The 72089-nt window shown below is 43.7% G+C and overlaps 2 protein-coding genes across 10 annotated transcripts in view; one reads left to right on the forward strand and one right to left on the reverse strand.

The window, feature by feature from the left end:
• The first annotated feature begins 5584 nt into the window (after positions 1-5584).
• Positions 5585-35009, forward strand: LOC309664176 (uncharacterized protein C9orf152). The gene is made up of 2 exons (XM_082469244.1): positions 5585-29601; positions 33461-35009. Exons 1-2 carry the CDS (start codon positions 29409-29411, stop codon positions 33970-33972), a joined length of 705 nt encoding a protein of 234 aa, XP_082325370.1. The 5' UTR covers positions 5585-29408; the 3' UTR covers positions 33973-35009.
• Positions 35010-58761: 23752 nt separating this feature from the next.
• The window catches only part of PALM2AKAP2 (PALM2 and AKAP2 fusion), a 503536-nt gene continuing 490208 nt past the window's right edge, over positions 58762-72089 (reverse strand). For all 9 annotated transcript variants that reach the window (XM_082469108.1, XM_082469107.1, XM_082469112.1 and 6 more), the window contains one exon: positions 58762-62715. In XM_082469108.1, the coding sequence (XP_082325234.1) occupies positions 62617-62715 (99 nt within the window). In that variant the 3' untranslated portion in view covers positions 58762-62616. The remainder of the gene's footprint in view (positions 62716-72089) is intronic.

Below are 72089 nucleotides of genomic sequence, written 5' to 3' on the forward strand. Positions count from 1 at the left end.
TTTCTTCCTCCCCTTCATAGAGTTTTATAGCTCTTTCTTGCCAACCTCCAGACAAAATCTCATAGTTGCTAAGCTTCGTTGCTTTACTGCGGACCACGTGGCTAGGATGCTTCATAACTGGATGTATACACTGTTAGCTATTTAAAATATTAAAGATGTTAGTACTCACTAAAGACTCTATAAAAATCTCAGTAATTGGACAGTATAATTGTCACATAAGATGTTTTCTCCAAAGTGGATAACTAATAAATCTAGAGATAATAGTAAGCACTTTACATTTGTTACCAAACTCATGTAATAATGAAGGTGAATACAAGATTTACAGTTCCACAGGATATAGAGTAACTAGGGTCATGAAAAGACGGCAAATATAGTATTCCATTATGTGGCTATCCTGTAATTTATAGTATAGCACACTGGTCTAGAGTTGTTCATGGTGTAGCAGGGGAAAAAGGTCAAAACAACTAACCATCTGACTCATCAGGTCGTTAAGGGCTCTGGAAAAGAAAGAGTTATTCTGTCTAGGAATTGAGAAAACCCTTAACAAAGGTGGTGGTGTTTGACTAAAGCCTAAGGGAAAGAAAAAGGGCACCCAGGGCATCCCAGAAGTAGCATGGGCTTAGTGGCATGGTGGTAGCTTTGGAGAAGGGCAAGGAATCCAGCTTGAATTTGGAGCAAAGCAACAGATGAAGCCACAAGGGAAGGCTGGGACCTTGAAGGCCTTTGAAATAATTTGGCTTCAAGGTCCTTGCTTCCCAATGTATTTTATGTCACAGTACACACAAAAACAATACTTGAACAGCCCACTGGGTTAAAGAACAAAGGTTTTGGGGACATCTACATGTGTCTTAGTTAAATACTAATATTTTTATTTTAAATAATTTTAATACAAAAACCAAATACAAACTACTAGGAAGGATATTAAATATTGAATTTGTATAAACCTTCCACAAAAACCATCCTAGTTTAATGTGGAACTTCAAGCTTGTTTTCATGAACTTTTTAAAGGTTCACAGGTGAAATATAAGACACATGTGCAAATATAAATAGAATTATTCTAAATGTATTATTCTGAGATCTGCTCCTTGCACTCAATTTAATGCTTGTGAGTGTCACCCATGTTAATATGCAAAATTGTAGATCATTTGTTTTCCTGACTGTATAGGATTCCATTTTATGGCTACACCATAATTTGTCCATTTCACTGTTATGGAACTAGGCTTAGTCTCAGTTTTTATTTATACACATTGCTGCCATGAACGAAGTTCTTTAAGGTATATGTGTGAAGTGGAATCTCTGGGATATGGAGCGGTGCTTCTCAAACATTTGTGTGCACATGAAATCACCTGGAGATCTTAAGATGCTAATTGCTTCAAGTAGGTCTGAGGCAGGGTCTGGGATTCTGCAGTTCTAACAAGCTCTCAGGTGATGCCAATGTTGTTGACCCATAGAGCATGAATTTGCTCAATCTTATTAGATAATGCCAGTTTTACCAGGTACTTACAGGAATTAGAGTTCTTGTTACTCCACATACTCACCAATACTTAGTATTCTCAGATTTTTAAATTTAAATGATAGTAAATCCAATTTAGTGGCTCTGCAATCACATTTTCTGGTTTTCTTTTGCATTTCTGTGATTTCTAATAATGTTGAGCTTTTTTATTATTATTATTTATGTTTGCCTGCATTGGTTCTTTGTTGCTGCGTGCAGGCTTTCTCTAGTTGCGGCGAGCGGGGGCTACTCTTCCTTGCTGTGCATGGCCTTCCCATTGCGGTGGCTTCTCGTTGCAGAACACGGACTCTAGGTGGGCAGGCTTCAGTAGTTGTGGCTCACGGGCTCTAGAGCACAGGCTCAGTAGTTGTGGCGCACGGGCTTAGTTGCTCCACGGCATGTGGGATCTTCCCGGACCAGGGCTCGAACCCGTGTCCCCTGCATTGGCAGGCAGACTCTTAACCACTGCACCACCAGGGAAGTCCCATGTTGAGCGTTTTTAATATGCTTAACGGCTCCTCAGATTTTCTCTTTCGTGAAGCACCTGTTAAAGTCTTTTCCCCTCTTTTTCTACTGTTTATTCTTTTTATTGATTTTTCAGCATTCTTTTTCCATTCTAGATACCAGCTCTTTATTGATTTTATATTGCAAATATGTTCTCAGCTTGTGAATTTTCACCTACTTTGTAGACTTTTTGAGTAAACAGAAGTTCCTAACTGTAATATTGTTGAAAACTTGAGGTCAAGTAGATAATTGCCTTTAATATTTGGGAACTTTTTTTTGATAGGTTATACTACACATAACAATTCCTATCAAGCTTTTTAAAGTTTTCTCTTCATATTATAGCTAGTAACTGTCAACCAGAAACCAAACAAAAAACACTTTAATCACACAAGTAGGCGATAAAACTTTAAATAACGGAACAACCAACATCTGAAATATTATTTAAAAGAAACACGTCTTCTTCCTCTTTCATTGCACAGCACAGTGTTAAAATTTACTGGGATACGCCAAGAGATTTCAAATCCATTTTCATGTTTTCAAGCCATATCTTTCAAAATGGCAATGCAACTTATTTCTAGAACACACATGCACAGTTGGAGTAGTCACCCTGTAGCCATGTGGAGGGCACATCAACCACTATCGTGCAAAAGCATCAAACACATGTGAAGACAGAGATCTGGGGGCTACCGCTGGCAGCTGGTCCTTCCACCCAATCCCCCCCCGCCCTGAGTCTGCATCACACCCCCTTCCCAACTAGCCATATCTTGGGGTTGAGCTTCCTGCGCACCTGGGCCATGTTCCCCTTCTGCATCTCAATGGGTACCTCTCTGCAGTGGGCAGTGGCGAACACAGAGTGGAGGAGAAGAAGACAAACGTGACTCAGCTCGGGCTACCATCCAAGGAGCCACGGAGACACTACTTATACTGGAGCTCATGGGCCCTCCAGCAGCCTGATTACTGGTGGATCAACGTTTTGTGCCACACCTGTAGCCTGTTTGCCTTCTCTGGGATACAGGCTGGGAAGCTCTGCTTGAGGAAGGAACTCTTAGAATACTTTAAGGCAGGACAAAAGGGCCATGGGAGGTAGTGGATAGACTGGAACAGTCGTTCATCAACCCCGGCTGCATAGTCAGATTCACTGGGTTGGCTTTATTGTTATTCTGGAATCCGAGGCCCCACTCCCAGACAGTCTGATATAATTGCTATGGAGGAGGCACAGGCATCAGTAAATTTTTAAAAGTTCTCCAGGTGATTTAAATGTGCAGCTGGTAATGAGGATCACAACATTAGAGTGCCTCAGGGTAGGGATGTTAGTGGGGAATCTGTGCTGTGAGAAGCTGGAGGACCCGAAATGCTCCCGTGCATGGAGTTGAGGAGGAGATGCTGGTGTAGACCAGTATTTTCTTAGAGTGTGGTCCTGGGAACTTCAAACACAGATTCCTGGGCTTTACTGATATAATTAGAATTTCTGGGGGTGGGACCCAGTGATTCTGCGTTTTAAATAAGCTCTTTCTAGGCGATTCTTAGAACACTAAAGTTTGAGAAGTGATAGATATTCTGGAGGTAGAACCTACAGGATTCTATCATTACCTACAGGTATGAATATAAAGATGAAAAAACTGACTTTAAGAATTCACCAGAGGAGGGGCTACCCTGGTGGCGCAGTGGTTGAGAATCTACCTGCCAATGCAGGGGACACGGGTTCGAGCCCTGGTCTGGGAAGATCCCACATGCCACGGAGCAACTAGGCCCGTGAGCCACAACTACTGAACCTGCGCGTCTGGAGCCCGTGCTCTGCAACAAGAGAGGCTGCGATAGTGAGAGGCCCGCGCACCGCGATGAAGAGTGGCCCCCGCTCGCCGCAACTAGAGAAAGCCCTCGCATAGAAATGAAGACCCAACACAGCCAAAAATAAATAAATAAATTAATTAATTTTTTTAAAAAAGAATTCGCCAGAGGGACTTCCCTGGCGGTCCAGTGGTTAAGACTTCGCCTTCCAGTGCAGAGTGTGTGGGTTCGATCCCTGGTCAGGGAGCTGAGATCCCACATGCCTCGTGGCCAAAAAATGCAAACATAAAACAGAAGCAATATTGTAACAAATTCAATAAAGACTTTTAAAATGGTCCACATCAAAAAATCTTAAAAAAAAAGAATTCACCAGAGAGTTAAACACCCCCAAAGAGATATGTACATGTATTCACCAAAAGGCATGCGCTGGACTGAGCCTCAGTGAAACCAGTGAAGAATGTATCTGGCCCCCTTCAGAGAATTAATATACCACTGCTCTTGTAAGCCTCAGTTCTGAGTTTGTTTGTGTTGCCACAATCTAAGTGGAGCTGTGACATATTCGGGTCACTGCTCATGGAGGAACTGGGTGTTATTTTAGAGTGCAGGAAGGAATTGGGTGGAAAAAGCAATAGGTAAGAAAAAAGAATAATAGGTATCGACTCTTTTTTTTTTTTAACTTGAAGTATAGTTCATTTACAATGTGCTAGTTTCAGGTGTACAGTACAGTTTTATATACACATATACATATTTTTTTCAGATTCTTTTCCATTATAGGTTATTACAAGATACTGAATATAGTTCCCTGTGCTATACAGCAGGTCCTTGTTGTTTATCTATTTTATATATAGTAGTGTGTATCTCTTATTAACCCATCAACTCTTCTCAGCCTTGAGGTGGTTGATACTTCCATTAAAAAGTATCATTTACCTGTAAAGCTAGAGATTTCTTCTTCTTGCTCCCCTTTATGTTTCAATTCTCAGTTCCTGAGGTACTCACAAAATAGTGTAGTGTTTGCAACAGTTGCACATGGTACCCCAGGAACATTTGCAGTATTACAGAATTCATATTGCTCTTGCATTTGTATATAAATATATAGGCCTACATGTAACATAAGAACTGTGACCTTAATGATTAAATCTTTACATTGGCAAGTAGATGGACCTTGACTACTAGGATTGAGCAGTTTTATTTTTTTACAAAAATATTTGACAAGATTTAATTTCACAAATTAAGTAAAAGTTTTGCCTTTATTGGATATATTTTTGTCCCTCACTTTTTGGGGCAATTGTGAATATTTAAAGAGAAAATTAATTTTTGAAAACATGAGACCATTCTAATGTTTTAAATTTTTTCTTACTCTTAATTTAGACTTTTAGATTAAAATATATTCAAATTTTGAATATTTGAGAACAACTACACATCATTTTAAAATACTTTAGATCATTGAAAATCAGTACAAGTCAAGGTCATACTAAGGACTTCCCTGGTGGTCCAGAGGTTAAGACTCTGAGCTCCCAATGCAGGGGGCCTGGGTTTGATCCCTGGTCAGGGAACTAGATCCCGCATGCCACAACTAAGAGCCCGCATGCCACAACTAAGAGCCCGCATGCCACAATGAATATCCCGCATGCCGCAACTAAGACCTGGAGCAGCCAAATAAATAAATAAATATTTTTTTAAAACGATCATACTAGAAATAGATAATAAAACAAAAGAAAAAAACTGAAAGGGATAAATAGAAAATTTCTAAATGAGAAGGCTGCTTACATTAAAAACAAACTGAAAAACAAACAAACAAAAAAAACAAACTGGCAACAATAAAGATTTGCAGATTTTATTGAGTATAATCCATGTAAAATTTAGAAATAAAGCATTATAAATTATTTATTAATAAAGATTTAATTACTCATGATAATAATGAAAATGAAAAAGATAATTATTCTTATCAAATCTACACCTTGAACTTCAAGTCAGATTAAATCCTTACAACTTCATGTTATTTGCTAAATGATTCTTTGGCTACAAATTAAAACATTTAGATGGAAAAGAGAATTATTCATGTCAAATGCATAATTCAGAAGTAGCAAATGTAACCCTGGGCTGCTCCTTGCAAGATATAGAAAATATCTCCATGAAACAAGCAAATTGATCAAAAAAGGACAAAACATCTGGAATGTTACTATGTTTGTTGGATAATGATGCTGGAAAGTAACTCCAATGCTTTTGAGAGCATAAGATTATTTCTAGCAAAACACAAATGTGCTTCAAATTAATGGTAATGATTTTCCACTGGATAAATATGGTAGAAAATATAGTATTTCATTTAATACCAAGTCTTTGAAACAGAGTGGTATTAAGCATGTCTTTTTATTCTGATGTTTTAACATCTGAGGGCTTACTCACCCTGAAGGGATTGCCCCTTCCAAGGCTAGCCAATTTCTAGAGCTAGTACAGGATTTACATCTGAGCATGTAGGACTCACCAGAGCCCATACAACCCGCAGCTTCCTCTATCAGGCTCTCACACTCAGAGTCACTATTCACCTGCCCTCATTATCCCAGCACACACACACACACACACACACACACACACACACACACACAAAGATCATATTAAAAATCTGTAGTGTGAATTCTCACCATGTGTCACAAGCATGGAAGACTAAGTTTTCCCTGCAACTTCCCCAGCTATCAGTAGGATATTTGCTCCCACTGGCTGAGAACTGAATACAGGTGTCTTTCTAAAAGTTGGAACAAAGGGGCCTTGCTACCCAGCTGAGCCGAGCCCAGAGCTAGGATTCTGGAAAATCCAAACCAAAGGCCTGCCTGTGATGCCAGGTACCAGGCAATGAGGGGCAGCTCCTTTGCCCCAGAACCCACTGAAATTATTCAAACTAGCCACCCCTAAGCCTATTTAACCTGCCTCTCCTGTTCTTTCCGTGGAAACCACAATAATGGCTCTCATCTACATTTTCCTCTCACTCTTTATGCCTCCTGACCCTGGTGCTTCCCTGTGTGGCCCTTACATGGCATGGTATGTTCCCTTTTCTTGCAAACTGTGAGTAACAAACTATCTTTCCAATGGTAGACATCTGATTTTTTGGCCTCACCATATCCTACTGTAGGAATAATAAAGCCTACATTTTTTTTTTTTTTTTTTTTTTTGGCCACACAGCATGTGGGATCTTAGTTCCCTGAACAGGGATCGAACTGCACTCCCTGCAGTGGAAGCACAGAGTCTTAACCACTGGACCTCCAGGGAAGTCCCAAAACCTACATTTTAAAACACAGAAAGAAACTGTGGAAATTGGCTTTTATACAAAGTTCAAGGAAAAGTATTTTATTACTCCTGTTATGTGTTTTACAACCAGTCTGCAGGATTATCTCTGGTCAATGTTGGTATTTATGACTGTAAACTAGATTCTTGATTAAAGGGGTATGAGACATCACTTGTACACAAAAAGAAGCACATATGCGATTACTAGAACTGGGAGGAAAGGTGAGTAAACAATTGATGATGCTGAACAAAGACAATTTCATGCTGACATAGAGTATTGGCTCGAAGTTCTTAAAAAACAAACAAACCAGTGTTAACCAAGAATTTTATGTTCTGTTTAAGAAATCTTTGCTCAACTTACTGCACAATATCTACAGAAAACAATGGAAAGTAGTATGAATGATTTTAAAACTTGGTGCTAGAATGGACAAATAAAAAACAGTAAGATAAATGATTACTAGCCAAGATGGAGAATTCAAAATGGAATTTGTAGATAGGAGAAATGATCATACTTTCAAACAAGAAATTTATATTCAGTTCAATTAGATTATGGCAGGGACAAATGTCATTTCAACTAACAGTTATTAAACGTACTGTTGAACTACTGGAAGAAAACAAGAAAGTTGAGGTGAATATCTCATTCATTTTACACCTATTGTAAAAAGCACAGCTATTGACTTCAGTGATGTGGAGATTGAACATTTTCTGTATGCTTATTGGCCTCTTTTTTGAAGTACCTGTTTAAGTCTTTTGACTATTTCTGTATTGAATCTCTTTTTCTTACTGATTTATAGTTCTTTATATTTTCTAGATATGCACTTACTGACTGACATTTGTATATCCACTCTATGCTTTGCACTTTTACTTTTAACAGTATCTCCAATAAGAAATCAAGAATTTCTAAATTTTCATACAGTCCATTTTATCAATAATATCCTTTATTAACAGTAGTTTTCCTGTCCTGATTAAACAATCTTTGCCTTCCCCAAGTAAATAAATATTATTTTATGATGTCTTCTAGAAAATTGAATTTTTTTTTTTTTTTTTTACAGTTGGACCTACAGTTCTTCTAGAATTGAGTTTTTGGTATAATCTGAGGCAGAGGTCAAGATTAGTTTCTTTCTCATAGGATATCCATTTGACCAGACACTGTTTATTAAAAGGATCATCTCTTCTGCCCCCACTGCTCTGCAGTGCCACCTTTGTCATAAACATCTTAAGCTGTTTTATTTCAAGGGAGTTTTCTGTTTTCATGTGCTTGAAGGTGGCTTGAAATCTCTTTAATTTAGGTCCACCTTCTGCTTGGACCCCTAAGTGAACTCATATAGGAACTTTTGGGGGGGATGTAATTGTTGTCAATAAACAATCACGGGGGGCTTCCCTGGTGGCGCGGTGGTTGAGAATCTGCCTGCCAATGCAGGGGACACGGGTTCGAGCCCTGGTCTGGGAAGATCCCACATGCCGCGGAGCGACTAGGCCCGTGAGCCACAACTGCTGAGCCTGCGCATCTGGGGCCTGTGCTCTGCAGCAAGAGAGCCCGCGATAGTGAGAGGCCCGCGCACCGCGATGAAGAGTGGCCCCCGCTTGCCACGACTAGAGAAAGCCCTCGCACAGAAACGAAGACCCAACACAGCCATAAATAAATAAATAATTAAAAATAAACAGTCACGTGGTGTCTTCAGGTAGTATGTCAATTAGCCTTCAAGCAAAGTACAAATTCCAGTTTCTGGATGGACCAAAACTTTTCTCCAATTTCTTACTCCATGGCTTTTTGCTTCTACAGATGGCAGGTAGGGAGAAGTCAGAGCTATAGATACCTGGTTCTCGTTCATGGTCACAAACTTCCTAAAGGCCCAAAGGATCTACATTTTAAATCAGAGACCATTTCATTGCTACTCTCATTATCCTTTGACCATTCAATGGAATGTCCACTCCCCCAAGAGAGCTGGGCTAAATCTGGGGGCACAGAAGCTAAGTTGAGACTCATAAAAGGCTTACTCCTTCATGATTCATCAGTGAAGAAGTAGGGAGTCTGCCCAGGCCCATCTCCACCCAGAACTTCTGAGGAAAAAGAATAAAGCAGCCCAGGACAAATGGAAAAATAACTTCCCAGGAGGTTGAAGTTTCAGCCAATGTTTAACCTGACTCCAATCCTCAAATGCCCTTGTGTTCTTGGACTCATCCCATCTCCAAATCCACCAAAACACAAAAAGAGCCCATTAGAATATCAAAAAATCAAATTAAATATAAAAAAATCAACAGGAAAATTATGCCAAATTGAGCAACTCTCACCTGGCCTGTTCATGTTGGGTGATTTCTGTAAGCCCAGGGGCTGTTAACAAAACCTCCTGGGATTCAAAAAACAAAACAAAACAAAACAAAAAACAGATGGAGTTGAACTCTTTGGTAAAAACAGAAGCAGAGAATGGTAGGACTTTCAGTGACTTTCCCTGGTGTTTAGAGCACACATCTGGATCTGTGCACAAATTAACATGCTATTCAGACATCCACAGTGTGGGTGAACAACAGAGCAGAGGCCTGCTACTTGGATAACACAGCCTAAACAGAAACTCATAGTTGGGGTAACAAGAAAGGGCAAAATTTACAGGTGGGACAGCTGTGGGTAAAGTCCAGACTGTAAGTCTGTGAAATTAGATTTGCTATTTTTCCCTGAATGTGTAACAGATCAAGAGTCCAGGCAGCAGTGCAGAGGGCCCAGGCCACACCTGTGTTAAGATCGGGCCAAGAGCTCAGGCCTACAGTGGATTCCCTTCTTTCCCTCCCCACCCCGCCCTCACTCCCATAGAAATGCAGCTCTGCAAACAGACCTGCCAGGAGTGTGAACAATAGAAAGTTTCTCCAAAACTAGGTAGCTTGGCAAACAGCCATTTAAATAGTTCCGTCTCATAACTACTGTTGTTTTGAATAGAAAGCAGCACAATCTCTACATAGCATTTTGTTCAAATTCAGCAAAGTTATTAACTGCATACACCTTTTAAAGTAACAATTCTACTTCTAGGTACATGGCCTAGTTATTTTTTGCACACATGTGAAATTGTATGCTTTGTGTGCGTGTGTGTGTGTGTGCGCATATTAGCACAAATATCTGTCAATAGAGGATTGTTTTTTAAAGAAATGTAGTACATTTTATAAAATGGAATGTCAAGCAGCTGAGAACATCCTTTATGTCCTAATACGGAATGAGATCCATGCAATATTGTTAAGTGAAATAAGCAAGATTTTGAGAGAGAGAAGAGAACGTATTTACGTATATTTGCTACCAAAGTCCTAGTCGTGAGAAGTACCAGTTGCCTCTGGGGAGAAGGATGCCTGGAGGATAGGGGTGGGAGGGAAATTTCACTGTGTTTAAAAGTTTTTTGGATATTGCGTTATGCACAGTATTACTTATTAAATAAATAAAATTTAAATGTAAATCTAAAAAAAATAGTTTATTGGTTCTTGGCCTCGGCTGCACCCCAGCAAGTTGTTTTGGTTTTTTTAAAATATTTATTTATTTATTTTTGACTGCATTGGGTCTTTGTTGCTGTGCACAGGCTTTCTCTAGTTGTGGCGAGCGGGGTCTACTCTTCATTGGGGTGTGTGGGCTTCTCAATGCGGTGGCTTCTCTTGTTGTGGAGCACGGGCTCTAGGCACACAGGCTTCAGTAGTTGTGGCACGCAGGCTCAGTAGTTGTGGCTTGCGGGCTCTAGAGCACAGGCTCAGTAGTTGTGGTGCACAGGCTTAGTTGCTCTGCGGCATGTGGGATCTTCCTGGACCAGGGCTCGAACCCACGTCCCCTGCATTGGCAGGCGGATTCTTAACCACTGAGCCACCAGGGAAGCCCTAACCTAGTTATTTTTAAAAGAGACTTTTGCTAAAATCAAATGTTGGAGAACATCTAATCTCATATCTCCATTTAAGTCAGGTTTCAATACCATGGGTATGGGTTATGGAGTAGTGGAATGAACATGAACTTTGATAGCAAGGTGTGAATTCTGTGCTGCTAGTTATTAGCTATGTGACTTTGGGTAAGTAACTCAACTTCTCTGAGCCCCTGGGGGATGATAATACCGGTTTCTCAAGAGGTGGCAAAGATGAAATGGGATGGATATTTAAAGCTTCTTTGGGACTTCCCTAGTGGTCCAGTGGTTAAGACTCCGTGTTCCCAATGCAGCAGGCCCGGGTTCGATCCCTGGTCCGGGAACTAGATCCCGCATGCATGCCGCAACTAAAGATCCCCCGTGCCCCAACTTGGACCTGGTGCAGCCAAATAAATAATTTTTTTTTTTAAGCACCTTTGTTAGGTTCTTTAACACTGGAACTACCTGGGTTAACTCAAGGTTACAGTAAAGATGTTCAGGGAAAACAGGAAAAAGGCAACAGTCACAGCGTCACCTGGACTTGCCTGGGGCTACTGCACTATCCTCGGGATGGGAGGCAGCCCTGGCTGGTCAAGAGCAGGCATTCTTCCCTCTGATACTGTCATCCTCAGGGTTCAAATACTTTCCATCTCTTTTCTTTGACTGCAGATTAATTGGCTCGGTCTTGATCTGCTTTGAGGCTGATTAGTTGGGCCTATCGCCCTCCTATATGGGGAGGCTTATGCAGTAGAGCTTTTACCCCAGGCCACTTCACAGGCCACTGACTAGCTATAGATGGTGCCCAGGGAGGATGGTGAGGTCACATGGCACCAAGCATGCACAAGGAGGCCCTCTGAAGGAAGTTATGGGCATGCGGGGCCCTGTGGCCAGCAAGCGTCTTGCATGGCTTATCGAGCACCGTGCTGGGCATCCCAACCAGCAGGAGCTCATTAAACAGCTGCTTCAGCAAAGTTATTACATGAAACATGAAAAACACTTAACCTGAGATTCTCAGTTGCTTGTGTGGCTATGACTCAAAGTCCCCACTAGAGGGCAGGAAACTTCAATTTAAGATGATGGATTTTTTTAAACAGGTGAATAAACTGGATAAATAATTATCAGAATAATGAATAATCATAGATAACTTTTATTGTATGCATTCTAAGGACCAGAAACTCCCCTAAACACTTTATACACGTTATGTAATTTATTTGTAGTATTCGCTTCACCTAGTTCTTCTCAGAAATTGTAACAACACAATTGTTAGTTAACTTGTTTTTCATTTCTGTCTCTACCACTGGATTGGAAATTCCATGAAGATAAGGTGTCCTTAGTTTACTATTCTATACTGATTAGTGAGTCTGAAACATTGTAGTTGATAAGTGCTTTTTGAAGTAATAAATATTGAATGAATTGAATCTTGCCCTCAAAACCAAAGGTGGGGGCTGTTATTATTATAGTACATGGTGTTTTGTCATTAGTAAAATTTTTTAATTTTATAATATCTCTTTTAAGGTATTTAAAGTTAATTATTAAGTGATTGTCCCATAGTGTTCCTTCAATAGCCTTTGTATGTTATATTTTGGGGGAATAATGTTCTTTTATAGGGAATGATAGGCATTGTCAAAATTAAAATCCATAACATCCTCCTTTAGAAGAACTTGTACTATTAATTTATTATCTTGATTAAAGGTGTTGTAATTATCTGGACCAATTTGTGAATCTGCATTCAACAAGCTTTTATAGCGCAGACTTCATGCCAGGTACTGGTCCAAGGACTACATCTTTACAAAGGTGCTGTTATTAGCCCCATGTACAGATGGGAAAACGGAGCACAGAAAGATTAAGAAATGAGATTTCACAACTATTAAGTGGCAGAGTCAGGATTCAGACCCAGGTACTCTGGATGTAGACTCCAGGCACATAATCACTACACTGCGTCTACAATTCACTTAATGATTTTATACAATCATTACATAAAGTGGTAATTGCATAGGTAATGTTGGGGCCCAGAGTGGACCACCCCAAAATATGCTACAGTGGCATAATGATTATTTTTAATTAAAGTTATTTAAGAAATGGCCAATGCAAGAGGGACACTCTGACCCTTCTCTCAGTCACCCTGAAAGCAGGAAATAAATCTCTCATGTGAAAGGTATACTCCCTGCATCTGGAGGTAGAAAGATACCTTTCTCACCAGAGACAGGAATTCAGGCCAAGAAGCCTGTATAAACAAACCGTGTTACTTCTTTAATTTAGTACCCGAAGCCCAAACTCTGTTTAGTTTATTCACTAATTGAGCAACCAAAACCTAAATTTCTTTGTCCTGTCAATTCCTCACAAATGTATTGTTTCTTTGTCTAAAAAGTATAAAAGGTGCCTGCTTTGCCACTTCTTAGGTCCCATTTCTATGAGACCTCTGTCCACACTAATTTCTTCCTTTTTCTCCTGGTAATCTGTCTTGTGTCAATTTTATTATTAATTCAGACACAAGAGCTCAAGAGGTGTAGAGGGAGAAATGCACCCCCCCACCAACAGTAATAATTCTGATAGGCCACATCAAAACAAATTTAGGAAAACTTTTGTGCATTTTTCACAATGAACTTTTAATCCATTTGAAATAACAGTGTTGGGAAAAGAAGGACAAAGACGTCAGAAAATGTCCTTGCCTCCCAAAATCATTTTCTAGACAGGTAGTTATTTTGTCATTACATGATGAAGAATTATAAACTATAGTCTGCTTTCCAAAAAACCAAACACACAAACCAACTAACATGCAAAGATCAGCCTGCTGTAGGGCGGAGCTCTTGACATATCAACAGAAAAGCCAAATGCAGCACAGGCAGGCGAGGTGCCACCCTTGCCTTGTGAACCCGCATGGCCGGCCTTTCCCGGTGTTCCCCGGACCCCCAGGAACAGAAGGCCCGCCCCAAACGCCAGCACATGCCCACGCCCCCTTCGGCCACGCGCCTGCGGGGCTAGGCAGGGATTCCAGTGCCGGGAGCCCAGTTAGAAGAAGTGACACATTTCCTCACTGCCCTCCTGTTCTCTTTGTGAACAACAAAATGCATTTTCCAAGAAGTTAAAGGATCCAGTTGGTGGCCACTGAACAGAGAGAAGAGGAAACAGCAAGTGCACAGTCTCTAAAGTGGAAAAGAATTAAATGTGGTTGAGGACCTGAAAGATGTCCAGTGTAGCTGAAGTACAGTGAACTGGAGGGACTAAGGGGTCAGCAGAGGCCATGCCGTGTGGCTCACAGGGTCTTGGTGCTCCAGCCTGGTGTCAGGCCTGTGCCTCTGAGGTGGGAGAGCTGAGTTCAGGACGTTGGACCACCAGAGACCTCCCAGCTCCACGTAATATCAATCGGCAAGAGCTCTCCCAGAGAGCTCCATCTCAACACTAAGACCCAGCTCCACCCAACGGCCAGCAAGCTCCAGTGCTGGATGCCCCATGCCAAACAACTAGTAAGACAGGAACACAACCCCACCCATTAGCAGAGGGGCTGCCTAAAATCGTACTAAGTTCACCCCAAACACCCAGACACCCCAAAACACACCACCAGATGTGGCCCTGCCCACCAGAAAGACAAGATCCAGCCCCCCAAACCAGAAGACAGGCACCAGACCCCTCCACCAGGAAGCCTACACAACCCACTGAACCAACCTCACCCACTGAGGGCAGACACAAAAAACAACGGGAACTACGAACCTGCAGCCTGTGAAAAGGAGACCCCGAACACAGTAAGTAAAACAAAATGAGAAGACAGAGAAATATGCAGCAGATAAAGGAACAAAGTAAAAACCCACCAGACCAAACAAATGAAGAGGAAATAGGCAGTCTACCTGAAAAAGAATTCAGAGTAGTGATAGTAAAGATGATCCAAAATCTTGGAAATAGAAAGGAGAAAATACAAGAAACGTTTAACAAGGACCTAGAAGAACTAAAGAGCAAACAATGATGAACAGCACAATAAATGAAATTAAAAATTCTCTAGAAGAAATCAATACCAGAATAACTGAGGCAGAAGAACGGATAAGTGACCTGGAAGATAAAATAGTGGAAATAACTACTGCAGAGCAGAAAAGAAAAAAGAGTGAAAAGAATTGAGGACAGTCTCAGAGACTTCTGGGACAAGATTAAATGCACCAGCATTCGCATTATAGGGGTCCCAGAAGAAGAAGAGAAAAAGAAAGGGTCTGAGAAAATATATGAAGAGATTATAGTTGAAAACTTCCTTAATATGGGAAAGGAAATAGTCAATCAAGTCCAGAAAGTGCAGAGAGTCCCATACAGGATAAATCCAAGGAGAAACACACCAAGACACATATTAATCAAACTATCAAAAATTAAATACAAAGAAAAAATATTAAAGGCAGCAAGGGAAAAGCAACAAATAACATGCAAGGGAATCCCCATAAGGTTAACAGCTGATCTTTCAGCAGAAACTCTGCAAGCCAGAAGGGAGGGGAGTGGCAGGACATATTTAAGGTAATGAAAGGGAAAAACTTACAACCAAGATTACTCTACCCAGCAAGGATCTCATTCAGATTCAATGGAAAAATTAAAACCTTTACAGACAAGCAAAAGTTAAGAGAATTCAGCACCACCAAACCAGCTTTACAACAAATGCTAAAGGAACTTCATTAGGCAGGAAACACAAGAGAAGGAAAAGACCTACAAAAACAACCCAAAACAATGAAGAAAATGGTAATAGGAACATACATATCAATAATTACCTTAAATGTAAATGGATTAAATGCTCCAACCAAGAGACATAGACTGGCTGAATGGATGCAAAAACAAGACCCATATATATGCTGTCTACAAGAGACCCACTTCAGATCTAGGTACATACAGACTGAAAGTGAGGGGATGGAAAAAGATATTCCATGCAAATGGAAATCAAAAGAAAGCTGGAGTAGCAATTCTCATATCAGACAAAACAAACTTTAAAATAAAGACTATTACAGGAGACAAAGAAGGACACTAGATAATGATCAAGGGATCAATCCAAGAAGAAGATATAACAATGGTAAATATTTATGCACTCAACATAAGAGCACCTCAATACGTAAGGCAAATGTTAACAGCCATAAAAGGGGAAATCGACAGTAACGCAATAATAGGAGGGGACTTTAACACCCCACTTTCACCAATGGACAGGCCATAAAAAATGAAAATAAATAAGGAAACACAAGCTTTAAATGACACATTAAATAAGATGGACTTAACTGATTTTTATAGGGCATTCCATCCAAAAACAACAGAATACACTTTCTTCTCAAGTGCTCATGGAACATTTTCCAGGATAGACCATATCTTGGGTCACAAATCAAGCCTTGGTAAATTTAAGAAAATTGAAATCGTATCAAGTATGTTTTCCGACCACAACACTATGAGACTAGATATCAATTACAGGAAAAAAACTGTAAAAAAATAAACACATGGAGGCTAAACAATACGCTACTAAATAACCAAGAGATCACTGAAGAAATCAAAGAGGAAATGAAAAAATACCTAGAAACAAATGACAATGAAAACACGATGATGCAAAACCTATGGGATGCAGCAAAAGCAGTTCTAAGAGGGAAGTTTATAGCAATACACTCTTACCTCAAGAAACAAGAAAAGTCTCAAATAAACAACCTAACCTTACACCTAAAGCAACTAGAGAAAGAAGAACCAAAAAACCCAAAGTTAGCAGAAGGAAAGAAATCATAAAGATCAGATCAGAAATAAATGAAAAAGAAATGACAGAAACAATAGCACAGATCAATAAAACTAAAAGCTGGTTCTTTGAGAAGATAAACAAAATTGATAAACCATTAGCCAGACTCATCAAGAAAAAAAGGGAGAAGACTCAAATCAATAGAATTAGAAATGATAAAGAAGTAACAACTGACACTGCAGAAATACAAAGCATCATGAGTGATTACTAGAAGCAACTACATGCCAATAAAATGGACAACCTGGAAGACATGGACAAATTCTTAGAAAAGCACAACCTTCCGAGACTGAACCAGGAAGAAATAGAAAATATAAACAGACCAATCACAAGCACTGAAATTGAAACTGTGATTAAAAATCTTCCAACAAACAGAAGCCGAGGACCAGATGGCTTCACAGGAGAATTCTATCAAACATTTAGAGAAGATCTAACACCTATCCTCAAACTCTTCCAAAATATAGCAGAGGGAAGAACACTCCCAAACTCATTCTACGAGGTCACCATCACCCTGATACCAAAACCAGACAAAGATGTCACAAAAAAAGAAAACTACAAGCCAGTATCACTGATGAACATAGATGCAAAAATTCTCAACAAAATACTAGCCAACAGAATCCAACAGCACATTAAAAGGATCATACACCATGATCAAGTGGCGTTTATCCCAGGAATGCAAGGATTCTTCAATATACGCAAATCAATTAATGTGATACACCATGTTAACAAACTGAAGGATAAAAACCATATGATAATCTCAATAAATGTAGAAAAAGCTTTCAACAAAATTCAACACCCATTTATGATAAAAATCCTCCAGAAAGTAGGCATAGAGGGAACCTACCTCAACATAATAAAGGCCATATATGACAAACCCACAGCCAACATCGTTCTCAATGGTGAAAAACTGAAACCATTTCCTCTAAGACCAGGAACAAGACAAGGTTGCCCACTCTCACTACTATTATTCAACATAGTTTTGGAAGTTTTAGCCACAGCAATCAGAGGAGAAAAAGAAATAAAAGGAATCCAAATCGGAAAAGAAGAAGTAAAACTGTCACTGTTTGCAGATGACATGATACTATATGTAGAGAATCCTAAAGATGCTACCAGATAACTACTAGAGCTAATCAATGAATTTGGTAGAGTAGCAGGATACAAAATTAATGCACAGAAATCTCTTGCATTCCTATACACTAACAACGAAAAATCTGAAAGAGAAATTAAGGAAACACTCCCATTTACCATTGCAACAAAAAGAATAAAATACCTAGGAATAAACCTACCTAAGGAGACAAAAGACCTGTATGCAGAAAACTATAAGACACTGATGAAAGAAATTAAAGACGATACAAACAGTTGGAGAGATATACCATGTTCTTGGATTGGAACAATCAACATTGTGAAAATGACTATACTACCCAAAGCAATCTACAGATTCAATGCAATCCCTATCAAACCACCAATGGCATTTTTCACAGAACTAGAACAAAAAATTTCACAATTTGTATGGAAACACAAAAGACCCCGAATAGCCAAAGCAATCTTGAGAAAGAAAAATGGAGCTGGAGGAATCAGGCTCCTGACTTCAGACTATACTACAAAGCTACAGTAATCAAGACAGTATGGTACTGGCACAAAAACAGAAATAGATATCAATGGAACAGGATAGAAAGCCCAGAGATAAACCCACACACATATTGTCACCTTTTCTTTGATAAAGGAGGCAAGAGTATACAATGGAGAAAAGACAGCCTCTTCAATAAGTGGCACTGGGAAAACTGGACAGCTACATGTAAAAGAATGAAATTAGAGCACTCCCTAACACCATACACAAAAATAAACTGAAAATGGATTAAAGATCTAAGTGTAAGGGCAGACACTATAAAACTCTTAGAGGAAAACATGGGCAGAACAGCCAGCCCAGGCATAGCTTGCGTTGTTTTTAAAGCTCACCTTAAAATGCTTCCTTCAGAGCCTGTACTTCTAGAAGAAATGACAAAGTTGTCATCATAGCTGGAAGAAAACTGGATCCATTTACAGTCACTCTTCAATCAAAGCATGTGTGTTTTAAATTACATTAAAAGTGCTTTGTTGTAAAAATAAACTTAGGTGACTAAATAAAGACTTTTATAATAAAGAGGTTGAGTTTAACTTATAACCTTGTTTTCCAAGTTTCAATGTGAAAAGAAAATAAATGCCAGCACTACCAATTAGTTAGTCATTCTCCACTTTAAATGCTAAATACTTTCTTGAAATAAAATTATACCTATTTTTTGTTTTAAAGGCATAAAGAATATTCTCAAATGATTTATTTTCTGAGTCTCTTCACATCAGTTACTTGGATATGACTTCTTTTGAATCGTCATCACCAAGCTCGTGTTTTTTGAATATTTGTAACATATGAGGTGCACTGGGTGTTTCACGTAGAATACTGCTGAACTAAACTGAAGAAAAACCAATACATAAAATAGTTATAAAAATGCCTTCATGTTATGAGGTAAAAAGGCATGTTTCCTCCCTTGGTGGCCTTTGATGAAAACATAGTTAGAGCCGGAAGTTGTGTCAGACAGTGCAGCCCTCTTGCAATGCAGAAGAGGAAGCTGCTGAGGTCTGCTCAGGATCTCGAGGACAGATGTAGATTTTCTAACACTGGCCTAGTTAGTCCTCTCTCCATTGTAGCCTTTCTAAAGGAACTTATTCTTTTATTCTTTTATATGAGAGGCGCTTTCACAAGGCAACTTGCTATAGGAGGCAGTTGCTAAGATAGGTGAGGGAAGTTCCAAATTCCGCTGAAGATACCCTTCAAACGTTTTTCTTCCCCACTGATGACTTTTTCATTTGGGAAGAAACTGCTGACTATACTTTTCTGCCATAACCATTGTGAAGCCAGATAGCTCTGGAATTTTTTTTTTCCTCATCATCATTGTTTTTGTGGTTCAAGATTTCAATATGTGAATTAAAAATAAGCAATCCTCAAAAGCACACTGTTCTAAACACTTGTTAGTACACTCAAAAGTAGTGTCGGGGGACTTCCCTGGTGGCGCAGTGGTTAAGAATCCGCCTGCCAATGCAGGAGACACGGGTTCGAGCCCTGGTCCGGGAAGATCTCACATGCGCGGAGCAACTAAGCCCGTGAGCCACAACTGCTGAGCCTTCGCTCTTGAACCCATGAGCCACAATTACTGAAGCCTGCACGCCTAGAGCCCGTGCTCTGCAACAAGAGAAGCCACTGCAATGAGAAGCCCACGCACTGCAACGAGGAGTAGCCCCCACTTGCTGCAATTAGAGAAAGCCCGCACGCAGCAACGAAGACCCAATGCAAAGTAGGGCTTCCCTGGTGGTGCAGTGGTTGGGAGTCCACCTGCTAATGCAGGGGACGCAGGTTCGAGCCCTGGTCTGGGAGGATCCCACATGCCGCAGAGCACTGGGCACGTGCACCACGGCTGCCGAGCCTGCGTGTCACAACTACTGAAGCCCGCACACCCGGAGCCCATGCTCTGCAACAAGAGAAGCCCGCACACAGCAGCGAAGACCCAACGCAGCCAAAAATAAATAAATTTATTTTAAAAAAGAGGTGCTCAATAAATATTTTTTTTAAAAAGTAGTGTCATTCATAAAATTCAGTTGGTTGCGTTTGAATGCCAATACCATTCTAATTAGGATGTAGCTTTACAGAATAATCTTAAGAAGGAATAGTCCTCACAAGCAGTTGATCAACGAGAACTTTAACTATCAAAGTGTTTTTGTTTAATGGTGAAAGGTGGAATTAGTAAACTGCTGAAGAAATAAGCCAATCTGGTTTTGTACTTTGTTCTTTTAGAAATGTATATAAACTTAATAAAGCCATTGACTTAAATGTTAACAATGACTTAGGTTCTAACTTTAAAAACTGTATTCCCCCTTGCCCCAAATACTATATTCTAAAGATATGGCAAAATTTCAGTATACAATTATGTACTTTGTGAAGATTGTAAATATCTAAAACAATAAGAGTTCTAAACTGAAAGTGTATTGTTGTGACAAATCTTGAACTGAGCTTTCTCTTTCAGGAGAGAATACAGGAGTTGAGTGTATTGTTTTTATTGGAGATAGTTTTAGACAGTATTAAAGCATCATTTCAACAGGTTAAAAAAAAAATGCAACACAGTTTCAGCCAAGGAAGTTTTGCAATGAAAACAACATGCTACAACCATATGACTCAGCGATTCTACTCCTAGGTAGAGTACCCAAAGGGACTGAAAAGAGCTATTCAAAGAAAAACCTGTACACTGATATTCATAGCAATACTATTCAAAATAGTGCTATTCACAATAGCCAAAATGTCCATCAACAGATGAATGGATAAACAAAAGTGATGTATTCATACAATGGAATATTGTTCAACCATAAAAGGAATGAAGTGCTGATACAGGCTACAACATAGATGAACTTTGAAAACATTATGCTGAATGAAAGAAGCCAGGCACCATACGTATTGTATGGTTCCATTTTCATGAAATATCCAGAAGAGGAGAATCCTTAGAGACAGAAAGCAGTTTAGTGATTGGGAGGAAATAGGGATATAGGGGAAGGGAGAGTAACTCAGTGGGTATGGGGTTTCTGTTTGGGGTGATGAAATGTTTTGTAACTAGATAGAGGTAATGGTTGTACAACACTGTGAATGTACTAAATGCCACTGAATTGTTCATTTTTAAAAAGTTTAAAATATGAGTTTTATGTTATGTGAGTTTTACCTCAATAAAAAATACAAATTAAAAAATAAATTTTACCAGTACTTGAAGACTGTAAAATATTCCAGTGAATATTTTGGTGAACCCTATCAAGACGTCTACATTCTTTTGGTTAAAATATAACCTAGCATCAAAGCACTATCATTTGTTTCAACTGCTCTTTGTATTTACTAAAAAGACAGCAAAGATTAAAAAAAAAACTCCCAGAGGGATATAAATACTCAGCTACTGATAAGATTTCTTTGAACACTGTAATAATCTAGTGTGATGAACTGTGCCCCAGTGGTCTATGGAATAATGAATGCAAAAGATATCTTGGGTGAAAAGAGAGTCTGAATTATGCAACATACATTTAAAAAGCATTCTTTGTATTTTCTTGAGTCTTGAAATTGCTTAGTCATTTAGGAATAACGATGGGTGGCTCATACTGTGGATTGCTTTTCTCAACATCCATTTCAGTCCTCTTATCTTACAAAGCCTGGGAAGCTTTGAAACAACTACATTTCCAAGATTTCCTTGCAGCTAGGATTCTCTTCACCTAGTATAGGTGCTTTGGGTTCCACCAATCAGATGCATTTTCAAGAATTTTTATTGGCAGAGAGGCAGAACGCATGCATCCATTTCGTAAGTGTGGTTCATGGAAGAGATGGTGTGACTTGAAGTCTAGAAGTTGTCCTGGCAGCTTCCTAATTTAGCAGGTGTTTTCCCAATTCAGTAGTTTGAGCAACAGTGATAACATATTCAGAGTCAGGATTGTTCTGGTTATCTATTGCTGTGTAATGAACCATCCCCAAACTTAGTGAATTAAAAAAACTACTTAATATTATTACTCATGCATTTACTGGGCTCAGGTAAGCAATTCTCCATTGGGGTCTCTCATGAAATTACATTTAGATGTTGGCTGGGCTGCAGTTATCTGAAGGCTCGACCCGGCTGGATGTCCAGGGGGCTCACTCACATGGCTGGCAGTTGATACTGGCTATTGGCTGGGAGTTCACCTGACAATGTTGACTGAAGCACCTACATGCAGCTTATGCAGCTTCTCCATGTTGCTCGGGATGCCCACAGCATGGCCTTTGGGCTTAGAGAAGGAGCACACAAGGGCAAGCATTCCAAAAAGCAGGAAGCCAAAGTCACCAGAAGCTAAGGGTTATGACAAGAACAGGCATAGCATCACTTCTACCACACTCTGTTGGTCAAATGATGTCACACAACCAATGCAGGTTCGTGAGGGTGAGAATACAGACTCCATCTCTTGATGAGGGAGTGGCAAACTCAATTGCAAAAGAGCATGTAGGATGGAAGATATTGTTTATGCCGTCCTTGGAAAACATAATTTGTTACAAGGGTAGAGTGGTTTGGAGGGCTAAAATTACTCTTTCTGCTTTTCTAGCCATCTTATAAGCACCCAATTCCTCGTGTGAAATCTCCTTCTGCTTGACTTAGCCAGAGTGGGATCTGTTGACTACAACTGGATCCTGACAATACTGGAGGGCAGGACTTCACGGTTCCCAGGCAAATGACATTCCAATGTATTACTCTGTATACAACTGAAATAGAGCAATGATGGTCTGAGGTTTGAGTGTGTGGAATTGGAAAGTCTTGATCTTGGCTCAGCCACTTACCAGTAAGTCATTTACCCTCACCAAGCCTCAAGTTCCCCATCTGGAAAATGGAAATGATGACGATAATAACATGGCACCTAACCACATATAATTACTGTGCAGATTAAATGAATCCAGGTGCAATACTGCCACAAAGCCTAGTCTGTGGAAAGGATGCTAGGCGAAGTTTGTTTTGGTTGTTTACTCAGCTCATACTGCCTCCCTGTCTTTGGGAATTGGTTTACCTGCAAACACAGTGAAGTTAAGTAGCTGGCCCAAAGGCACACTGCCAAGAGTAGGGAAGATAGGATACAAACCCACATAGTCTGGTTCCATAGTCTATGCTCCTAACTCTTAAGCCTTCTCTTAAACTGAAAATTGAAGTTGATTTCAAGTTAGCTAGGAAAGAAGCAGGTGCTGCAAATGGTGAGCATGCCATGAAAATGGGGACGGAGATGAGGGTAAGCAAAGGAGTATTTTAGAAGATGGAGAGAGCAAAGCTCTCAGCACATAGCAAAGCTCCAAAGAGGAACAGACGTCGGGGGCATTCAAGAAAATGAGAGAAGGCTAACATGGCAAGAGAACTTTCTCCCCTTGTTCACACTGTGGCCCACCTAGAAGATGATACTCTTTGTATGGGCCATTGGAGTAAGTGGATGAGCTCTTTGTGGCTGGAGGCACCGGCCCTGGGGTCTGTGGGTCTCAATCTTGGGCACACCTGTAATGTATTTGTAGGAAATCTGGTCCAGAATGTAGGGAGCAAGAGGAAAGTCAACCAGGAGACTGGTGTGGTGAGACAGACCCAGGACATGCACAACCTCATAGGCCATGAGAAAGACTTGAATGCTAGTTTGAGGGCGTTGGGAAGCCACTGAAGGATTTTAACTAGGGGGAAGGTGTAAGTCAATTTGCCTTGGGCCTTCAGGAGAACACTGATCACTGAGAAGAGAACAGATGGGAGAGCACGGTATAGAAGCAGGGAGCCAGTTAGGAGGCTGTTACAGTGGTCTTGGAGAAAGAAACGAGGACAACTGAGACCAAGATTGTGCCGGGGGAGGTGCAGACAAGCGTACGGGTTTGGGATATATTTCAGAGCTGGAACTACCTGGGCTAGAGATGAATTCAATATAAAAGGTGAAGGAGAAAGGATAATAATGTTGCCTCTCTCACATTGTTCTCAAGGGGGATTAAATTTGATTACATACAAGTTCTTCAAAAAGTTAAATATAGATTTACCATATGATCTAGCAATTCCTCTCCTAGATATATATCCAAAAGAATTGAAAGCAAGGATTCACACAAATACTTCTGTACCCATTTTCATAGCAGTGTTATTCACAATAGCCAAAATATGGAAACAAGCCAAATGTCTATCAATGGACAAATGGATAAACAAAATGTGTTATATTCATACCATAGAATATTATTCATCCATAAAAAGGAATGACGTACTGATACATGCTCCAACATGGATGAACCTTGAAAACATCATGCTAAGAGAAGTAATCCAGACACAAAGGGAAAAATATTGTATAATTCCACTTACATGAAGTACCAAAAGTAGGCAAATTCATAGAGACAAAGTAGAATAGAGGTTACCAGGAACTGGGGGTTGGGGGTGGAAAGGAATGAAGGGTTATTGTTTAACGGGTACGGAGTTTCTGTTTGGGACAATGAAGGGTTCTGAAAATAGATAGTGGTGATGGTTGTACAACATTGTGAATCTCCTCAATGCCACTGAATTGTACTCTTAAAATGGTTCAAATGGTGAATTTCATGTTATGTATATTTTACCACAAAAAAAAATTGATTATGTACATGGAGTGATTAGCACATACCTAGCCCACAGTTGTCTGGGCTCAATGAATGAAACTATTGTTTTCACAGGTCTGGCACATACTTGCCTTTTTCAGAGAGGAATCTCTCTCATTCCATAAGGCCGAGAACCTTGAACTTAGGAGTCTGTCTGCCCTGGAGCACTCTTCGACATCCTGAGTCCTTTCCCATCACACCTGGGTCTCCTGTGGACACTGTCCACATGGAACCCCAAGTCACAGTCTACTTAACAGGATGAGGTCCCTCCTCACTGGAACCAGCAAGAAGACATCCCAGGAAGGCCTCCCATCCCTCACCATCTTGCCCTTTTGGTCTTTCTAAGGCTACATCAATAAGCTGTAGAGGTGGGATAATTTCAGAGTGAAATTATTACAGAGAAGAGGAAAAGCTAAAGATCAGGGTATCTTAAGCTTTCCCTGGAGTCTCCAGTGGAAAGAACTCAAAACTTAAGTCCTTCACCAGGACAGGATCCACTCCTGTTGATCACCCACCCCCACATATACCTGGCTCTCCTGGCCTTTGGCTCACAAACCATCTCCCATACTGGCTTCTTCAAGTCTCTGAATCTCCGCCCACCAATGATTGGCCTTTATAGTGCCTCCGGTCTGAGTGATTCTCTCTGGAATAGTGCCCTAGTGATTAAGTGACACTTTTGTCATCCAAGTCTTATAGAAGAGCTGGGTCCCTTGAACAAGAGTGGACTTGGATCCTCTAGGTCTAATTTCCTTTACTATAAGCTCCCATGAGAGCTGCAGGGAAAGTGGTTCCTTTCTTTACTGACCCTGTTAGATTAAACACATGCTTACCTCTCAACACAGACTTTCATTTTCAGGTTCAGTACAGTTTAAACCATATGGAAAAAAGAAAATATTTCTTCAAATAATAGGGCATCTCATCCCTTTCTGGTGTCTTGAACCCTGAGCAAACTTATTTCTTACAGTATTATTACTGTTATTGCAACATAGGGAAAGGGAAGTTTATTCAGTAAGTGGTATTGTGCAACTGGACAATTCTTTGGAAGAAAAATAACTAGATTCATGCTTTATCTGAAACTCTCACACTAAAATCAATTCCAAATAGATTTAAGATTTGGGTATTAAAAGAGAGAGAGGAACTAAAGAAGGAATTTAAGCTTCCAAAAGGCAGGCAACCAGCAGTTGGTAGCCTCTCCTAATTCTCATCGGAACACCTACAAAGATACAACCATAGAGAGGGATAACTATCAATATTAAAAGATGAAGATTGATAAATAAATGTCAAATATAGTAGAAATTGAGTCCAATTTGATGGCAGGTGCAACTGGACTAGAATGGAGGGGTCCCTATTGTCTTCAGCTCATGCTAGAGACGCTCCCTGATAAAAAAAGGATGAAGAAGCTTGGGCTATTTCCCGCCATTTGTCTCTCACCCAGAGACCCAGGGACTCAGAAATCTGGGCAGCTGGCTTTCTAGAGCAGTGGAGAACGTTAGACACATACCAATCTCCAGATACCACCCCAGACTACATGAATCAGAATATTTAGGGGAGGCACTCAAGCATGGGTGTTTCTTTTAAAACTCCCAAGGTGGGACTTCCCTGTGGTGCAGTGGTTAAGAATCCGCCTGCTAACGCAGGGGACATGGGTTCGAGCTCTGGTCCGGGAAGATCCCACAGGTCGCAGAACAGCTAAGCCTGTGCGCCACAACTACAGAGCCTGCACTCTTGAGCCCATGAGCCACAACTACTGAGCCTGCGTGCCACAAATACTGAAGCCCACGCGCCTAGAGCCCATGCTCTACAACAAGAGAAGCCACCGCAATGAGAAGCCCATGCACCGCAACGAAGAGTAGCCCCCACTTGCCGCAAGTAGAGAAAGCCCACGCCGAGCAACGAAAACCCAACACAGCCCAAAAATAAATTAATTAATTTAAAAATAATAAATAAATAAATAAATACAACTCCCAAGGTGGTCTTAATGTGTAGCCAGATTGAGAAGCAGTCTTTTGCATATATTGCTCAGATACTATTCTATAGGGCAGGAAGGTAATCAAGAGATTCTGTCTCCCCCTTTTTGGCCAGTCTGGCTCTTTTGCGACATTTCTTTCCTTCCTTACAGTCTGGGATGCCCCTCTTCACTGTTTCTCCTCCTATCATTTTGATTTCACTTCTTTTGTTCTCAACATTACCTTCTTACTTCTGCCTGCCCCTTAAATATTGGTCTTCCTAGAGCTTGGTATCTTGAAATATCCTCCTAAACTGGAAATTTCATTCAATTCTGAGACTTCAGCTGCCACATATGGACTGAAGACTTCAATTTTTATACAGTAGGGTGAACACTTTCACCTTCATAACCCTCTTCCTGGAGTATATACCCTCCCACTGATGGAGCCCTACCCAACCCAAGCCAGGATAACTGCAGAGGTCTTGAGGAGGTGGGGGAAAGACAGTGAGACTTTTTTTTTTAAATAGTGGCACAGAAGTTATGTTAAAAAGTAGTCTTGTAGAAGCCCCACTAGCCTAGACCATTCATCCCCTCTCTCAGTAGTAAGAACATAATGATGGACCAGATGCCAAGAGAAAGAAGTTAGATGCTGGGACAAGTCAGGAGAAAGAAGAAAATTAGAAGTGCATGGAGGAGACCTCTCTTCTGCCCATTAAACATGAACTTGAACAAGCTAATGGTGGCTGAAAAGGGAAAAGAAAGCAATTTTGGACCATCTCTCAATTCTCTATATGTGTGACTGTCTAATGATAAAATTTTTCCAATAATGAACTGTATCATTTTCACAAGCAATAACATCTGCCTCTCTGTACCAAGCTTCTAACTCCCTCCTGATGACCCAACGGTCATAGGTACCTCAAACATAATATCTAAAATTAATCCCTCCTCCTCTCCTTTGCCCCAATCTGCTCCTCTCCTGTGCCATCTCTGTGAATGGAGCTACCATTTCTCTACCTGATATGGGTTAAATTGTGTCCCCCTCCCCCCAAATCCATATGTTGAAGTCCTAACCCTAGTACCTCATATGTGACCTTGTTTGGAAATAGGATCATTGCAGATATAAATAGTTGACTTAAGATGAGGTCATTAGAGTGGATCCGAATCCAATATGACCAGTGTCCTTATAAAAAGGGGAAATTTGGGCACAGAGACATGCACACGGGGAGAACACCATGTGAATATAAAGGCAAAGATCAGGTGATGCTTTTACAAGCCAGGGAAAGCCAAAGGTTGCTAGCAAACCACCAGAAACAAAGTGAGAGGCATGGAACACATTCCCTCTGCAATGCCCAGAAGGAACGAACCTTGCTGACACCTTGATCTTGGACTTGCAGCCTTCAGAACTCTAAGACAATGAATTTCTGTTGTTTAAGCCAACCAATTTGTGGTACCTTATTACAGCAGCACATGCCACCCAACAAAGTATATAGCATATATGTATACGGCGTATGCCACCCAACAGACTTTCACCCTCCATCTCTCATCCAATGTCCTATGGCTAAATACCATCCAGTTATTCTCCAAAATGTCTCCTAAATTCAGCTACTACTGTTTCCATTGCCTCTGTAGATATTTTGGGTAATTGGGTAATTATGTTAGAAGAAGATAGAAAACTAAATCCGCCAAATGGAGCCAGGACAGGCCGAAGCTGGTGTAAGAGAGAGGGTTTAGGATTCAAAGCGGTTGTAGACATGGTGGGGCTAGCAAGCAGAGGGGGAGAGCGCACGTAGCTGTGGGTAAGATAAACACCAACTTAACTGGTTGGAAAATGCTGAGACCACAGAGCCTACGTCAAATGTCAAAGAGGTGGGGCTGGCTAGAGGCCAGGGCTCCCCTGGCTCTGTCCCCTCAGTGACTTTGGGGCTGGGCTTTCTCCTGAGTTGCACACTGGGTGGTGAGTGGAGGTCTCAGGGGTACCTTTGCTACTGGGTCTCCCTCTGCCCGGATGCTGGTGCATATTCCTGAGGCTCCAGCTCCTTTTCCAACTGCCAACCAAACAGGCAGCTTTGCTGACAAGCACCCAGGTTCCAGTCCAAGGGGTGTGAACCAAGGCGGGCACTTGGCATCCCCCAGCACTAGCTCCAGCTCTGCCAGGAAACAGGAGGCTTCACTGTAGCTCCTGGAGTCGTATTCTACACTTTAGGATCAAGCAGTGAAGGACCTGGAATACGACACTCCTTGGACCCCGAAAGGACTCTGAGAAGCCGTGCTTGTCCTTCTCTCTGTCCCCTGCTCCGCCCCTCACTCCCTGCCCATCAATTTCTCACTTTCATTCGCTCCCTGCCCCCTTCCTCCTCCTGCTGCCCCCCCACCCCGTGCTCACTCTTCTCTCACCCCATTCATCCCCCGCGGCTATCACCTCCTTCCTCCATTCTTCATCCCCTCTTTGCATCCCTTCCTTTCCTCCTCCCCCTCCAACTTTTCCTTCTCCTTACCGCCCGCTCCCACCCTTCTCCTTCCCCCAATTTCTCGCTCTCCCTCCCTTGCTCTTCTCCTGATCGTTCCACCTTCCTCCTCACTTCTCTCTCCCCCCTCCTCTCCCTGAGCCCTACCACCTCCCCCCCAGCCCCGCCCATCAGTGTTTGCTTTGCTCCCGGATCCGGATCCAGATGAAGGGGTTGCCCTGCCCGTGCCCTGCCCTGCCCCACTTCTGGCAGCTGGGGTCTCCCTTCATGGCCAACGGCTCTGGGACTCAGGCCCCAGGGAAAGGGGCCTTGCTCAGCATCCAGCTCCTGCGAGCCCGGTATGAAGGCCTGAGACGGCGACAGAAGGCCCAGGCCCACGTGGTGGTGTTCCCGAAAGGTAGGGCTGGGCAGGTGCTGGGGGCAGAAGGCAAGGGCACGAGGGCCTGGCTGCGGGCAGAATGGGCGGCTGAGATGTGGGCAGCGCACGGCCAGGGCTCTGCTGGCCTCCTGGTGGGGAAGAGCAGGGAGGCGGGCTGGCCAGAGGCAGAGTCAGAACAGGGAGGCCAGTGCAGGGCCGTTCCGCTGGGGCCTCAAGCAGGCAGCTGGCAGGGAGCGCGCTGTTCCTGGCCTCTGCTCTTAGGTTCTGATCTTGCTCAACTGGTCTGCCTGGTGAGCCGGGCTTGGCCCCTCTGCCAGGCCAGGTGGGGAGATGGGAGCTGTGCTTCCTGGTTGGGTCTCACCCAGGCACCTCTTGTGAACCAGAGAAACTGGTTCCAGGGAGAGAGGACACGTGATGTTCCCGACAGCTTGGGCACGGGCCAGAGGAAACGCAGGGCTCAGGGACCCAGGAGGCACCCAGGCTCACCAAGCGAGCTCTGCACCCCCTCGAACAGCAGCTGGGGAGGGGCACTGAGACACAGAAGCCCCGCCTCCAGGGGAGAAGCCGCCTCCCTTTGGGAGCTCAGATTTATTCCAGGAGGAAGTTAGGAGCACAGGGCTCAGGAAGCAAGCGATTGTCAAATCCCAGCCCTTCATCCTCTAACCGGGAGGGCAAGTCAAGAGAGGTAGGAAGACCCCCTGAAAGGTCAAGGCTGTGCTCTGGGAATTTCTGTGGCTGTTTATACAGTTCAGGACTCACTGAGCAGCCCACCCCGCTCTAGGCAAGTCTGGGAAGGAATCAGGGGCCAGAGGGTCCTCACTGTCTGGGACAGGAAGGGCACTGCCTTGGGCTAAAGGCACCCATCTCTCACAACTTGGGCTGTTGCCAATGAGTGCGGTCCATTTGAACTGAACTGGTACAGCCAAATAGCCCCCTCTCTCTGCAGGGCAGAAGCTGGCAGTTTCCTAAAGCCCTATTCCATCCTCAAGGGTATTAATTCATTCAGTTACTCAGCAAGCATTAATTAACCTCGTATCAAATGAAAGCAGATTTAACACACCTGTGGTTCAGACTCACACATCCATGTGATGGGTATGCCCCCAAAGACACCTCAAACTCAGCATGCCACGTAGAATTCACCACCCCTGCCCATCCCTCCCCGCTGCCCCTTTCTCCTGCATCCTATAACTCAAACCTCCCTCCTCCGTTGTCACCACATGATGAGTTACGTCATGGACATGAGTTACATCATGAGCTACAACAGGTTAATGCAAGGGGGAGTGCTCAGGCTCTGTTTCCCCAGGGAAGACTTCTCACCCACAGGCTCAGTCAGAATCTTTCAGGGCATTTCTAGCAGTTTGCAAGTCCACATTCTTGCTCTAACTGTGAGAAGTAGTGTGCTGTCTGATGGAGTGTTCCTGTACTTGGTCTCCAGAGAAGGGCCTGAACCTGAGTGCCAGCTCTGCCACTGACTTGCTCTGTGCAGCTTTGAACAAGTCATGTAAATTACTCTGTGACTCAGCTTCCTCCTCTTTCAGCTGGGAATAACGGTAGTCCCCAAAGTAGAGGGTTGCGGTGGGAACTAAATAAATTAACATGTATAAAGCTCCTTAGGGTTTTCTGTGCTAATTGGCTGAGGACCAGATCGTTATGTCACACGAGTGTGAGTTAGAAGCACACTTGAAGCACTTGGACTGGGCGTGAGGAATAAGGTGGTTCTCCAGGGAGAAATCAGAGCAAGATTACAAAAATGAGGTGACAGTGATGCTGGGGGAGGGGGAAAAAAAGCAATTTTGCCTGCACATTAGCAACAGGCTGGATGGTGGTACCATTCACTGACATAGAGAATATAGGAGAAAAAGATTTCTGATTACAAAGAGATGAATTTGTTTGTGAATATGCTGCATTTGAGGGAGTTGTCTGTAAAATTTCCAACCAGCCTGGATCTCAGCAGAGAAATGTGGGCTGGAGATATAGATTTGGGGTCATCAATATATTGGTAGTAGTTGAAGCCATGGGCATGGATAAAATTGTGGAGGACCAATGTGTAAATTGATAAGAGGCTGGGATGACAATTAGAGTTCTACAATACTCAAATATTGAAGGGACAAGCAGAGGAAAAGAAGTCAGGGAAGATAGCAGTCAAAATGGCAGCAGATGAATATTAGCCCGAAAAGGGAAATTCACACATGCTGAATCTTGGATGAACTACATGAACCCTGAGGACATAATGCTAAGTGAAATAAGCCAGTCACAAAAAGACAAGTGCTGTAATGATCTCCTCATATGAGGTACCTGGAGTAGTCAAGTTCACAGAGACAGAAAGTAGAATGGTGGTTGCCAGGGTGGGGGAGATGAAGAGTTGTTGTTTAATGGGTATAGTGTCAGTCTGGGAAAGATGAAAAAGTTCTGGAGATCGGTTGCACAACAATGTGAATGGACTTAACACTATTGAACTGTGCACTTCAAAATGGCTAAGATGGTAAATTGTGTGTGTCTTACCACAGTTCATTCTTCTTAAGTGATAGGAGAAAACCAGATGATATTAATGCCATGAAGCCAAGCAAGTAGAGGGAATTTAGGGATCCTCTGTGTCCAGCATAGCAGAGACTCAGGAAGACTGAGTGGCCATTGACATTGGCTCCCACTAAAACTAGATTTCAGGGTCTTAAGACACTGGGTTGTATCTGGAAGGGCAGGTACTCTGGGAGCTGATTAATGGAAGGAAGCCCTCTGGAATTAGCTTTCTTCATCCTTAGTGTTATGGAATGTATTTAGGTTCTAGAAATGCAGTGGCAGGTGTTCTGGATTCGTAGCACTAGAGTTCAAGGGCTTCCTTCTGGCTTTATTCCTTCAACACCATCTCTCCGCTCACACCATGTACTCTGTCACCTAGATGCCTCCAGCAGGGACAAATGTCAGAATGCTCAAGGGAGCCTCACTGCATTTCAGAGGGAATTCCAGGCTGGCCACAGGTCTCCTTTCTATAGGAAAATGGCTTTCAGTCATTTCTCCAACCCTCAATGCCACCAAGAGTTGACAAGAAACTATCATGTTCCACAAGGTGGTAAAAAGATGTCCCTGAGAAGGAAGAAAGACATCGGTCTGCCTTCTCATCCCTGAAGCCAGTTCAGGGAAGCAGTAGGTGCTGCAAACACGTTCCCAGAACAGTGGCTATGGTTCCGAAAGATAAAGACCAGCCCTCCAAGAGGAGGTGCCTCAAAACACAGTTCCCCTCTCCTCTGCCTTGGGTGCTAAACCCATTATCAGAATCCCACAACACAAAACCCTGTAAGTTAAGAATAACCCTTTGCACTGGCCAGTGTATGTGAATCACACATGTGGGTGAACACATATTGTGCCCTTGGTCCCCGTTATTCTTTTAGTCTGAAATGCGAGTTCCCTAGTTCTTCCTAGGGTTCACTCCCTCACTGCAGTCAAAAACTGAAGTCTCCTATTAAATCCTATCACACTCGAATGTTTTTTTCCGTAGCATTGATTACCACCAGAAACTTTATTATAGTATGTTTATTTGCTTATTCTTTTCTACTCCACTAGACCACATCATGAAGAGGTAGATTTTGTCTCAGTGTTCATTACTGTATTCCCAAGACCTAGAATAAATAATGCCTGGCACATTATAAGGGCCTAATAAATATTTGTTGAATAAATGAATAATTGTGCATGAATGTGTGTGTGTGTGTGTGTGTGTATGTGTGTGTGTGTGTTAGAGAGAGATAATGCAGTGAATTGGGTATCTGGCCTCATTGATGTATTTGGCATGGCCTTCCTTCAGCTTGAAAGCTCTGAGACCCCCAAAATGAGAGCCACCCATGTACTTTGCAGTGGTGACCCTGCTGGTGCCTTGCTTTCTCAGGAGGGAACATGCCTGCTCCTGCTGAGGCCATGGTCAGTGCTGTTTGGATTAACAAGGAGAGAAGGCATTCACTGCCCCTAGAAGAGGCGGATCCTGAGGCAGAGGAGATGTTGGAGGAGGCTGACGGAGGCTGTCTCCAGGCCCCCGAGTCTCCATGGCACACGCACCTAGAGATGCACCGCTCGGTCCAAACCTTCCACCAGGAAACCAGTCATCAAGTAAAGTACAAGGACAAGTTCATGGGGTCTGAGCAAAGGCTCCCAGGCTTGTTTGAAGACACTCAGATGACTCAGCAAGGAACGACGATCCCAGAGGCAGCCCAGCATGAATGTCAAGGGGGCAATACCCAAACAAAGTCAGTGGGATCTGGCTTAAACATTGGCACTCAGGACCCTCCTTCCATAAAGAAGCCACACAGGTCTGGAAAACCAGCTCACTATCCATTTCCCCAGAGGAAAACTCCCAGGATCTCCCAGGCGGCCCGGAACCTGGGCTTATATGGCCCAGCCTGAAGCTTTCTACTCAAAGGTCTCAACCTTGAGGCCATCTATGGCCTCACCTAAGAACTTAGGAGGCAGAGGCACAGCTAGGGCCTCTACCTCGAGCAGAACTGGACTACATCAATCGTCGGGGCTGTGGGACATGAATTTTGCAGTAGGCACGTAGTCTTGTCCCTCAAAAAAAAAAAAAAAGAGAGAGAGTGCCCAGACCAGACTGCTCACAGCTCAGGATGAAAGAGTGCTGTCTGATCAGTGCAGCCCCATTCTGCTTATATAAGAAGACATTGCTATGGACATCGACTCAGTCCTTAGAACTAGAGAATTTTGAAACATAAAACAGAGACCCTAGCCAGTGGATGCCTTTGCAGTGCCCTAGAGTCGACAGGCGTGGGCAATCTTGTTTTCAGTAACTTCTGAGGATTTCTCACATGTTCTGGAGAAGAGGGGCTCTGAGAATTTCCCTTTTCTGGTCGCTATGCCTGGAGGCCAGCTCACTTACAAGTCTCTACATTCATTGGTAGTGACCACACCATTTTAGCTTGAGCCTCCCAAAGTATGGTCACCCTGGGTAAAAAGGGTCAAAACAATGCCACCTACTGTTCTGTGTGTATAAGTGTCTTTAGGAAGGGTTGGTCATCTCTCCCCTCTCATTGAAACTGCACATTCCAGTCTCATTATAGATTTATTTCCTTTCATCCTTCTCTCTCCGTCCTTTCCTTCCTTCCTTCCTCCCTCCCTCCCTTCCTTTTTTCCTATTTGCTCTCTTCTTCCCTTCTTCAATCTCTCTCTCTCTCTCCCCAAATTAAACACTGCCCATCATTGAAGATATATAGTAATAGAAGCCTGAAAGAAGAAGATAAAGAAATGTTCCTGCTTGGAAAGTATGTGTTCCTCAAAAATTGCTCCCTTTTCAGCCAAATTTGAATCATTCAGATCCTTCCTGGTATATTTTTAACCAAAGACAAAGTGAAGCAGGTATTACTTGGGTGGTGGGGAAGAAATTATCTTACCTGGTTAATGTTTAACTTTAATAAACACACCTAAAGTGACTTTTCCTCATGCCAGATTCTCTCTCTGTAAAGTTTTACCCACATCTTCCTTTTGTCCCCATGGTGATCCAGTCTTGCCCACCCACATTGAGAGATGTTACCTAGGAGTGTCATTTCCTGCCAAAATATGTATGTGCCTTCTCCTTGGGCCACCCCGAACTTCCCTCCAATTTGGGGATTCATTGTGATTCCTTTTGTGAATAATTAACAAGAGCTAGTTGTTAATTTTTTTTAATAGTCTAATGAAAAACAAGGAAATTTTCTGAAAAAACTTTTCCTTTGCTTTTGTTTTAAAGAGGCTTCCCACAAGTAACTCCTCTTTCTACAGTGTATCAATCAGGATAGGCTATGTTTTGCTGAGTGACAAACAACTCCCAAACCTCACACAGAAGCTTTTTTTTCCCCCACTCATGAAAATTCCACTGTGGATTTGGGCAAACTTCCAGGGCAGCTCTCCTACATTATTACTAACAATTCAAGCTGCTTCAGTCTTGTGGCACCACCACATCAATACTGGTTTCCCTAATCACTGTAGCAGAAGAAAGTGCATTAAAAGTCACATACTGGCTCTCAAATCACTTTGCTTATGTTTCATTGTCCAAAGCAAGTAACACGGGCATATCTCCACTTCAAGGGTATGAGGAAGTGCATTCATTTCATGTGCCCACAAGGAGAGAAGGAATGGAAATATGGATGAGCAGAACTAATGGCTAACACAGGTAGAGAGGGGCCAGGTCATAGTACAATATTAGATTTTATTCTGAATACAATAAGTAGCAATTAAGGGATTTACATATGAGACCAAAATGATTGGATTTGCAGTTTAACCAGATGACTCTGGTTGTTCTATGGAGAATGAGTGGATGGTCATATTAAGAGGCAATGTCAGGGGAAATTACGGCCAGGGGAAGTTCAGTGGGAAAGATGTTGTTAGCTCAAGCAAGAGTGGAAGCAGAATGGTGCTTTGTGAACACCTAGAGGGGTGGGATAGGGAGGGAGGGAGGGAGACACAAGAGGGAGGAGATATGGGGATATATGTATATGTATAGCTGATTCACTTTGTTATAAAACAGAAACGCACACACCACTGCAAAGCAATTATACTCCAATAAAGATGTTTTTTTAAAAAAAAAGAATGGGAACAGAAGAAGGGGAAAAAAGTAGATACATTTGATATATGTATACTTTGGAGATAGAAACAATACGATTTACTGAAGGAAAATTACAAGTTCAGTTTGAAGGATACTGAGTTTGAGGTGCTCAGAGACACATCAATAAAGATATCAAATAGGCAAGTGGATAAATGAGACTAGAGTTCTGGGCTAGACATAAGAATTGAAGTGTCATGAGTATGTAGAGGTACTTAGAATGAGAAAGGATGGATTCACCTATGCAGAGAGTAGAGAGAAGACTGGGTCCAGAATGAGTCCTGAAAACTCCCTATTTACTTAGTTGAAAAATCTCTAAGGATTTTTCTAATCCTTACTCAGAAGAGGTGGGGTCAGGGAGGAGGAGACAGTGAGGGACACTGAAGAGGAGTGACCAGGAGAGAAGGGGAGCCCGGGATGTGGAGTCTCAGACCTCAGAGGCAAGAGACAGTGCAAGACTTTGCCCAGGTCACTCCCCTAACTGCAAACCTTCTACAAATCCCCATTTTCTAGAGTCCACATTCTTCTGTCTGGAGGTGCTTTTCCTGAAGCACTGGTTTAAGAGGCCAGAGTCCAAAAGGCAATGCCGGATATGGGAAAACTTTTCAGCCAAGGGCAGGCCAGTTCAAGTCAGAGCCAACTCACAGCTACCAAGGCTGAGAGTGTCTTTGCCCCAGAGGCATGGCCTTCTCCTGGGATGGGGTCATTCTCGTGCCTGGGGTGGAGCTGAGGATTAAGTGTTCCCTGTGGTAGAGCTTGAAGGGAGAGGGGCAAGAGGAAGGCTGGTTTTGAATCTTTCCACTCCCTTCCCACAAGGCTGCTTCTGCCAGGAGCATTAGACCAGAGCAATCTCTGTTTCTCAACCACACTCACATGCTTCTCCCAACCCACGGGTGGTCAAACCTGTGGGGCAAAGGGCTCAGATTATGTCTGGGCTGTCACGCCGCCCACTCTGATTTTGTCTCCCCTGACAGTCAGGACTGGAGCTAACCTTCTTTTCCCACACTCTCCCCAGGGTTGGCAGAAGAAGGTTTTCCTAAACTAGAGAATAACCAGATCACGTTGTAAATCCTGCCTCTGGCAGCTTACCTTAGGGTCACCCAGCCTTCCAGCCCACAGTGAAGACTCGCCCACAGGGCTGCCGTCTTGCTGGGCTTGGAGATAGGTGCATCTGGGCTCCAATCTCGGCACTGCCATTGGTAAACCTGACCTGAGCCGAGTTACTTAACTCTCAGAGCCACAGATTCCCCAGCTGTCAAATGAGGCGATAATAGCCCCTGGGGTGTGGGGCTGAGGAAGGGAAGATCCTGCTCATTAGCTGTCAATTCTTTTTTTTTTAATATTTATTTATTTGGCTGCACCGGGTCTTAGTTGTGGCACGCGGGACCTTTAATTGCGCATGTGGGCTCTTAGCTGCATCATGTGAATCTAGTTCCCTGACCAGGTTTGGAACCCGGGGCCTCCTGCGTTGGGAGCGAGGAGTCTTAACCACTGGACCACCAGGGAAGTCCCTGGCTGTCAATTCGAATCCATCCCTGCTAGGGGGCAGGCTCCCCTCATGCCAGCTCAGCCTGATTCCCTAACTTATCAGGTACTCCCCATCATTAAAGCTCTTTCATCCCAGTTCTTAAGACTTGAAACGACTCGAATTTAAAAGTGTCTCGCATATTCAAGTCAGATCCCACCAACCTCCCCACCCCCAAGCACAGCCTTGATTTATACCTTTAAGATTAGAGGAAGGGGGGCTTCCCTGGTGGCGCAATGGTTAAGAATCCACCTGCCAATGCAGGGGACACGGGTTCGAGCCCTGGTCTGGGAAGATCCCACATGCCTCAGAGCAACCAAGCCCGTGTGCTACAACTACTGAGCCTGCATGCCTAGAGCCTGTGCTCTGCAACAAGAGAAGCCACCGCAGTGAGAAGCCCGCGCACCACAACGAAGAGTAGCACCCGCTCGCCGCAACTAGAGAAAGCCAGCGCACAGCAACAAAGACCCAACACAGCCGGAAAAAAAAAAAAAAAAAAAAATTAGAGGGATGGGCGTGGTCTTCTTGCTCACACACCCCTCCCCCTTCTGTGCGGCACCCCCTTTTGGCTTTAGGCTAAAAGGACACAGAGAGCTTGTGTGGACTGGCTGTGGCGTAGTTTTGGTCTCTTTGGCCTTGACCGTTCACACTGACCTCGCTGAGGGTCTGCAGGCTCGGTGTGGACAGGCAGTGTCCCCCACGGGCTCCTGCAGATGAGAAACTCCACTGCAGTAGTTCCCTTTGCCTTGCGGGTCCCTTGTGAGAATGGTTATGCCTGGCTGTGCAGACAGCCGTCCCCCACAATTGCATCAGAGGCCCATCTCTCTTCGTCCGTAGCCACCGTCTCATCTGCCCTCTGCTGGCCCAACTTAGGCCTGTGGACAGCGACGGGGGTATTTTCTGCACCTGTGTGCCGTGATTACCCTTAACACCTTATCTTCCTGGTGGTTCTATACTGACATTTTCCCACTGAGGTCTCTCCTCGTCTCTTGGGGCAAGCCTACTTGCCAAGCAGTCATCCAACTGGGGGATAATGTGTTGCCCCGCCCCCTTTCTTGCAAATACTACCAACTTAAAAAGAAAACCTCTTTGACCTTCCTGCCTCTCCTTCTTGTGTTCACCTCGTGGATAGGGGAAGAGGGAATGGCCTCTATACAAATATTGAATGTCTTGTCAAAGATCAACAAAGCGGGACACTACTTAAAGTGGTAAGCACAGATTTTCATCACTAGCATACGACTGCAATAGGGAACTGAAAACTTCCATTTGTACAGAGGTGACTGTGTGTTTTAAAGGGAGAATGGGGGAGTAGGGAGGGAGGCAAGTAGGGACTCAGAAGTCAGGGAGATGAAAATTACAGAAAGTAGGAAAGGTGGGATTGGTCCATGTGAAACCCATCCGGGTTTGCTAACTGGTACCTATCAAAATTAGGTTCCTACCCTCCCACAGAGACTAGGAGACAGGGAGCCTATCTTCCTGGTGTTGGCTGGAACAAAAGAGTAAATTCTTTTGGCATTGTTGTGATTTCGCAGGCAGGCACTTTAAGGGGGGGCTTGGGTCATCCTGGGGATGCTGCCTTGACCTATTAGAAACCGTGTTCATGTTGGCTCTAGTCTTCTAGGTTGAGGGCTAGTCAGAGAGAAAGGACTCAGAGGAGCCTAGCTAGAGTTTGGTCAAGGAGAGAATATCAGTCCCAAGGGCAGCCTCCTGCCAGCCTCATATCCCTGAAGAAAAAGGGTCATGCCCATCCCGTCAAAATAGCATCTGCCTCCCAGCCATCTCCAGCTTCTCAAATGTGGGCGGACATCAGAATCGCCTGGAGGGCTTGTTAAACCACTGATGGCTGATCCCCATCCCCTCAGTTTCCCACTCAGCAGTTGTGAAGGGGCGGGGCAAGAATGTGCATTTCTAACGGGGTCCCGGGTGATGCCGATGCTGCTGGTCCGGGGAACACACTTTGAGAACCACTGCTCTTGGGACTGTGGCTGACCTACGGACCCGGCAGTTCTTAAAACGTGGGGTTCTTTGTGCCTCTGGTTTTCAGCTGTGGGTTACTGACACCATTTGGGGGAAAAGAAGGACTCCATGGGCACCGCACCTCTCCTATTGTAGTAGCTATTCAATAATCTACAACCCCCGTCCCTACCTCACCTCCGGGCTGTACTAGACTGAGGGGGGCTGTAGGCAGAGACAGGAGACTATCACCATCCTCACTGTGTCTCAGCTAAGTGAGAGGGCTCTGCTTCTGCTTTTCAGTAGGAAATTAATCTTACAGTAGATCCACAGGGGGGAGGGAGAATTCCCCTCCAGAAGCTGAGCTGTCGATTGGGTGCAAAGAAATACCAAAATCCCCAGCCACTTTTTAATCCAGAACTTCCCAGTATCTGGATTCCAGACAAATGCAGGAAATACGGCATCCTGCCCGAGGGTCCCTCCGGGCCCCCTCCATAAGCATTCAGGCTCCTCGGAAGGCGCCTCCAGCGCTCCTGCTGCACCTGCTGACCCCAGTTTAAGCCACTGGCTAGGAAGAGGGCTTCTTCCATGGTCCCTTGCTCTCCAATCAATTAGGGCTTTGTTAGCACCTCTGTGTGTATATGGAGAGGGGCTCCGCCACCGTGGCCGATTAAGGAGGTTGGTAGAGGGAAGGGCGCTAAGAGTCTAGTTCCTCCCCTCCTTCTGGAGCTAGAGTCAAGTTCTGCCTCTGAATGTCACACCAATCCACCATGTGACAAACAGTGCCTCACAGGGGCATTGCCATGACCACTACACCTAAGATGTCTGGTCTTTTTGACCTTATATATTATTTTGAAAAAAAAATTTTTTTAACTTGGTTTTCTTGGGTTTTGAGAGAGGCATCTGAAAATTCTTTTGGCTTCTGGACAAATTAGAAATATTTTCTGGTGGTACCTCTAGGATTAGGTCCTTCCTGAGGGAAGATCCTTCTTCTTTGGGGTGACTGTCCTATTTAAGAACTCTGCATCTCAACTTGTGAGTGGGGTACCCCAGATTGAAGGCCAACACAGTTCTAACATGGTTATATAACTTGCTCAAGGTGACACAGCTAGCAAATTGCAAAAGGAGAAGCAAACTCAGGCAGCCACACTCCAGAGCCACACTCTAAACTCTTAACTCCTATTCAGTTAAACAAGGAAGCCATTAGTCGGAGCTGGCTCTAATGCCTGGTTGGCCTGCGGTAGCAAACCAAAATCTATGCCCATCAATGCCTCAAGGTTACAGAATGAAAGCTAAGGGCAACCAATCACAAGCAGCCAACTAGGCTTTAAGCTATAGCCAATTTCCTTACTTTGCTTTGGAGTCTTCCCTTTAAAAGTCTCTCCCCAGCTCCTGTTGATGGAGTGTTCCTAACCATTTCCGGTTTGGTGCAGCTTGATTGGAATCGATTTTTGCTCAAATAAACGAAGGCACATTAAACATTTTAAGAGTTTATCTTTTAACACTACTATGTTAAACCACCTCCTTCTGACTCCTTCCCCTTCACTTATTTCTGTAAGCATCATAGCTGGGAAATCCCCTTCCAGGGCTGATGGTGAAACTGGTGCTTCCATCTGGAAGCCAGAGAGAACTGTTTGACTTTTTCTAAATACTCTTCCTAAAACTAACCTTTCCCCAGCCTTTGAGGCATTGGTTATCCCTACTCTGCAAAAACAGCCCTTTAGGTCACTTCCTTATTGTTGAGAAATATCCAGTTCACCACCTTCAATTTTTCCGTCTGCATATAAGTTCCTAAAGTCTTTTACCGGCTGCAGTTGTGTTTGTCCCACAGCTAATGAATAATACGCTTCCTAGAAGCAGTGTTCAAGGGACTGAACTTTTAATATTATGTCTTGGCCTTGGATTTGCGGCAATTACATTGTTTTCCCCTCAACTTCCATCCAGAAAGATGATACACCCACTACATATTAGTAATCCTTTTGTCTCTCCTTTGTCTGTTCACTGATGAATCCACCCCCTGAATTCCCAAGTCCAGGACGATAATCAAGACTTGACAGCATGTCAACCCCTTTGTCCTGGCCGAGAAATATTGTGTTGGCCAAAAAGGTTCGTTTGGGTTTTTCTATAAGATGTTACAGAAAACCCAAACTTTTTTTGGCCAACCCAATAGATGCAGGAAAAAGCTGGTGGTGGCAAAACTGCATCTTCTGACAGCCCAAACTCCAAGTGTTTGTAAGATGAGCCTAAGCCAGCCCTCAAAATCAATATCAAGTCCAGATCCAGGTTAGCAAATTTCCCAGGGCAGGAGCTGCTCCCCATCCTAAGAAATGCAGGTACTTTTGTGGTTGGCGGGTCCTGAGTGGCAACCAAAAAAAAAAAAAAAAAAAAAATGCAGGAGCCTGCAAATAAGAAAAGGGTTTATATAGGGTCTTAAGAATTGCAGTTTGGGAGACTGATTCGGGTAACCCCAAAAGAGTGTTTCAAGGTAGAGAAAGAGGCAGGGGCTTATAAAGACCAAAAGCCACGAGGTTGTTAAAAGTTGCCTGGCAACACATGAAAAGATGCCCAACATTGCTAATTATTAGAAAAATGCAAATCTAAACTACAATGAGGTACCACCTCACACTGGTCAGAATGGATATCATTTAAAAGTCTACAAATAACAAATGCTGGAGAGGGTGTGGAGAAAACGGAACCCTCCTACACTGTTTGTGGGAATGTAAATTGGTGCAGCCACTATGGAAAACAGTATGGAGGTTCCTCAGAAAACTAAAAATAGAATTACCATACAATCCAGCAATCCCACTTCTGGGCATATATCTGGAGAAAACCATAATTTGAAAAGATACATGCAACACAATGTTCATAGCAGCAGTATTCACAATAGCCAAGACATGGAAGCAACCTAAATGTCCATCGACAGGTGAATGGATAAAGATGTGGTACATATATACAATGGAATACTACTCAGCCATAAAAAAGAATGAAGTAATGTCATTTGCAGCAACATGGATGGACTTAGAGATTATCATACCAAGTCAGACAAAGACAAATACCATATGATATCACTTATACGTGGCATCTAAAACATGACACAAATGAACCTATCTATGAAACAGAAACTCACAGACATAGAGAACAGATGTGTGGTTGCTAAGGGGTGTGGGTGTGGGTGTGGGAGGGAAGGACTAGGAGTTTGGGATTAGCAGATGCAAACTGGTATATATAGAATGGATAAACAACAAGGTCCTACTGTATAGCACAGGGAACTATATTCAATATCCTGTGATAAGCCATAATGGAAAAGAATGTAAAAAATAATTTATACCTATGTATAACAATCACTTTACTGTACAGCAGAAACTAACACAACATTGTAAATCAACTATACATCCAAAAAAAAAAAAAAGTTGCCCGGTGAGAATTGTGATTGACTCTGACGCAAGTCAGAAAATATTTGTCCGTAAGGAATCACAAGTTGTTTTAGGGTAGGAGTCCTATAAGTAGATAGACTGTCAGGAGTTATTTTAGGGTAAGGGTCTGATATGTACTCTGAGTTTCTGGCAGGTGTTTTGGATAACTTCATCAGGTCAAAAGGTCAGATTCCATACAGGCTGAGCCATGCAACGGTCACCCACCTTTCATGGCCTCCCAGCTCCATCTTACAGAGCGCTCTTAGCAATACCGACCCCATTTTTATTTTCTTTTTGCATGAGAGAGCCCGACCTCACTCCCTCCCCAGCCATGGGTTCCTGCCCCTGCCTCAGACTCCACCTGCCAGATTCTCCAAAGCCTGGCTCTCCTCTAAAGGGGCTGCCCACAACATGTGTGGCCACACTCACAACCTGAGGTCTGAGGGAGATGGCCCACCAAATCCCAGGCTCCTCTCTGCTGACCCCTACCGCAGCCTGGCAAGATCCATGGGAAGACCCCTGACCAGCCGACTGCCAAGGAGGTGCATGCCAAGGGCATGCCCAGTCCCCAAAGGGTGTGTGCACCAAGGAGCCTCAAGTGCCAAACCCCACTGAGTTGGACCTTCCATGAGCTGCGAGGCCCCTTTGGGCCCTCTAGCCTGAGGCTCATGCCAAGGTCGGCCCTGTTCTCCAAGACAGTCTTCCCAGCCCTGACTGCACAAGAGAATCATCAGGAAGCTTGGAGAAGATTCCATTAAATTACAATCTCTGGAGTAGGGCCTGAGCATTGGTATTCTATATTTTGCTTTTTGATCAAGGCATAAAATATGAAAAGTATGGGAAGTGCACTAATCTTGTATTTATTTTCATGTATATATATGCTTATTTTCAGATATAGATATACACACACTTATATAATGTAGACCGATAATACATTTCCAGCATTCTAGAAAGTTCACTTTAGCCTCTTCCCAGCAATTACCACAATTTACTTTTTCTTAGCCCTACTTCTTTCCATTTTTTGCCATTGTGCATAAAGCTACTAACATTATTTTTACAGGTCCTTTGGTGGACATTTGTTTTCATTTCTTTGTTCATTTCCTGCCCTCTTTTTTTTTTACATTTGCCTGTCTAGGTAGGTGGGCTTGTCTTGAGGATGACCTTGAAAGCTTCCTCTGAATATGTGAGGTCAGCGTTCAGACCCACTGCCTTAGGGCCACTCAGACTGCAAATGGGAGGCACTGACTAAGTTGCTCAAGGGGCAGAGTCTTCTCAGAGGCCGAGCACAGCGGCGCCCATCAGCATCTCCATGGCCTTTCTCCTTTGGGTCCCACTGTTGTTCTACCTGACTTTCCAAGGACAGGGAGCAGGGCCGGGGCACAGTCCTCTGTAAGAGGCAGCCGATGCCTATTTGAATCTCACCAGCTCTGCGGGTGGAAAGATGAGGAATGATCTGGTCTCTTGGAAAAAGAAAGTTGACCAGAAGGGCCGCGGTTTCTCTTAACATGCAGGCTCAACTGTATCCTCTTGTGGCGTAGAGTTACGGGGAAAGAGAAACCCTTGAACTTCCTCGCTAGGAGCTAGCCGCCTGCCTTTCATTGTACCTGAACCAGAAACACTCGTCACCTCCTGTTGGAAGGCTCTCTGCTCAGGATTCTTCTAGAGAAGAACTAGATACCATAGCGGATGAGGGCATGCTCAGGGATTACAGTGAGGAACGCTTGCAAGGCAAGGGGCTGTGATAGTTTGGGCAAGAAGTTCCTATATTACTCAGCCATCAAAAAGAATGAAATAATGCCATTTGCAGCAACATGGATGGACCTAGAGATTATTACACTAAGTGAAGTAAGTCAAAGAGAGAGACAAATATCATATGATATCACTTATATGTGGAATCTAAAAAATGATACAAATGAACTTATTTACAAGACATAAACAGACTCGCAGACATAGAAAACAAACTTATGGTTACCAAAGGGGAAAGGGGGGGGAGGCATAAATTAGGAGTCTGGGATTAACAGATACACACCACTGTATATAGAATAAACAACAGGGACCTACTGTATAGCACAGGGAACTATATCCAATACCTTGTAATAACCTATAATGGAAAAGAATCTGAAAGAGAATATATAGATACGAATCACTTCGCTGTACACCTGAAACTAACACAAAATTGTGTCAACTATACTTCAAGAAAAAAAGTTGTTTTTTTTTTAAAAGATTTTTTTAAGCATTAAAAAAAAAGAGAAAGAAGTTCCTGAAAACCCTTACTGTGGTATTTAGCCAGAGGTGAGGAGGGAGGGCAAAAAGTTATTTTCAGAGTGTTTTTCGAGACACTTGAAACAAATTTCAGAATGACTAGTTTCAGAGTGGTTTGGGGTCGCCAGTGGCAGCCCAGCCAGTCTCCTCTAATCTAGCTCCGCGGTTCCAGAGCGTGTTCTGTGTATCAGCAGCATCGGTGTCACCTGGGAATGTGTCAGAAACGCAACTTCCCCGGCCCCGCCCTTCCCCACTGACTCAGGGAGTCTGCGGGTGAGGCCAGCAGTCTGTTATAGTGAGCCCTCCAGGTGATTCTGATGCAGGCTCAGGTGAGAGACCCACTAGTCATGATACAGGGAGTCCCCTGCCTCCATGTGTGATCGGTATGGATGGCTCACGCTTGGTAGATTTCCTCTTGTAGATTTTTTTTTTAAGCAAAAATTATCCCTATTAGTGTCCTAAGTATGTGCACAGAGATGTGGAGAATTGCTCACTGGTTCTGGAGAGACTATGCCATTTTGACAAGTTCACTTAGTAACTTTCAGCCCCACTCTCCTATTCTGGTCGAAAGAATGGCAGTCCCGTTAGCCTCTGCTGAACAGGGCAAGGGGCGACGGGGAAGAACCGTTGCCCCCCACAAGCCCCATAGGAAGCGCCTAGAGCCCCCCACCCCTGCGTTACAAGAGCCCCCGGGCTGATGGCTGTGAGATCCTGCAGTGTGTTCCCTTGCTGAGTCGAGGCTGGTGTGGTGTGATTAGCAAGCAAGCAGTTACAGAGAGAGCACACCTTTTCCAGGCTCTGAACGCCTCCCGCAAGCCAGAGTTACAGGAAAGTCACGTGCTTTGTTCTTAAAAGGAACGTTAAGTAACAACATTGAAACGCATTGAACCGCGCGACTCATGGGAAACTGTCACACACAACTTTATGTTTGCCTTCCGCAGCCATGGATGAAATTTATGGCTGGGCCTGTTTCTGTTCTGATCCCTCAGAGAAATGGAAAGCGCTCCTGGCCATTCTATGTCACAAAACACTGAATACACCCGCTCCGGTGTAATTTACAAAACAAACAAAAAGCCTGACTTCGTTCAAAGGTAACACTTCTTCCTCCGCAGCCCTGGGCTGGATGTCCACAGCGGGAGCGGGTGGGAAGCTCCTTGAGCTGCTCTCCCATCTGGGGCTCTAGCTCCTGTCCCAAAATTCCTTCGAGAGTGTCTGTCCTCTCCAGGGTTGGGAGTGGGCAGGGGCTGGGAGGGAGGGAGGTGAGGTAGGACCTTACCTGATTAATACTGTCACGAGACGGGGCAGAGACGGAATTAACCGCCGACACTTTCTCTTTCCTGGCTTTGGAGACTCACCTTCTCATCGCCGGGATCTTCCTCTGACCTGGAGAATGCATCTCTGCTCCAATGGTTGCTTAGGACCGGTCTGCAGCTCCTCGGCAGGCACGGGTAAACCTCCAGCTTCTTTCTGCCGTTTTCCCCTCCCCACTCCAGGCAGCCCTCGTGTACGGGATCCAAGAAAACCTCACGCCATCCCTCTTGAATGGGAGGCGCATCTCTGCTCCTGGGGAAACGGGGCACCGTGCTTTGTGCCCACAGTTCAGGAGGGAGGCCAAACTCACAAAACAACCTCTCTCTGCTGTGCTCTTAGGGAAGCTGCCTGCTATATAACCTGGAGCCCTTCATAGTTCTCAGGTGTGCTGCATCCCAGCTCCCGTTTCCCCCGCTCTCCAGAGAATGTTTAACAAGCTGTTTGAGGGCTCCTTTTAAATCCCTTTTCCCTCAGCTTAAGGAGAAGCAGTCTCCCCTACTCTCCCCTCTTCTAATCGCCAACTCCGGATGTGGGTATCGTTAAAAGTTAGGTATGAATACAATGGAATACTACTCAGTAATAAAAAAGAATGAAATAATGCCATTTGCAGCAACATGGATGGACCTAGAGATTATCATACTAAGTGCAGTAAGTCAAAGACAAATATCATATGATATAGTTTATATTTGGAATCTAAAAAAAAATGATACAAATGAACTTATCTACAAAACAGAAATAGACCCACAGACATAGAAAACAAACTTACAGTTACCAAAGGGGAAAGAGGGGGGAAGGAATAAATTAGGAGTTTGGGGTTAACATATACACACTACAATGTATAAAACAGATGATCAAAAAGGACCTACCGTATAGCACAGGGAACTATACTCAATATTTTGTAATAACCTATAAGGGAAAAGAATCTGAAAAAGACTATATGTATATATATATATATATATATATATATATATATATAGCTGAATCACTTTGCTGTACACCTGAAACTAACACAACATTGTAAATCAACTATACTTCAATCTTAAAAAAGGAAAAAAATGTTATGTATGAAGGTAAACATAGAATTACCATATGACCCTGCAATTCCAGTCCTAGGTGTGTGCCCAAAACAACTGAAAACAAACTCAAACAAGTACATGTACACACATGTTCAGAGCCGCACTATTCACAAAAGCCAAATGCTGGAAACAGTTCAAATGGCTACCAGTGGATGGATGGATAAACTAAATATGATCTATCCATACAATGTACTATTATTCAGCCTTAAAAAGGAAAGAAGTGCTGATTTATGCTACAGCATGGATGAACCTTGAAAACATTATGCTAAGTGAGAGAAGCCAGTCATAAAAGGTCACATATTATATGATTCCATTTATATGAAATGTCCAGAAGAGGCGAATCCATAGACCAGTGGTCACCAGGGGCTTGGGGAGAATGGGGAGTGACTGTTTAATGATTCTGGGGATGTTTCTGTTTGGGATGATGAAAATGTTTGGAACGAGCCAGAGGTGGTGGCTCTGGAGCACTGTGAGTGTCCCAAGTATCCTGACTTGTGCAATTTAAGATGGTTAATTTTATGTTATGTGAATTTCACCTCAATAAATTATTATTTTTCAAACTGTGTATGCTTGCCCAGCTAACCTTCTGGTTCCCCTTTGACTTCTCTGACTGCCTCCTCTGTCCCATACACATGGCTCTGTCCTGGGCACTCAGCCCTTTTCGCAGCTGCCTTCCTCCTCAGAGAGCTGGTCCATGGCGTCCCCTCTCACATCTGTACAGGTGGTTGAGTCCCTGTGAGAGATCCGGCCCTACTCACCTGAAACCCAAGACCTGTTTTAAATGGGCTCCTGGAATGATATACTTTAGTCTGAAATTGTATACTTTACTCTGAGAGTAGAATCCTCTCTACGCTTTTGCTTCCCAAACTTATTTTTCCTCCACTTTTGATGTAGGCTCAAGTGGACCTGGGCAAAGTCTATGAGTGATGGGACTTGAAAAGTTCTGACATTAGATAACTCGTACTTGCCTCCACCTGCCCAGTCCTCACTTTCCTCTGTCTGCCTGGAGCGGGCTTTGGGCTTTTACCTCTCACTTACAAGTAAAGAAGATCACCTGAATTCTTTTTGGTAACATTTACGAAACCCAGAGCGTTGCTGCTGAACCCTCCTCATTTCCCTTATAATGAGCCTTTGCCTTTCCAAGTCCCCGGACAGATTGCCAAGGACCAAGTGCACCTGGCAAGCAGGTGGTTTAGGTGCCATTAAGATTAGGAGCATGAAGGTGCATCAAGAAGCTATGTGTGGGGCTTCCCTGGTGGCGCAGTGGTTGAGAGTCTGCCTGCCAATGCAGGGGACACGGGTTCGGGCCCTGGTCTGGGAAGATCCCACATGCCGCGGAGCAACTAGGCCCGTGAGCCACAATTACTGAGCCTGCGCGTCTGGAGCCTGTGCTCCGCATTAGGAGAGGCCGCCATAGTGAGAGGCCCGCGCACCGCGATGAAGAGTGGCCCCCGCTCGCCACAACTGGAGAAAGCCCTCGCACAGAAATGAAGACCCAACACAGCCATAAATAAATAAATAAATAAAAATTTAAAAAAAAAAAAAAAAAAGAAGCTATGTGTGTTAATTGCACATTAATTACCTTAACTATTCTATTGCTGAAAGGACTCACAGTTCAATTTATATTCAGACCACCTTGTTAAAGGTCAAGGGCGCAATACAGCCACTACAGGAGAGAGAGATGCATCGGAAGGGGTCTGGCGCTCCCAGGCACAGGCTTCTTTGTCCTCCCAGAGCTGAGTGGTACAGGTCTCATGTCACCACCATCAGCATACAGGAAAAGCACCTGAGAACCAGAAGCCCCAAGTCTACTTGTGGTGGGGGTTTTTTATAGTGAGAGCTGGTCCTCTAAGCACATTCCAGATACATGGCCAGCCTTAAATGTCAAAAGCCCCCAGATTCCACCAATACCAGGTGCATATCATAAACCCAAGTATTATTACTAAGCGCTGCTGGCAGGCTAGGCTGGTCCATCCCTCCCTGAAACAACTCATGAACCTATGGGAAAAGAACATCACTTATCTTGAGTTAATGCATTCTACAGTGTCAGCTAAGGGTCACTGGCATGCTCCAGCAGCTCTGGAGATAAACATGAGGTCATTCCAGACTCGCTGAGATTAACCCAGACTAAACAACATGGCAGCCAGCAGAATCTTCTTCAGGTCAATCCGTATGGCTTGCAACCAAAGTCAGAGAAACCAGTACAAGTAGAAGCAGCTGCATGACCCTGAGAGGCTCCAAAAAGACCTCCTCAGCTGCCCTTGAGTGAGATGCAGGTCATGTGACTGAGGGATGTCTGAACACTATCAGCTTATTTATATCCGTGAGTGACTGTCCTTGTGGCTTCATAGCCCAGGCTAAACTCCCCGTTAGTCCCCATTAAGCATGCCAACTCTGCTCCTGTGATGTGCAGGATTTGTGGAACGTGGGCATTCAAGTGATATTTGGGTAGCAAGAGAAGACATGCATTATCCTTTATGCTAAGATACAGGGGCTATCTCGATCCATCCAGAGGACTTTTCAGGACAAATGGACAGTTCTATGTTCATCTGTCCCGATAACTATTCTTCTTCCCCCAGTTTGTGCAATTATAAATATGGGAAGAGATAAACCAGACGTGGACTGTGCAATGAGGGAAGATGTGCAAACTTAGTCAAGTTTTAACAGCTTATTCCTTTGGACTTATTGGGTGTGGTCACACTGGAGACGCTAAACTTACTGTTGTTTTTAGAATTATTTTTATTTATTTATTTTGGGGCTGTGTTGGGTTTTCGTTGCTGGGCGCAGGCTTTCTCTAGTTGCTACGAGCAGGGGCTACTCTTCGTTGCCGTGCACGAGCTTCTCATTGCGGTGGCCTCTCTTGTTGCAGAGCACAGGCTCTAGGCACGCGGGCTTCAGTAGTTGTGGTGCCCGGGCTTAGTTGCTCCTCGGCATGGAGGATCCTCCTGGACCAGGGCTCAAACCCATGTCCCCTGCGTTGGCAGGCAGAGTCCCAACCACTGTGCCACTAGGGAAGCCCCTAGAATTACTATTAATTAATCTCTAGAAGCTGGTCTGCTGTCTGTCCTAATTGATGCAGGGAAGCCACAGCTACTGAGGAGCCAGGGAATGGGCACACCTGGGTTTTCAGTAAATGGCTTTACTGCATCTGACCATTTCCTAAGGCTGGACCATACCCGTGACAACAGGTCCTGAGGGTGACAAGGAACAGGATGGGAAGAGTTTGACTCTAAAAGAGGCTTAAAACAAACTGCCCCCGGACTTCAAATGCTTCCCCCTTAGACTGTACTGTGAGAGAGGAATAAACTTCTATCTTCTTTTCAGCTGGTGAATTAATTATTGGGTCACTTTGTTGACATCTACCTGTACCCTACCCGATACAGAAACAGACACCTGGAATTGGGGTGATTCCATAAAATGTGTGAACAGTAAGAGCCAAGGAAAACAGATGCTTCAGGCTGGAGAGCTGGAGATTATTTCTAGGATGCTCCAGAGCATTTACATAACTCAGTAGGTATTTGTGATAACTCAGAGGGCAGACCACATGCCTATGTGCTCAGGGAAGCAGTTGGGAAGAGCCAAAATTGTAGGGTGTGTTGGCTTTTAGTGACAGTGGCTACTTTTAACAGAGACTGTCCACCTCCCACTCATATCCCCATACCTTTGCCACTTCAGCATACAAGCCCAATTTTCAACTGTCACAGTACCATCTCCCTCTTGATGCTGGTCTGTGCTAAAGATGGGCTCTACTAAGAGAAAGCAGAGCTGGCCCAGGACCACGACTGGAGGTTTGTTTGCTATTGAATCAAGTTGATGAGAAGGAAAGTTTGGGAGGTCAGAGTACAGGCTTGGGCGCAGAATCCTGCCTGGCTTTGAATCCTCCTCTCACCCCGATCATATCACCCAGAGCCAGTTATTCAAACACTCTGAGTGCGAGTTTCCCCATTTGTAAAATGGAGCTGATACTAATAGTAGGTGCCTCAAAGGAGTGTTGTTAAAAACTGAAGGAAATAATCCACGTCAAGTTCTCAGCACAGTGCCTGGTGCAGAGCTAGCCCTTAAGAACTATGGGCCATGCAGTTCCCTGCAAGATTAAACATAGAGCTACCACATGACCCAGAAATTCCACTCCTAGGTTGAAAGAGAATTGACAACATATGTCCACACAAAAGCTTGCCAATTCAAAGGTCTGTCAACCGATGAATGGATAAACAAAATATGGTATATCCATAAATTTGAATATCTTTCGGCAAAAATAAAGGAATGAAACACTAATGCATCCTACAAATGGAGGAATCTCAAAAATCTTATGCTAAGTGAAAGAAGCCACTTACAAAAGAAGACATATTGTATAATATCATTTATTTGAAATGTCCAGAACCGGCAAATCCATAGAGGCAGAAAGCAGAGTAGTCATTGCCTGGTACTGGGGAGTGGAGGAGTAGGGGAGGGCGAGGGATTGGGAGTGATGGCTAAAAGGGTACAATATTTATTTTGAGGGTGATGAAAGTATTCTAAAATTGGTTGTGGTGATGGTTGCACAACTCTTTAAACATAGTAAGAACCTTTGAATTGTACACTTTAAATGGGAGAACTTTATGGTATATAAATTACATCGTAATAAAACTGTTTAAATAAAAAAAAAACTATGGGCCATGAATGGAGGAAGCATGCAGGTGTATGCTGCCATCTGGTGGCAACCATCAGTTTTCCACTGAAGTGTAAGCGTAAATGAAGAGCCACATTTGACCTCCATGTCTAATTGTCCAAGTGGTGTTTTCATTGTGGGCTTTTTGGAGTAGCTATATGTAGGTCTCAACAGATTCCTGGCTTGTGTGAAGAGTGGGAAACCTCCTCCTGACCCCCTAGGAAGGTTCTTGGCTGGGGAAGCTGCTTTTACTTTAGAACCACTGCCACCTAGTGGCCACATTCCATACTTGCAGGCAAAGGTGAGCATCTTGAATGGAAAACATTGAAAACAGTGAGATGAACTCCACCTTCCCCGTGATCAATGAGGTGATTCTGTAGCCTTCGTGTTCATCTTGGGAAGTTCCTTCCTAAATGTCTCCTCGCAAGCTTCTAGCACCCTCTGACTCTCCACTGATGAGAGTCAGTCTTTCTGGCATTTACTAAACATCTTATCACTTGGATAGTTTTCTCTTGCCCAAAAGAATACAAGTATATGGGTTCCCCAGTGAGAAGGAAAATTAAAAGCATCTAAGACAGTACAGGTGACCACTGGGTGGCCCTATTTAGTAGGCAGATGTGGAAACATTACCTGACCTTGGAAGAGGTTTGTCCCCACAAGCCCAATGTTAAGGAAGAGCTCCCCCAATTCCAGCTGAAACCATCCTAACAAACCCCATTTTAATTTGTTCTCATATACACAGAGCGTGACACATAGTCGGCACTCAGTAAGTGTTTGCTGACTGAATGCAGGGCTTTAGAGGAAGTGAAGTCTGGAGGTGTGCGGGAGAGGAGTAAATAAGTACTAGGGATGTAACGTACAAATGATACATGGAATTAACACGCTAGGGATGTAACGTACAAATGATACATGGAATTAGCACGCTAGGGATATAACGTACAAATGATACATGGAATTAGCATGCTACAGATGTAACATACAAATGATACATGGAATTAACAAGCTAAGAGTAGCTCCTGAGTTCTCATCACAAGGAAAAAATAGTTTTTCTCTTTTATCTTGTATCTATAGGAGATGATGGATGTTCAGTAAACTTACTGTGATGATCATTTCACGATGTATGTAAGTCAAATCATTACGCTGTACACCTTAAACTTATACAGTGCTATATGTCAGTTATATCTCAATAACACTGGAAGAAAATAAAATTTAAAAATAAAGGGAGGAAACTCTGAGCACATCTATACCAACCATTCACCAAGCACTTTACACCTAACTTATTTAATTCTCATAGCAACTCCATAAGTCAGAAATCTGATCTAGAGAACGCAAATAATCAAATGTTCCACTGAAAGAGTGGTGCGCCCAAACCTGAGTCCCCTGCCTGATCCCAAAGGCTGAACGCTTGTCAGAGAGACACTCACACTAAAAATGGAATTGCTCAGAGATACTGGGAAATTGTCTGCAACACAAACTGTACTGTATCACACATTTGGTCTTCCCAGCATCTCTTCTTCCCCTTCCTCTGTCACAGACCCTGGCAACAGGAGTGGGCACATGACCTAGGCTGGGTTTTTTTTTTGTTTTTGTTTTTTGCTATCTAGGACTAATCACGATCATCAGAAGAGATGGTCAGAATCCTGTATCTCTGATGGCCATCTGCTGTGACAGGTTCGTAAGAGCCATTCCAAGCTAAGAAGTCTCTTATTAATTCGGCTCTAGCTCCACACTTCTAGGTCCTCCTGGGCATCTTCTAGTCACAGTAGTTTTGTTCTCCACCAATTATTAAATATTCAGGAATTCTGAGAAACGGTTGTTAAACTGTTGGTATCTTCAAAGCAGCCATCACAGGAATATTTACACCACGGAAATTGACAAACACTTATCAGGACAAATGGGGGAAATGGTCATGGCTTCACCTGCCAGAAATAATTTTGTGGTGTGTTTGGCCTTTTGTCCACTCCGGCTCTTACTCCGTGTGCACCTGTTACAGGTTAGAGCACGCCTCTGGCACCCCCTTGTGGCTTTTTGTCCCTTACTTAACCTAAAAGGTTTACCATCTGGACATGCCATCAGCCTGAGCATGCAGGCTTCCTCGAGGGCAGAGAGCTAGAGTTCCACAGAAGTAACAACAAAGCCCCTTTGCAAAGCCCCTCCCTCAGTCACCAACACTGTGCTCTGTCTCCTGGGACCAATGAGATGGGTCAGTTCATCCCCTCAAGGACTTCTACTCATTTCACTTTGATGTTACCCCTAAGAGCTTTCTGAAGTGGGTCAGGTCGTGGAGCAAGTACATTCCTCCCCTAGTCTACCCCCTATTCTCAACTCTGGCTACACATTAGAAACACCTGAGGAGCTTCTAAAGCCAACCCATGTTCTGACCCCCTTTTAGGTAAAATGACCAGAATATCTAGGGGTGAGGTCCAAGCACCAATATCTTTAAAAAAACCCACCCTGGATGATCCTGATGTGCAGTGCAGCCAGGGTTCGGAACCACTGGACAGTGGATGCTCAAATCCTGCTCTGTATTAGAGTCCTCTGGGGTGCTTTTAATTTCTATTCATGCCTGAGCTCCAGCCCAGACCAATTGAATCCAAAACGTAAAGCTCTCCAGGTGATGCAGATGGAGTCAGAATTGAGAAGTGCTGCTCTAGACCAAATCAGAATGACCTCTCGCTTTGCATCTCATCTTAAATTATGCAACCACGTTATTCAAACAAATTTGCCACTGAGTCCTGACGTTGTTATCAGCCTACACGATAAGACCTTCTTCCGATACTCTAAAGGATCCTTCGATCTCACCCTGAAATTAAAGTCTGAACATATATACTTTCTTCTGAATCTGCTCAGCCCTGGTCAGAGGGTCCTCACTCAAGGGTCCGAGTGAAATCCTGGTCCTGCTTCACCAAGACCCGCAAAGTAGTGAGTTGCTGTGCTGGGCAAACACTGCCCCCAAGAAATATTCAAAACCAGCCCAAAACCACGTGTGACTGTATTTGCAGCTTATAAATCCTGCATCAATTCCCCCAGTTTTCAAACATAAGTGGTATGCCCAGACCCTATTCATTACTTACACTCCAGACCAGTGATTCTCAAAGCAAGGTCCTTTGGACCAGAAGCAGCATCTCCAGGAAACTAGTTAGAAAATTCTTGGGCTGTACCCCAGCCCTTCTGAATCAGAAACTCTGGGTATGGGTCCAATTCTGTGTTTAAGAAGCCCTCCAAGTGATGCAGGGGTCCTCTCAAAAGTTTGACAACAGCTCTCCTCAGAGGCAAATCACTGTTACTAGCTGAAGACCACGGCGGAGGCCGAGGCCGAGGTTGTCTAAATGAGAGGGCAGAGAAAAACCAGAGAAGGGGAAGAAAGATTTGTGATTTTACGTCTCTAGGGGACCAACAGATCCACTCCACTTATTGCAAGCCCACCACCTGTGGACTTGAAGCAAGTCATCTGGGTAAGTCTACCATCAAGATGAACTGACAGTGAGATTACTGCATCTTGGTGGAATTTAAAAAAAAAGTCTTTATCAGGCAAATGTTCTCTGAGAGAAGGCATCTGAACGCTTGGGTAACACTTAGAAATTGCTGGTGTGGTACCTCTAGGTATTTCCCGAGGCCCCATTCTTTGCCTTAATGTCATCTTGTACATTTCAAACCTTTTGAATTCTTCCCTTTAACTCCCCATTTGTTTTCTGTCCCCCAAGCAGCCCAATTCTGAATTTTGTGTGGGTTGTGTGCAGGGAGGGCCATAGTCACCACCCTCTTGTGACCCAAGGAGCCCATGATTAAAAGGACCAATGCTCCAAAGGAACCTCATTATTAGTCTCTTTGCCACCAATAAAACCAGGGGAGTTGATGTGGAATCTAAAAAAAAAAAAAGAATGATACAAATGAACTCATATACAAAACAGAAACAGACCCACAGACATAGAAAACATGGCTATGGTTACCACAGGGGAAAGGGGGGAGGGATAAATTAGGAGTTTGGGATTAACATATACACACGACTATATAGAAAATAAACAACAAGGACCTACTGTATAGCACAGGGAACGCTACTCAATATTTTGTAATAATCTATGAGGGAAAAGAATCTGAAAGAAATAGAAATTATGTATAACTGAATCACTTTGCTGTATACCTGAAACTAACACAACATTGTAAATCAACTATACTTCAATTAAAAAAAAAAAAGGAAATAAAAGAAAAACACCCCAGGGGAGTTGAACTAGGGGGTAGTGGCCACAGGCCCCCTCCGGCGCCCCACTGATACTTGACATCACAGAGCGAAAGGCCTGCATACCTGTCCTCTGCTCAGAGGTTAAGGCCTCACATTGGTGGGTTTTCAGGAAAAGCCTCCTCAGTAAGAATCACCCCTAAATTCTTTCTACTCTGACTACATCAGACCCTGCGTCCCGCTCTCCTGCGTTTACAAAGCCTGAGTGCCCACCAAATCTCAGTCCTTTGTATCCTGACTCACCTAGCGTTGCCTGATGTCCCCCAGGTGTTAGCAGTGACTGATGGAAAGAGGACCAGGACGCTGAATCCACAGCCAATCACAACTCTACTGCTCCTGGTTCCTGTGGGGCACCCCTAGGACAGCAAGCTTTCTTCCTGATTAGCTGGTGAGCTGGTGGCCAAATATTGGCCTGCATGACTCCTCTCATTCCTTTCAACCTGAGGCCGTGTGGCCTCCTTGCTTCCTTTCCCTGGACTCTTCTTCTGGTTCCTTGATTCCCTCATCCCTTTGTTTTTTGCTACAGCTTTCACTGTGGTAAGATTTACATACCATAAAACGTACTCATTCCCAAGTGTACAATTCAGTGATTTTCAGTAAATGTAAAGTTGTGCAACTGTCATCATAATTCAATTTTAGCACATTTTCATCACCCCATTTGCAGTCGCTTCTGGTTCCTTTTGGCAACAGGGATGCCTCGGTCATCTTCTCCCACCATCTCCTGGGAGAGCTGATCCCAAAGGAAAGAGCCCAGAGGGAGTTCATTCAAATAAAGAAACTTCTTTGCTGCTGCCACCAAAACCCAGCTCTCCCCCAAGATTTGAGCCCTTATCACGACCTTGGCCTCGGTCCATGAGAGCCCCTCCTCCTGGAGAGCATAGTGGGAGGAGGTCACCCAGACCCACACACATCATCAGATCTACTGGACCTTGTATGTGAAGTTGCCGATGTGCATTTTTACAGGAAGAGTGGGTAAGAGCAACACTTGAAGCAGAGTGCCCAGGTTCAAATGCAAGCGCTGCTGTTTACCAGCTCCATGGCAACCGTTTCCTGACATGTCAAATGGAAATCAAAACAGTACACCCCAGGGAATTCCCCGGCAGTCCAGTGGTTAGGACTCAGCGCTCTCACTGCCAGGGGCCCGGGTTCGATCCCTCGTTGCTGGACTAAGATCCCGCAAGCCACGTGGTGCAGCCAAAAAAATCCCAAACCCCCCCCCGCAAAAACCAAAAGAGTACACCCCATGGCGTTGTAAGAAATAGATTACATTTGTGGAAATCACGGCAAGTGCCTGTCACATTCTCAGTGCTTCATAAATGTTATCCGTTATTGTTAGAGTTTGATCCAGTTTTCAAAGGGGCCTGTCACCCCACCTCACCCCTTCCCATCAAAATTCAGAAGTCTCACCAGAGAGAGATTGGAAGATGATGCCACATGGAAGAACAGGAGAATACGGTTGGAAAGCCTGGGAGGTGTGGGGTGAGGGAAGATTGGAAGAAGTCCTGTAAGTGGGGAGAGATGGAGAAAGAGGCAGCTGGAAAGGAGACCCTAGGAAGAGAGACGGGCGAACGGGTGGTAAGGAAGAGCAGGAAACTGAAGGTCGGGGCGCAAGTTGAGATGTGGGACGGAGTGGAGCGGCTGGAGACTGCAGGGTTGGGGGGAGGAAGTGGAGCGAGGGCAGGAGAAGTCGGGGAGGAAGCTTTCTGATTCACCTGTGGTCTCAGATGCTCTGTAAAGTCCGAAATTCTCTATTCCTCAGAGGAGAGCCAAATACAGGTGCTGGGAATGGAATGAATAATAAAAATTAGAGCCTAAGAGCCACGTGCAAAGCTTGAGCTTTACTGTTTGTCCTACCGTTTGCCCCACCATCTCTTTGACCTTGGAGTCTACCTACCTCAAGAGGCATGTGTATCATTTCTGTGGGTCCTGTCGGAGTTTCCAGGTCTAGCCGCGGCAGCTGGAGACAACATGGCCAAAGGAGGCATTGGGCACAGCCTGTCAAAGGTCTGCCCCGCCAGCTAGTACTCTTTCTTGGTTCCAAATACGCAAGAAGCAGATGTCGCCCCATGGAATCAGAGGCGAGAGCGCTGGCATGCTACCCTTGGGCTGCTCGGTCCTCCAACCTCCCCCGACAGTCAAACAAGGGGCCCTCATTTATAAAAGCACAACACACACTGGATTTTAATGAGAAAATAATTGTATACTTGCATTGAATGCCTCACAATCACTATAAAACCGAAGCAGGATAATAACATTGAAGTGGTTAACATACACAGGAGAGCCAGATACAGAGTATCATTTTCAAACACAGTATTGCTGCTTTTTGCCCCCTCCTCCAAAAAAGAAAAAAAAAAAAGTCATTTGGGTAAAGAGCAACACAAAATCAAAATTGGCAGCTCACTCACTGAATGCTTAAAATTCAGGAAATTGGTTCTGTTACTACAACTGGATATAGTCACCATCTCTAAACACTTAGGCTATGTTTTTTCAATACATAGTTTAATTACATCCATTCTTTAGTTGGAAAAATGTTTAATGATTTGTCTTCTGAGACAAGAGTCAACACTGTCTTAGTGTTCCTTGTTATGCCTTGTGTGTGTGTGTGTGTGTGTGTTGTGTATATATGTGGACACTGATCTATATACTGCTTCTATGTCACTGTCTAGGGTGGGCGGCATGCATGGGTGTAAAGAGGCAAGGAAACTGCACGTGTCATTCACGTAGGACACAGCCCAGCCTCCTGCCACTGACAGACCCTGTTTCCATAATTTCTGGATGAGAAAGCCAAGGAATGTCAGTAATCAGTTCCAGAGGAAAGTGAACATCTATCAACACTGCGGAATGGAATACTTTCAGGAAAGCTTTTAACATCTGCAGAATCTAAACCTCTGTTCTAGCTGAGATTAACAAGCTTGTGTGCTATTTGGGGGCAGGGAAGAGCATCAGAGGCCAATTTTTGGACAAGCCTCTTCTTCTCGATGGATTAGGCGTGGATGACCTTCCGCCAGGGGTCTGCTGCATCTTCACAAAGTTAAAAGGGTTCATTTGGGATCCCAGAGCCTAGCACAGTGCTATGTACAAAGCCATGGCCCAATGTTTCTTAAATGAGTAAAAAACTCAAGAGCGCAGAGAAAATCTGGCTCTGCCAAGGGAACTTTAATTTACGTTTTAACAGGATGATACGTGAGTGGAACAAGGAAATGGGCAGCAGTCATCAGAAGGCAGCAGAAGGGAACAAGCAGATGATGGAGATGTAGGGGCCACAGTTAAAACGGTTTTGTGACTGTGAGAGAGTCACGGAAACGCTGCATTTGTTGCCTATCCAAAGTGCGAACCAAAGGATCCCGGCTCTATAACTCTACATAATAAGTGTGTCTGGGTCAATCAACTGCAGTCAAAGACCAACTTATCTGCCTCTAAAGCGATTCCAGGAATTGTGTGGCCTCCTAAGCCTTCTTTTCAGCTGCCCATTCTCTTCTCAAATGTAGTTTTAAGGTGGGTACACAGTTTCCTTCAAAACAGGACCAAAAACTTCAGGCAAGTCCTGAGGACTGTTTCCTCTTGTGAAAGATGGCGAGTTCATCTGTATCAAGTCTATGGTCACTACCAGATCCAGAGTCAGTCCAGAAATCATGAAGCATGTTTCACTTTTTGTGCAACCCACAGAACCATTCTGTTCTCCAGGCATCCTAGCAGCTCCTGCATCCCTGGGCCACACGATGCTGTTGACCCATCTGTTTTCATTCCCGTGCCCGTCTTGGGAACGCTGGAAATCCTCAGACAAAGCACCCTTCCTTCCTGGGTGCCCCCGTTTCACCTGTCAGGACTCCTCATCTCATTTTCCTGGGAATGTCTGTCTCCATGCCAGCCTCTCCCACCTGAAAATAAATTCCTAACGGCAGGGATCTTGTTTGTTTCACATCCCCAGCGTCTAGCACATTTTGTTGACTATTCGTTCAGAATGTTCAGGAGCATGAACCATGTAAGGATGGCGCCAATTATCCATCTGTAGGATTTGGCTTCAAATTGCAGGTTCCCTTGGCAGTTTCAAAGGATCCTTGTAAGTTATCAGAGAGTTCCGTTTTTTACTTTGTGTCCACCACCTGTTTATGAATAAACTTTCCCCTAACGTTGACACTAGTCTAATAAAAGAAGCAAAGATAATGTGCATGACATCTACATACAAATTTGGTGGAACTGCTACTTGTCAGAACAACACATTAGCGCTTATGACATAAAGACATAAAAACAAAAATGAATTTTAGTGAGGTCTGACTTACTTATTGCTTTTTTTAAAACCACAGTTTTAAAACAAAGGGGACGGAAAAAAAGAAGGCTGGTCAGTTTTTTTCTCATGGCCAGAACTGAAAAATTTCTCATCCAGAAATTGAGGGCATTCAATGATTGAATACCCTTATCATATTGCTTTAAATGACAGAAAGAGTAAAGCTGGCATCCTTTAGCGTATACTAAGCGTGAATACAAAGCATGAGAATAAATACGATACTTTCCTAAATGTCAAATTACAAAACTGCTCAAAACTTTGCCATTGTGACTCATGCAAATACCATGTTAGGTCAATTTAATATTACAAATACTGCAACAGCTCGGAGCCTCTATATCCTTTTCATAAAAAAGAAATTCTCACTCACTCCTGACGCTGGCAAACAGCTTTGGAGGAAATAAGTGAACACCCTTGTCCCATGATCATTCTGGAATTTTAATCCTCACACACACACATACACCCTTACTCATGAGCACACATGCGCTTTGCACACATACACAAAGGCATGTGTACACACACACACACGCACGCACACCACCTTTAGGATTTGTAGCTGAACCTAAGCCTGCACTTAAGTTTCTATTCTATATTTTTCTCTGTCTCATCCTGAAAAATACTGGTTGCTCAGAAAAAATAATATCTCTAACTTCCTTATTTTCCCACACTTTCTCCCTCCCTTCTTCTCTCTCTACCTTTCGTGAGCTTTCTTTACTGTTTCCTTCTGATTGATCCAAAATATCATTCTTCCTACTCCCCTGAAGGTCCACTTTACATATAAAATATAGTTATAAACACCTCTTTATTTCTCATCATCTACCTCTCTAAGGCAGAGTTCGCCCTTTTTTCAATTATTACCACTCTAAAAATACCCCTCCTCTCTTGAACCAAGCTGTTCAATGTGTATAAGTTTTATACATGGATATATTCCCCCATCCCATCATAAAAATAGTTGTTGCCCACTAAATATAGTTTTCATATAAAGAAACAGAATTGTGAAAATGTGTTCTCATAAACTGCAGCTCAGTCAATATCATAAGCAGACAAGATCCTAAAGCTAAAATAATCCATTTGGTTTGGCTTTCTCCCCCCTTCCTCAACCTCCTAATGCAGAACAGGTTGTGTTTGCAACATGAAGAAATCTTGTCTTCAAAATATGGATTGCAATCCTTAATTGCTCCCAATTCAAAACAATTAAACGGAAGAGGCATGGAACCATAGTTGCCTCTTCTGGGCAAATAGAGAGAGAAGCGTTATTTTATAGCTGCTGGAGTAAATGGGGTTAGTCCAACACCTCTGATGCTATGATGGGTGGAGACCGGTGCAGGCACAGGGAAATATCCTCTGCTGGGTGGATGGCACCAGCTCTGTGGCTTCTCCAAATGGCCACATTACCACTGTTTCCCTCATCACCCAGACAGGCTAGTCTTGGTTCTGCCTATAGCAACCATGTCAATTTGCTTGTAACTTCTTTGTCCTTTTGGATCAACTGTGGTCCAAACCCAGGGGATTCTTTGAGTTACAAAAAAAAAATCCTTTCTCTTTTGACTCCCGGGAGTTCGTGTTTGATGGGTGGACTTCTTTTTTCACTTGCTTTTTCATCATTGTACATTGCAACTTCTGGTCTGCATAAGGATTGCCGAGTTTGTTTGCACTTTAATAAATATTCTATTAAAATGCTTTGATGTGTTGATTTCTTGGTTTCTTGGGAACCCAAGCACCAAAGAAGCTTCCTGGGTGGAAGGAAGTTGATTATTCATTGTCCTCTTCCTCTTGGTTGGCATAGATCCCCGCCTCCCAGCGCAAGGCCAACGCGCTCTTTCTTCGATTAACCCGTGTGGCCTCAAGGACCTGAAGAGAGAGGGAAAAAAATTACGCAGAGTTCATGATTGTTCATTATGAACACAAACCAGCTTCTCTGTTTCCTTCCTCCTTTCCCTCTCTCAACAGCATCTAATGAGGGGGAAAGTGGTAAAGTGGTACGGCTGGGAGGTAGGAGAGATGTGAAAGTAAAGGTGGCGGGATGGGAGGTTCTGGGTAGCATTCACCTCAGAGCCAAAGTTCACTTGCTATTTGACCCATCGTTTTCAGTACAGAGAGATTTAATTTTCCTGAAGTGTTCTGCAAGTTTCGTTGAACTAGACCTGACTCTGCATCAAGTTTTTAGATAACGAAGTGCATCGCTCCATGCTATCGATCAGCGCAGTCTGATGGCAGTGATCTGTATCTGCGCTATCCAATATGGCAGCCACGAGCCACACATGGCTATTGAGCATTTGAAATATGGCTAGTGTGACTGAGAAACTAAATATCTGATTTTAATTAATTTTAATTTCAATAGCTTCATGGAAATAGTGACTACCATACTGGACAGCACAGCTATGTACAGTCTTGGTCTCTTCATAAACAAGCAGATGGGAAAGTAATTCCAAACAACTGAACCAGTGTGAATTCATTCCACCAAGCTTTGTGGACCTACATAAGCTGTGATCATATTTATACCACAAAAATCTACTTTGGTATAATTACGCTTGAAAGAGGAATTAAGTGAAAAGAAAAAGAGCTTCTCAGGCCACTAAAAAAATGGAATCTGAGCATTTTGATGTAACTTCAGGGCCACAGGTGCTAGTAAAGGAAGAGAAAGGTGACAACATCAAGGACAAATAGGCTCACCACCATTGGGCTGAGGCCACCCTCCCTCCGGCTCCCCAGAAGAGTCTGTGGACCCCAGGGGGGATCCTTCGCCAGTCTGCTCCAGCTTGAGTTTGGTCCAGATGACATCCAGATGAATGACATTTAGGTTGCCAACGCAGGAGAAATGGCTCAATTTCATGATACTGCACCGAAAGCAAGCTCCTGCATGCCAACCAGTTAAATGACTGTGGCATTAGCTTAGGATGTGCAGTTTCTGAATTTAAAGTCTAGCAGAGCCAACACTGGTTGGTTATCCAACTAATAGGTGATGAAGTCTTTGCTTATTCTGAGAACAATCATTCTGGCAAGGGACAGAGATGCTGGCAACTCCAGAGAAGCAAGGAGAGGCAGGTTTACAGGCAGTGATGGGAGTCCGGACATAAGCAAATTCTGGTCAGATTAAAGGTCTGGGCAGGGAGCGGGGCATCTCAACTTGCTTCTCTGCACCTCTGACAAATGCATGGACTTCCCAGAGCTGCAGCGTCTTTCCTCCAGGAAGGCTTCCCCAGTCCTCCTAGCAGGGACGGCTTTGACCGGATGTGTAGGACACAACTCAGTCATGTCTCCTGAAGGAATGTTCACCGGGAAGCACGTAAGCCATGCCCTAAAGTGTTGGTGTGTAAACATATCATGGTCACCTAGTCAACATCTAAGAATAAGAAATCAGTAGGAGGAAAGCACGTCTCCAAGTCTGGTAGAGTTAAACAGTGGAATCTTCTGGTCAAGGCCTGGTAACATGGTACTGGAAGGCAGTGAGGAACTGGAATTGCAAGTCCTGAGCTTTGTTTCCAGCTCTGTGCCTGGAACATATGCTGTCGTTCATGGCATCCTGAGTCTCAACTTCCTTTATCTGTAAAACGGACACAACACCTGCCCTATTTCACAGGCTCTCTCAGGAAGCAATGCAGCCTCTGAAGTCCAGGCAGGTCTAAGTTTAAATCCTAGTAACTATGTGACCTTGGGAAAGTTTATTACCCTGTGCCTCAGTTTCCTTATATGTAAAAAGGGAATAATAAAAACTACAGTACCGAGGTGGTCTGAGGAATAAATGAGGTGAAGAATTTACCAAAGTTTCCAGGGCATAGCAAATTCTTAAACAATAACTACGTATTTCTCTCATCATGTGAAAGGGCTTTAAAAGCAATCAAGTGGTATTCAAACATAAGACGTTTTGACAAGGAGCTCCACATTGTGTAAAACAGTCATATGTTTGCCTTGCAGACTGTACATACAAACTGAAAGGTTTACATAAGAGCTAAAAATAAATCTAAGGTTCTGAAAAAAATAGTCCCCATCAATTTCAGATGTCCCTTGTCTTGTATCTGGGCCCTATTTTAATTCTCAATCATCTTGAAAAAATTTAATTTACTCTGTTCTTTGGGAACCCATTTCAATCCATCTGTCCATCCATCTTATAGCCATTTATTGGGTTCCTACCAAGTGTCGGGCACAGTGCTTCATGTTCAGGATAGAACAGTTTCTTCCCTCCTCCAACTGACCTTTTGAAGATTCAAAAAGCCAAGCCCTCGGGGAAGGTATGTGAATGAGCATTTATTCCACAATTAATTCAGAGTACTGTGTGTGTGAGTGTGTGTGTGTGTGTGTGTGTAAAGCTCTAGCAAATCTAGAACTTTTGTTCTAGATTTCTACATATTAACTTTATTTCCTAAAGTCCACTCCTTTCCTTTCTGGGTTAAAAAAAAGCACTTGCCTCTGGGGCTCTGGTAATAGTAAACACTTGCATACCAGGTATCATGAACCAGCTACGGTTTTAATCCTCACTACTGTTCTATGGGATTCATACTATGCATTTCACATATGAAGAAGCTGAAGCACAGAGAGGTTTCAATAATCTGACTAACATCAGTTAGAAGGAGGAAGAGCTAACATCTGAACCTAGAACTCTGGGTGCAGAGTCGATGCTCTGGGCCAGCATGTTCCACGGCTGCTCAGTGGCTGGGGGGAGTATGGAGGAAGAAGCATCAGAAAGGGCAATAAACACTCTCCATAGGAATGGAGACAGAAAAACATTAAAAAAAAAAAAAAATAGGGCTTCCCCGGTGGCGCAGTGGTTGAGAATCTGCCTGCTAATGCAGGGGACACGGGTTCGAGCCCTGGTCTGGGAAGATCCCACATGCCGCAGAGCAACTAGGCCCATGAGCCACAACTACTGAGCCTGCGGAGCCTGTGCTCCGCAACGAAAGGCCACGATAGTGAGGCCCGTGCACCGCGATGAAGAGTGGCCCCCACTTGCCACAGCTAGAGGAAGCCCTCGCACAGAAACGAAGACCCAACACAGCCAAAAATAAATAAATAAATAAATAAATAAATAATTTAAAAAAAAGAAAAAAAAAATAGACCTGATTTAAGGTTTTATCGTTTTCACAAATTAATTCAGATTTAGGTCTGGTGGGAGAAAAAGAAAATCAATTCTCTTTGAACAATCCTCTAGTATTAATTTTTCTCTCCGATGCTTAGGGAATTCAAGTGAATCACTTCAGTTTGAGCAGCAATCAACCTAGATAATTTTATCCTGGGATATCAAACAAAAGACAGATATGTTAAATAATATTTATATTAATATTTTATCCCTCATATCTTCCACTGAAGGCAGACAGGGCCCAGTCTTATCTTCCTTGGATGTATTTGACCAGATTTTCTTCAATCTTATGTTGACTCCAAGGGGATGTGGGCTTAGGGTCTAATTCTTAAACCAGCATTTCCTCACTGAGAACCACAATTAGACACTGAGGAAGGTCCATGTAATGATATTTTCAATATTCATTTTACACTTTGTGAAACAAAACTACTGATAATCATCAGCTCACGTCTATAGTTAACCATAATTATTTTGCTAAATATGGAGATGTAAAATATATATTGTGCTATAGGTTAGCACAGCCAGGTTGAAGAGTAGTTTGCAATAGGTAGTGAATGTGAGGATGTGTAAGCCCTATAACCAGTACTTTTACCCCTAGATATATTTAGAGACTTTCTTCCATAGGTCACACAAAGAGCTGTGTAAAATAACATTCATTGACTCATTGTTTGTAATGGCAAAGAAAAGATACAACCTACATTTCCATCACTGGAAGAATGAATAAATAGATATGTATTCATTCAATGGAATACTATATATGGCAATTATAATGAGTGAACTAGAGCCATAAGTATCAATATGGACACATCTAAAAATGATGCAGACAGAATAAAGAGTACAGGATACTACAACATGATATATTTATAGAAAGTTCTAAAACATGCAAAACCATTAGATATAATTTATGTACATAGACATATGTAGTATAAGGATAAAAACATGCATGGAAACAATCAACACCAAACTCCAGAAAAATTCCCTCTCAAGAGAGAAAGAAATGGGAGCTGGGAGAAGTAACAAGAGGGCTTGAATGGTATTTGCAATATTAATTTCTTTTTAAAATATTAAGCAAATATTATGAAATGATAAGAATGCACAAAAGCTGGCTAGGGGGCTTTATTATTTTACTCTGCCATAGCCTTGACACATTGGAATGCCAGCCCCATGGCATCAGGGACATTGTTCAGGTGACTGCTGTCTCCTCAGAACCCAGAAAGTGCCCGATGTGTAGTAGGATCTCGATAAATTGTTAACCAGGTGAATGAATAAATGATTCTCTACAATTCTCTATATTTACAATAATTCTTTTAAAATAAAAATAATACAATGCTCTAGAAATAAAAAATATAAAAGCCAGTATGCTTTCTCATAGTATATAAATAAGTCAATATATATGTGGAAAAAATGGGAAAAATAAAAAATATTGTGCTTTTTCATAGCACAGGTTTGTGAAATCTGTGTAAAGGGAAGTTGTAGGGGAAAGGAGGAGGCTTGGGGGGAAATCCAATGCTTAAAGAAGCTTCCAAACCAAAAATACAGGTTTAAAGATGGAGGGGAGGGGGAACTGAGTTGGTTCACAGTAGGAATAAGTTACCCTAAAATGATGGCATGGAGCTCTCTGGGTTTGTGTTAAGGTAAACAAAGGACTGATCCGAACCGACAGCCCAGTCCTCTTGAGCTGCATGATTTTCTAACCAGACCAGAGTAGATTGGCTATCAGCGCCTGAAGAAACAAACAAACAAAAATCCAAATAGCCCACTGGTTGTACCCTCTAGTCCAAACATCTTCCAGATCCATGAGCAGGACAGAATCTTCTCCAACCCAGAGCACAGCACAGCAAAGCACAGCCGCGTGTACCACTGTTGCATGGACGCTAACATTTCAAAGCAATCACCCCATTCAGAAAAGGCAGGGAGAAAAACCCAGGAGGAAATGGCAAACCACGACAACATGCACCTGGGTCAGGCATGCAAGAAGACCAAGACAAACAAGTGGAAAAGTACCTCGGAAGTCACCTTGCAAGACAGTAACTTAGAGGTGTACTGGCAGAGAGGGAAAAACCAGGGTTAGTACATGGCAGAGACACACTCACAAAACACCCCCCAGCTGGGAACTGGCATCGCGCTGGTGAGGGGGGGAGGGGACACAAGAGGGGAAGTAACATCAGGAGACCAGGACACACCCACACCAAGACTTGCTTCATCTGATATTCGTTTATTTAAAAGTCTGTATCTTTTGCAGCAAGTAGATACCCTATTAATTCCTTCATAAAAATATCAGATAAGCCATACTTTGTTAATTCAAGATTTGTTGCTTCCATCTTCTGTGCTTTGAATTAACAAGATTCTTTCCGCCCGGGTTGTATGCAACCAGCTGCCCACCAGCAAGATCCTTAAGGGTCATTTTGGATTCGTTAGAATCTATTGCCATCTGTGGACAAACAGCCCTTGCCCTGCCTGTAGGCGTCTCTGAACCCCAAAGTAGTCTTGTAGCCTGTTGTCCCATGAAAAGAAGACCCTAACCACAGACAGGGGATGGTTTGAATGCGAGGTTTGCAGAGGCAGATTCTCTGAAGCTGATCTAAGGATGGCACTGCCAAGGGAGACCAAGCAGCCTCCCTCATCACTACCTTGGGGGTCCTAAGTAAGTTCCTGAAAGTGGAGTGATTAAGTAGGAACTAAAATTATCCTTTAGTTCCTATAAAGGAAACTAAAAGTCACTACAAGAAAAGCTCAGAGAAAATATGCCCCGGCTGTGGGTAATGAGTGAGAAGGACTGACTTTGGACAGCCTCCTCCAGAATAGTGGTCATGACCTTGCATTTACACTGAGCGACTTTAGAGGCACTGATTGGTTTCTGGCATGGTGACCACAGACTGGATAGGGGGATCACATGTCTGTGATCACTGACTGCTTCTTGGGTATTGCACTTAAAAATCACAGCTCTGTAATGATCAGACTGATGACCGGGGGCTGATAAATGTGGAGCGCTCCTCTCCTCTGCACCTTCCCAGGGCATGTGGGAGAACCCGAGAGAGCTGGGGGCACAAAGCATCACTGATGTTGGCTGAGCTTCCCATAGAGCCTGCGGTGGTGGGGGTGGGCACTGGAGCCAGACGGGCTTCCTCCATCCACCCGGTGAGACTTGGGCTAGAACTCCCAAAGGGTGTCCTGGTCTAGAAGGAAGTGTGTGCCAGGAATTCTTGGAAAAGCAGTGACTGCCAGCCCCCAGCTTGGACTTAACCCAGGAACCAAAGAGGCCTTCTTTTATTCCAAGACAGGCAGGGAAGGCTGAAAGCCCTCTCAGTAACTATTCTGGGGGTAAAAGAGAAAGAAAGAGAACACAGGAAAAACCCACCTAGATTCTGTGCGAGGAGGAAGGATGGGGCTCAATGTCCAGGAGGCTGTAATCTGGGCTCAGCCCAGCATCCCCTCAACTGAGAAAGGGAAAGCAAATCTACCAAACAAGTTCAAGAGCACCACTGACTCAAGAACTCATTGTCTTCTGAGGCTCAGGTCAGGTTGCGGGTGAAAACTGGCCAGAAAAACAGTGTTGCCTCAGTATCCTTCCTTTGCAAGGTACCAAGAAACCCTACAGGAAACTATGATTCATCAGGCCATTATGGGTTGCATGACTGACCAGAGATGGCAGCAGGCCCAGATAAGGGGACATTTCCACTTAAGATAACATTTCCAGATAAAAGAAACCTACACTGAGAGCAGGACGGTTGCATCTGGGTGGGCAGTGTGTGTGTTGCACAAAAACACCAGGCTGGGGGGATGGATGGGGTTGAAGCTCAGACCCCCGACTCCCCTCACCGACCGTGTAGCTGGTGCAGGACTGCATCCACACAGAGTTCTGAAAAAGGGTGCCTTTTGCTAATTCTCACAAAGGCCCTGTATAGGCTGGGAAACAGCCCAGGGTAAGGCGTGTGGGTGGAGGTTAGCAATCCTCCTGCCTCCAGGGTAGCCAAGGGGTCCCTTAAGAGGTAGAACCTGGCTCAGCCTGCAGCATGGAGACACTCATCAGTGACCACACCACACAGAACAAGGAAGCCAGCCCCGGCGGATGAAGACTGTCGCTACTCAAGGGTTATCCTGCTCGAGGCCTGAGCTGGGAACAAGGATGGCCGTTTGGGGGTAACCTTTTCAGAAAAGGGGCTTTTCTGGTTCCTTGTCATTGACTTTGTCACCAACTGCAAAAGGAAGCACAACATCCACAGCTGACTTCATATGACTACTATAGTGACTCCTGGGCAGATATTCCCAGAGAGAGATTCATGATTTAATGTTCCATCTTCCGTCATTCTCTGAGCCCTCACTTGGCTTTCAGCAGGAGAGAGGCCAGCTAAGAACGTGAAAAAAACCACTAAATACCGTGCGGTTGTCCCCACCCCACCTCCTGGCAGGGACCCCGTGAGCCAGAGGCCTCCCTCCTGTCCTGCAGGTGATATTTTATCGAGTGGGAAAGTGGAAGGGTCCTGAACTGGGGACAGGACTCCAGACACCATCACTGCTCTGGGGCGGCGGGATGCTGGACCTGTTCTGATGGTGAGGATCGGTTTTCTTTCCCAGACAGGTGGGTGAAAGCTACTCATGGAAACTGCGGGCACAGCTTCATTTGCCTTCCCTCTCTTTCTCCTTCTCTCCTTCACGCTCACTGACGTCATTGTACCCAGCGCATCACTATGCATACATCCCAATTACCCCACGTTGTTTTGAAGTCTACCTTCTCCTTGGGAAGTACAGCAAATAAGAATGCCTCTCATTCAATTCAGAAAGAGCTTGCTGCTTCCTATGGGTGAACACGTGGTTGGGTCCTGATCACGCGTGAGGGACTCATAAATGCTGCCAACTGACTTTTTGGAAGGACTATTGGCAGGTGGAAGTGCCGGGTGACACTGGACCCAGGTGGGCCAAGGGAGGTTCATAGGGGGTGGAGGATCTAAGAAGCCACAACTTGCCCTGAGGACAGTGTATGTGGATGAAGCCAGGAGAACAGAACTACCAGCTTCTGGAGCAGGGAAGCCAGTTACACAACTCAAGCTTCAAGCCATCCATGTGTTCCCTATGGCTATCCTTCTGCTACGAGAGACCATTAAAGAAGGGGCCACAGGTCAGCTAGGAAAAGAGATGAAGGCTTGTTTATTCCTAAAGGTAAACTTCAACATATTCTCCAGTGATTGATGACGACACAACAGAAAGATCCCCTGAATCAAAAGAACTAAGATAGGTTAACAGGCAGCTCTGAAATGAAGTCTCACTGATGAGCATATATTTGCTTTAGAAGCAACTGAAGTATGTTTTTTGGGGGCCTTTTGTTTTTTCCAGATTTGGGTCTCTTAAAAGAGGATATAGTGGGTTGGATAGATTTTTTTTTTCTGTTCCTAAGAATTTTCAACAGCAACAAACTTGGTTCTCTTGTAATATCCACAACAGTGCAGAACACTTGGCCTTGAATTTGAGATCTGGGGATATTAACAGCTTGATTAGTTTAGTAGGTTTCTTTCTTACCCGACATGTTAATTTACTTGAGAAAAACAGAGACAGGAGGCTCTCACTTCACTGTGTAAGTGAAGGGCAACCAGTATGTTAAAAGGCTGATTCCAAGCAGCTTCCTTCATGAAAAGGGGAAATCCAACCTAGTTGACGTTCGCCAGGTGGCTTCCTGAGTGTCAGTTGGTCAGCCTCTGCCTAGGAAATGAGTGACTTCACTTCTGGGTATGGTGTTTTCCCCTAACACCTGCACTTCAACACAAAAGGCATGCACAAGAGATATAGAGAGTGTGCTTCCAAATCACTCAGCTGGGTCACAGGCAACGTGGTCCATTGGTTCTTCCCCATCTACACATCCCAGCTAACTTTCACCAAAGCTGCTGATGTATGGTGTGGAATCATTGAAGAAAAGCCCCTTATAGCCCTAAGCTTCAAGGTGGTCACAGACTCCAGAAAATACCTAAAAAGGGCTGAAAAAAAGAGCCAGATAAAGTGACTTCGTGGACAGAAAAGGTCGTACAGGCTCAGAGAAGGAGCCCCAGCAGTTGAAACCTCAGCAGCAGCCATCAAGGGCCAGGCCCATCGCACTGTACAATACAGGGAACAGCCCAGAAATATTCCAGCCCAACAGAGGAGCTGGGCCAGTGTTCCAAGC

This window comes from Balaenoptera physalus (genome assembly GCF_965194825.1).
Source record: "Balaenoptera physalus genome assembly, chromosome: 7".
Lineage (NCBI taxonomy): Eukaryota > Metazoa > Chordata > Mammalia > Artiodactyla > Balaenopteridae > Balaenoptera > Balaenoptera physalus.

Bases quoted from the DNA above. Each gene is read 5' to 3' on its own strand.
- LOC309664176 (XM_082469244.1), top strand. From the start codon at position 29,409: ATGAAGGGGTTGCCCTGCCCGTGCCCTGCCCTGCCCCACTTCTGGCAG. The intron at 29,602-33,460 runs GTAGGGCTGGGC...TTGCTTTCTCAG, and splicing joins CGTGGTGGTGTTCCCGAAAG to GAGGGAACATGCCTGCTCCT.